The following is a 72,089-nucleotide window of genomic DNA, read 5'->3' as shown; positions in this document are numbered from 1 at the left end:
TTTGAAAAAAAATGTTGAAATTGCTTTTCTATCTAATTGGGGAAAAATAAAATGCTATATAAAAATCCCTCCAAAAATTATTGTTGCCAGTATTTTTCCATGAATAGATTCTCAAAGCTACAGCTTTTCTTTAAAAGGAGATTGTCATGGTAATCTCAAGACTGCCAGGCTCAATTTTATAACTCATAGGCCATTTGTGTATACCAGAGGTATTTAATACCTTCATGAAGTACATTTTACACAGATTTCAAATGGAAGACAATCTCTATCAATGATAATCCAGATACACCAGTTTGTAGATAACATTGTTATTGTTTCAACATAGCAAGACAGTGAAATCATGAACTAAATTAAAGCTATGAGTTAAAGAACAAAGTTTTTTTTAATTGAGATAACATCCTGGGAGATGTCTCAAGAGTATAGAGAACAATGGATTTTCCCAACCAAGAGACCCATGAGAGGTTCTTTATATTTTGGGAGGTGAGATCCCAGTGGCCCTTGGCAATCCAAGCAAGGAAAACCACTTCATTCTGGTTTGTTTTGCCCTTCATGCTGTCAGGGTCCTTATATCAAGACCACCTTTCTCTTTTTACTCATCTTTTTTTTTTTTTTAATTATTATAATCATTATTAGGAGAAATTCTGTTTTTCAGGGCTAAGGGCCAGCAAAAAAAGCTGTGCCCTGAGCTTAGCTTAACAACAATCCTTTGCATTCACTCACACTTTGGATGAATTTTGCTGCTGCAAAATCCCTGAATTGTTTCTGCGCCAGCCCCGGATAGTTTCTGAATTCATACAGGGACCTGAAGGACTCATATCCCAGTCATGAAGCCCTGCTGTGCATCAAACTTGTTTCACTGTTCCTGCTACCCCTCAATCAGGCCTGCAGCTCACTGGGGAACTGGTTATTGCTATATGTATTGTGATTTGGCCACACTAAATGGGATCTCCTCCTAGAGAACGCCCAGTTACATATGTCTAGTTTCCCTCTTCTAATAAAATAAAGCTTTTTACTTATGACCACTGTTAGCAGTTTTGGTTTTATTTTGTTTTATTTTATTTTTTGGAGTTGACCATGGTTGTGGTAACCTGTGTGAGCTGATATTTTTCAGTTAACTGTGGTTGTGACAATCTATGTGAGCTCCTTGATATTTTTAGAGTTAATGGCAGTTACATTATCTCTGTAACTTTTTGATCATTTGTTTTCAGATTTGGCAATACTACAGATCTCAATAGAAGGAGGCTAGGACATTGGAAGCTGAGATCTAGTTTAATTTACATTCCTTTATAAGGTAAAAATCTCTGAGGAGGGGGACTTGGGTGTGGTTCAGCTCAACCTAATCAAAAGTAAATATCTTAACCAGAGGAATGTAAAGATCTTAAGGGAGTGGAAGTCCTTATTACATTTGGTATTTGCCATTTCTGTCATTATTTATGAATTCAACCCATGGATACAGTCCAGAGGTGGACCTGCAAACCCCTCAGTGGAATGTGGATTCAACATCCAGGCACTGATCAGGGGTCTTCTTCTCTCTAATCTGAAACTCCAGAGCCTCCTAGTTAACTGATAGAAATAGAGTCAATAACTACATACTGGTATTATACCCAGGGGCAAATCTGAAGTTGTACAGACCCAGACTGAGGTCTGCTTGCAGACTTGGTCCGAGAAGGCAGTAATCAAACCGTATCTTAGATCAGATTATTTCAAGCACACTGAAAGTTTGCAGCTCTCTGTTCTGAACCATTGAGACACTAGATGAACATTTAAAATACCTGATGCTTGAAGGATGATTCAGCAACAAGCTCTGAGGCAGGACAAACCAGGACTTACAAGGCAGAAACACTCCTTCCCTAAGTGTACATAATCTAGCCCTAAAGCAAAATCACAAACAAGAAGAAAAGCTGCAAGATGACAGGAACAAATAATGATGAATGTTGGAGGGGCTGTGGGAAAACTGGGACACTGATGCATTGTTGGTGGAGTTGTGAAAGAATCCAACCATTCTGGAGAGCAATCTGGAATTATGCCCAAAAAGTTATCAAACTGTGCATACCCTTTGACCCAGCATTGCTGTTATTGGGCTTATATCCCAAGGAAATACTAAAGAGGGGAAAGGACCTGTATGTGCCAAAATGTTTGTGGCAGCCCTTTTTGTAGTGGCCAGAAACTGGAAACTGAGTGGATGTCCATCAATTGGAGAATGGTTGGGTAAATTATGGTATATGAATGTTATGGAATATTATTGTTCTGTAAGAAATGACCAGCAGGAGAAATACAGAGAGGCTTAGAGAGACTTACAGGAACTGATGCTGAGTGAAATGAGCAGAACCAGATCATCATTATACACTTCAACAATGATACTGTATGAGGATGTATTCTGATGGAAGTGGATTTCTTCAACATAGAGAAGAGCTAATCTAATTCTAGTTGATCAATGATGGACAGAATCAGCTACACCCAGAAAAGGAATACTGGGAAATGAGTGTAAACTGTTAGCATTTTTTGTTTTTCTCCCCAGATTATTTTTATCTTCTGAATACAATTCTTCCTTTGCAACAACAACAACAACAAAATTCGGTTCTGCACATATATATTGTATCAAGCATATACTATAAGACATTTAATATATATGGGAATGCCTGCCATCGAGGGGAGGGGGTAGAGGGAAGGAGGGGAAAATTCAGAACAGAAGGAGTACAAGGGATAATGTTGTAAAAAATTACCTATGCATATGTACTATCAAAAAATGTTATAATTATAAAATTAATTTAAAAAAATTTTAAAAAGACAGAAAAAAAAGAAGAAAAGCTGCAAGAATGAATAAAGAGAAACAGATGTCTATGATAAAGATCCATAATGGAGTGTGGGAATTAAAATTATCCCACCTCTAATAAATGAGACTGAGACAGAGCTCTAAGTCAATGGCATTTTATTAGATTCACGGTCCCCTCCACTGAAGTGGACCTCAGAGTTTTCTTGTCTGAGATGTCCCCTCCTTCCAGAGCCCTATTTTTATAGAGCTAGATGTCCAGTCATTCTGAAACAGCTATACCGAAAAAGGATAATTCCACTTGTGATGCATAAGCTAAAATAAGCAAAATAATATACCAACAGGATCACAAGTTGGGCGAAATGAGAAGATGGACAGGCTTCTCCTTAGGTTAAGTACAAGGAAATGCTAATAGTTATCACAGTTGGTGACCTAAGTGGTTGTTAAGATGGTCATCTGCTCCTATTGGACAAGTCATTGGTTTGGAGGTCCAAAATTATTTTAAGAAACCTTCCATGTAATTGCCATTTCTGCCACATTGAGTTTGGTCATCATGACAAGAAAAAAACAAGGGTAGAGAACTTAAAATCTGTAGCTCAAGCACTAGGACCCTATATACAGAACTTTAATATAATTCTATCAAATTGATTAATATGGATTGAAATAGAGTAGGGCTCCAAATGAGTTACTTCTCACAGGAGAAACCCAATACAAAATAGCTCCAAAATATCTACAAGTAATGTTTCAAAGGAAAACAAGATCAGGCAAGAATTCCTGGAAGAACTAAGATCATAGTTGTTGTTTTAAAAGAATTTAAAATTATATTATAAATGAAACACTGATTATCCCCCAGGATTACCTTCTTCCTCTATGCTGTTTTCACTTGGTGATCTCATAAACTTTCATTGCTTCAGTTATCATCTCTCTGCTAATGATTCTCAGATGTCTCTCCTCTCCTTCAGCCTCATATCTTCAACTGCTATTTTGACAGCTCAAATAGGTTCTCTCCTACACTTCTTAAATTCAACATGGTTGAAACTCAATTTATCACCTTTCTTCTCTTTTAAACTTCCCTGTTACTGTCCAGGGAATATTTTTCCTCTTGGTCATAACTAGGCTAGAAAACTAGATATTGTCCTTGATATTTCCCTCTCTCTTACCCTCTCCCCATATCCAATCTATTGGCAAGTGCTGCAAAGATTTTGCCTTATATCATCTCTTATATATGTCCCTTTCCCTGTTTTAATCCGGTTACCGAAGAAGTCCAGGGTATTCAGGTAGGCTTTAGCAAAGAAAACCTGATAGGATTAAAACACTCCCAGAGACAAGCCCGGAAGAGATCGTCTCAGCCTTAAGTGGATCTTTTGTTTCAAGTGGACTTTTTCATCTTGGTCTCACTCCCGGTGGAGGTCTCTGGAAATCCCATCTTTACTTAGCTAGCCAACTTCTGCCAAACTCCCGATGTTATATTTTTCCTTATAAAAAGGTCTCACACTGTAGATCCTTGCTAAACTTCTTTAGAAATTTAAATATTCCTGCCCTGTATTTTCTCCTTGTTATGGGTATCTTCAATTTTAATGGCATTTTTCCCTCCTAGTTAATTGTAAATTCATTAGGGAACTTGTGTTTCCCCTTTGTTAATGGCTAAAAAACCCTTTTTCTTTTCTTTCTTTCTTTCTTTTTTTTTTTTTTATTATAGCTTTTTATTAACAGAACATATGCGTGGGTAATTTTTCAACATTGACCCTTTGTTCCAACTTTTCCCCTCCTTCCCCCCACTCCCTCCCCTAGATGGCAGGTAGTTCAATACATGTTAAATATGTTAAAATATATGTTAAATACAATATATTTGTACATATTTATACAGTTCTCTTGTTGCACAAGAAAAATTGGATTTAGAAAGAAGGTAAAAAATAACCTGGGAAGAAAAACAAAAATGCAAGAACAACAGAAAGAGTAGAAATGCTATGGAAAACCCTTTTTTCTTACTAAAAACTGTTACATAATTGGCCTGCTCTTAGCAGCATAATAAAGCTTTGACCCTTGATTTGGAAAATGTCTAAGCCTATGCCAGCTTTTAACCCTAATATACTTTTGGGGTATCACCAAGTAGTGGCTCACCCCAACATTTTGGTGGCTTGGTATGGGAAGAGTGTGACCTCATTGGTAGCCTCAATACTACTACCTTGGTGCAAGCCTTCAGCAACTCAAACCTAGATTATTACAATTAATCCTACCTTCAACTCAAGTGCCAAATTAATCTTTATAAAGCACAAGTCTTACCATCCCTCTCTGTCTCTGTCTTTTGCCCTCTCTCTGTCTCTGTCTCTCTTCTTCTGTCGCTGTCTCTCTCTCTCTCTCTCTCTCTCTCTCTCTCTCTCTCTCTCTCTCTCTCTCTCTCTCTCTCTCTCTCTGTGTGTGTGTGTGTGTGTGTGTGTGTGTCTCTGTCTCTGTCTTTTTCTCTTTCTCTCCTTTCTGTCTCCATCTCTGTCTCTCTGTCTCCTCTCTCTCTCTCTTACACACCATTTAATAAATTCCAGTGGCTCCCCTATCACCTCCCAGTATCAAAAATAAAAACCTCTTTTTCCAAGCCCTTCACAACCTGGCCCCTGACTACCCCTCTAGACTTCTTACCCCCTTCTAGTAACCCTGGTCTCTGCTGCTTTCTTGGATGAAGTATTCCATCTCCTGATACTGAGAATTTTTCTCCAGTTGTCCCTCCTACCTGGAATTCTTTTCCTCTTCCTGGTTTCTTTGGCTTCCTCCAAATCCCAGCCAAAAATCCCACCTTCTACAGGAAGCTCATTCTGAATTCCAGGCTGGATGTTGCAGCCAGCCCAACAGGAAAACCTTGAGAAGGCATAATATCTTGGACTTGAGCCCAGAAAGGATTGGACTTGATATTTGGGACTGTGCTCCATAAGAACTGAGCTAAGCCATGAATCTAATTCTCTTCCACCCCTTGAGGTGATAGGGGGGATTTTGCCTCTCAGATGTTGGGGGAAATAGGTTTGCATATTTGTGATTCTATCTATTATTTAATTGTTATTTGGTAGTTTTTCAATTGTTCCAAACTCTTGGTGATCTTATTTGGGATTTTCTTGGCAAAGATACTGGAATAGTTTGCCATTTCCTTCTCTAATTCATTTTAGAGTTGAGCAAAATCAAAGTAAAACAATGTTAAATGATTTGCCCAGAGTCACAAAGCTAGTAAGTATCTGAGGCCAGATCTTTCTGATTCCAAGCCTGGCACTATCCACTGCTCTACACAGATACTTATTATACCTTTTGGAAGAGTAAGTTTGTATATCTGGGATATACCTTTTTTTTTTTTTTTTCCTGAGGCAAAAGTTAAGTGACTTGCCCAGGGTTACACAGCCAAGAAGTATTCAGGGCTCTATCACTTGCACCACCTAGCTGCCCCTTTTTAAGTAAATATTTTTTTGTAAAAGTCAATCCAACTTTTAGTGGTTGAATGGAACTGGAATGAAAGGGACTCTGCCCCTACATTTGAGAAAACATCATTGGTAGAGGATGGAGCTAATGGCACAGAGACCAAGTGCTCTAAATCCCCTTGAAACCTGAGAAGGAATGAACATGTAATGTCCCTAGCCTTTAGGCAGTGAAAAGCAGGAGAATCAATGCTATGGGTGTTATCTGTCCCATATATAAGACTGATGGAAAGAGGCTGTCCATCCAATCGTATGTCACAATCTGAACATTTCTCATCCACCTGTTTGTCTCTGTGTGGATGGTTAAGTCAAATTCTTGAATGGTTACAGATCCCAGAGGTTCAGAAATGTTCTGGAGCTTGAAGCAGACAATACAATGTCAGCCACAAACAGGAGCATTTTGAGGACCACATGTGTCATTCATAGGCAGTTTCTCTTGAATTTGAATTTTACATTGAATCTCCTCCATCATATGGGAAACATCTTTGGGGAAAAAAAAAATTTGTTTTATATGTTGTGAAACACCATGTGATACAAGGATGGTCTCCCAAGAGTAGCACTGGACATCTCCAAACTCTTCTCTCTCCACCCTTCTCCAAAGGAGACTTTAATTGCTTCCAGAAGAGGAAGTCAGAAATGGAGGCCATAGTCCACTTTGCTTTCTTCAGAGGAAGGGGATACCAGGCTAGAACTATATCTAGATGTTCTTTTATTGTTAGTTTAAAGGATGTGATATTCAAGTTCAAAACTAACTTTAATCACTGTTTCATTAACAGTGGAAAGATTTCCCCACCACTCCCCAAGCCTTAGATCCAAGGCTTAATTGCCAGCTCCTCTTCCCAGAAATTGTTCCGTCAGCAAGTTGGTCTCTTCTACCTTCCCGCTCCAAGTTGGAAACTGAGAGAATCCAAAGCTACTACAGGGCCTGAACTCAAAAGTAACTCTATCCTGCACCTAATATAGGGCAAAGCATTATCTCCCCCAAACGGGCCAGAGTTTCATACCTATGGTCTTTGAGACTGGGGCTACATATACTTTATCTGGTGCTTATAATCAGAATGTCATTGAATAAGGTTCTCTCTGTTTTATCTTTCAAGGAATTTTAAGTGATTTAAGGATGAAGCACACCTCATTGGGGGGAAAACCTTTAAGACAGCATTTTGTTCTGCCTAATGAAATGCTTTTGGAAAAATCAACAAACAAATGGGATTTTGGCTTCTCTTCATCTTTCAGTTACTTGTGTAATGGTAAATATATGGACTATTGCTTAAAAGTCTGCCTTTTCCCTGCCAATATCCTTAATATAAGATGTCTTTAGTATATGTGGAAATAATCCTCTTTCCATTTTCATATAGATGAGAAAGTAGGTAAATAAATATAGTTTGGTAGATCATTGATATTCTCCCAGCATCCTTTTCTGTTATTAATAAAGATAATTTATGTAGAACCTGTGGACTCCTTTGGTATTTGCAGGATATCAAAGGCCTAGAGGACAGTCCATAGTTTTGTCAGTGGAGGACTCCCTTGGGAGAATTTTTTTGAAAATCATTGACAAAAGTTGCATATTGGTGCACAGGCATGGAAGAGTTTAGATTTGCATTCTTTTTTAAAATATATTTTTATTTATTTTGTTAAATATTTCCCAATTACATGTAAAAAAATTTAACTTTTTTTTTTTTAATTTTGAGTTCCAAATTCTCTCCTTTCACACAACTCCTACTTCTCTGTAAAGGCAAGCAATTTGCTTTCATTTATACATATGAAGTCATATAAAACATATTTCCATATTAGTCATATTGCCAAAAAAACACAAATAAAACAATAAAAATAAAGAAAAATTTTAAAAGTATGCTTCAATCTGCATTCAGAGTTCCTCAGATCACTCTCTCTGGAAGTGATTTTTCATCAAGGGTCCTTTGGAATTATGAGATCTGCATACTTATATCCATATTGCTAAGATTACAGATCCACTGAACTATTAATGTAAGGAAAATCTTTCTAACAATTAAAGCCATCCCTAAATAGCTACTTTGGATTGTAGCAAATTCCTTCTCCTTTCCCTCTTCCCTCACTAAAACTTTTCAAGCAAAGGCTAGAAGACCAGTTGTCTTCCATACTATAAAGAGAATTCAGATATAAATTGAGTCAGAGATACTCTTTCCAGCTCTGAGATTCCATATCTGTGAAATATTAAACGACTAAGAGCACACAGCATAGATACTCTATGACTTGAAAGATAAGATAGAGAGAAATTGCACAAGAGCATGTGGCATTTAATTCAATTCAGCAAACCTTAATTAAGCTCTTCCTGAGGGAAAATCCCAGGAGTTAGGTTGTGGGAATACAATGACAAAAATGAAAGTTTCCAGCCATTTCCAAACCAGGATAACTGATTCCAGCCATTAGCTTCAATCTACTCATCCCCCTCTCACCAGAAACTTGGACCTTGTCCCTGTTACCACCCTGGGCTCTTAGAGGTGAGCTTTCACCTTTTGTGTTTTGGAACTGTATTTTCCTTTGGTTTCCAAACCACCCTCCGGCCCTTTTAAACTTTCTTTGTAATTGTCTTCCCCCTTCAGAATTCCCAGAGGCCGGGCTGTCTTGCTTTCTGGTTTTTGTATCCACAGGCACATAGAAACTAAGTGTTTTACATTTTATTCAAGGGGGAGAGAGTGCTAATAAATGGGAACAGCCAATAGGCCTTCTATAAGAAGTCTTGCCAAGCTGTGCTTTGAAACGTTTGTAATCAATTAAAAAGGCAATGAGACCTCAATAAGGTGTAAATAAAAATGGAGATAGAGTAGTGCAAACTCAAACTATCCCAATGATATCCATTAGATTGTGAGCTCCTCGAAGAACTGCCTTTTAGGCGACAGTTCTTGACACATAGCAAGTGTTTAATTCACTGATTATGGACTATTGATTAGAAAGAGAAACAGGAAAGGGGGGGCAGGGGTGTAACATAATCGAATATTTAAGATTCATTCAAGTAAATGTCATTCTTCAGGAAGCCTTCGACTTTTCCCATCAGACCCCATTTAGCACTTCCCTCCTAAAAGTCTCTGTATTACCATTAACTGCATTGGTTTCTTATCTCCCCCCATTGGACTCTGAATTCCCACTGGCAGAAGTTGAGTTTGAAACCAGTTCAAAAATGTAACTGGAAACACGCATGCACACAGCAGGGTTACATACATACATACTGCAGAAAGACACTTTTCGTGTCCTCAAAGTAAGGGGGATGCTGGAGCCAGCTGCTATTAGCCTTGATGGTTACATTTTCAGTGTGAGCATTTATATCCAGAAACTGCACACCAAGATTTATTGTTATAAAATAGATTTCAGAAAGTGCTGCAGAAAATATTGCTAATGCAGATTAAAATTTTAAAAGTCTAATGTTTTACTTTTTTACTTTTTTTCCTGGAGAGCTTTTTATTAAACATTAACCAGCACACTACTGCCTCAAAGTTTCATAGCCTATGGCAAAGCTGTCTTTATCTCATTCTAATTATGACTCTGAAACAGAAAGACCTTAGATCAATCTAATTCAACAATCAATTCAATAAACAATTAAGTGAAAAGAGGGGTGTATGAACTTGATGGAGTACTAAGGAAGAAACAAATACAATTCTACTACCACCTGACAGATTTGGCTCTTTGCACTTTCTCCCAAGGTTCAAGGGCACTGGAATATACTAAAAAACAATCTTAACAATGAAAAGCTCTTTCTCTCATCCATTACTTTTTGAGCCACCACTCCCAAAGGCAGGCAGGCTTCCTTTCTCAGTCAGTTCCAAACTTCCAGGCTTGGGATTCAACAATTAATTGTCTATGGCCATGTGATTGATTAAACTAATTGGGTGAACAACAGATGCTGGAGTTTTTCCCAGAAAAATATTCTGAGACATCTGGGAGAAAACAAATAGATGTGAATTGTCCTGACCAACTGAAGCTGTTAGCCAGACCTGGTTTGTTTTCACCATCTCTAAGGGACCCTGCCACTCTCGAACCTGTAACTAGCTTCAGGTCACTTGTATCTCTCATGTTCTTATGGCTTAGAGCACTAAGTCTGGAGGCAGGAAGGCCTGAGTTCAAATGTAACCTCAGATACTTAGTAGTTGTATGACTCTGGGCAAGGCACTTAATCCCCATTTGCCTCAGTTTCTATATCTATAAAATTAGGAATAACAGCACCTTTGTTTTGAGGGTTGGTAATGTATTTAGCTAGGGCCCAGCACACATTAAACAATATATGAATGTTTATTCCCTTCTCTCATCTGCTTTCTACTTTTCCCACCTCTTAGCCCATTAAAAAACGTATCTGCCAGTAGGTAAAATATGGTTGGGTTCTTATGGCATCCACCAAGTTGGAAGGAAGGAAGCAAGGAAAAGATAAAAGAAGGAAGGAAAGAAGGAAACAAGGAAAAAATGAAAGAAAGGAGGAAGGAAGGAAGGAAGGAAGGAAGGAAGGAAGGAAGGAAGGAAGGAAGGAAGAAAGGAAGGAAGGAAGGAAGGAAGGAAGGAAGGAAGGAAGGAAGGGAGGGAGGGAGGGAGGGAGGGAGGGAGGGAGGGAGGGAGGGAGGAAGAAAAGGCTGATTATATGGGCCCCTGAGCTGGAGGGGTATATCACATTATGGGGATGAGGCTGTTGGGGGAGACACTGAGACCTTGCTACACCAATGGCATCTTTTGCTATTATAGTTAGATATTCATACAGTTGAGATGCACTGAATAAGTGACTGCCTGTATAACAGCCCCACAATATTGTTGTTTAGGTGGAGGTCTAAAACACAGGGCACTATAATCTGGGACAGGCTCTGAAGGCTGGCCCTTCGACTTGGGGGATTTACCAGAATGTCAGCATTGCAGGATTCATGATGGGTGAGAGTGGGTTCTCATTGAGTCTAGGCTGGGAAATTCTCACAATTCTTGATTCAATGTTTGCCTAAGACATTAAAATGTGGGGTACCCTTTACCCCCATTTATGGAAAATTAGACTCAAATATGTTTGGATATTTTCCTGGAGTAAATACCAATATCAAGTATAACAAAGTGTTTGAATTTTTGGTACAAATCTCCCTTTCTGTATGACACCTGTCTGTGCCCACCTCCCTGCTACTGTTTCCCCAAGATTACCTCCCCCTGACATTGTAGAAATGTTCTGCATACACTGTTGTTTGTATCTTGTCTCCTCCATTAGAATGTGAGCTATTTAAGAGCAGAAACCTTGGTTTTGCCCCTTTTTGTATCTCTGGCACCAATCATACTTCCATTCACCTACTATGTACTTAATAAACTATTGTTGACTGATTGATGGAATGGGGTGGAGAGAGAAGATGCTAAGAATTACACAATTTTAGGCCCTCTTTATATAACTACTAAAGATCCTTGCCCAGTGACCACTTAGTGGATAGATTGCCAGGGGAACAGAACTGCTTCAATTGTAATATTTTTACTATCAATGAATACCAGATGTTTGAGGTAATTGCAGTTTGATAAAAAAGATGGTTCACAGATTCTCCTTAGATGCAAAAAAGAGTTGGTTTAATTGCACATCCAAGGGTCAACAAGAAATACCATTCCATGGAAAGAGTCAACTCATATTTCAATGCTCTTGCTAAATAAATATAACTGGTAAAAGTCTGTCGTATAAAAAAATTGCAGCATTATGTAGCAATATCTAATGCAGAGGATGAAAAATGAGTTAAATTAAGGAGTCTCTAAGGCCTCCATATTAAAGCAGTATGTACTCTAATTTTCAATGTCTGAACTGCAAAGGTGGAAATAATTGAGAAATGTATTAGAAAATATATCAGAAATAAAGAATGATAGAGGACAAAGACTTGAAGATTACCTAGGAGTTTCATAACTCATACCCATTTACCATGAATACTCTACTAGAGAAAGGGATTGATTGGCACCTTGCTTGCATGATGAGTGCTAAATAACTTCATACAAAAACAAAACTGATCATATTTTTATAAAGGAAGTATCTGGTTAAAGCTATAGGAATCATTGCTAAAATCACTTTATTAAATCAACTTGTTAGAGCAAACAAATCATTGTACAAAGCTAGAAAAAAGAATTAAAATGAGATTTTTTAAAAAGGCACATGATGAAAATAAGTAAATTTTGAAGAATTCACAGGATTTGGTATATAATGTTTGTTGATTGATATTCAAACAAATTATTGATAATAAAAATAGGATATAATGGAAGAAAGATAATAGACACAGGCACTATAATTTCATAAATATATTTAACAGATGTAAATCAACTGCCATAAAAAAGGGACTAAAAGTCCACAAACACTTGATTGACTTTCCAGGAAGAGAGAAAGGTCAGCCAAGAGCAAGACTGAATGAGACTATAAAGTTCTTTGTAAAATCTTGCCCAGAAGGATGAGGGAAGATTATGAGCAGTCCCACCTCATAAAACTACAAGAAGCAATAGCGGGTAAAACCAGTTTAAAACTTGATTAGAGACCCAACAAAGTCATAATTCCAAAGACACTGAAGGGTGAAAATGGAAAGATAATATCCTGCAAAGAAAAAATGTGGAGGTATTGTGGAAAGAGTAGTTTCCTTAGAAAACCTGGATTCAAGTGCTGCTCTAATATCATCTGTGGGACTTATAAGGCTTTTAACTACTCTGGGTCTTAGTTTCTTTTTTTAAAATTTGTTTGTTTTTTGGAGGTAATGGGGAGAAGGTGACTTGCCCAGGATCACCCAGCTACTACGTGTCTGACGCCAGATTTAAACTCTGGGCTTCTTGAATTCAGGACTGGTGCTCTATCCACTGTGCTCACTAGCTGCCCCTCTTAGCTTTTTTATCTATAGAATAAGATTGTGGACCCTTTCAGCTTTAAGTTTATAATCCTGGGGAAGAAATGCAAAATTTTTATAACAAAATTTTTTTCACCCCCAAGGCCTGGCAGAACCATCACCTCTACCAATAGATGTTCTCAAAAAGGAAAAAGAAATGGCACGAATGAGAAAATGACTTTAGCCACTTAACATGTTCTGCCTTATCATATACACAGGAAAAACCAAGTGGATAAAGAATATCTGTTTGTCCAGATTGGATCTTGTCAATTATTATACATCAGGCAATACAAATAGAAAATGAGTTGGGCCCAGAATTAAATTGAAGTAGGATTTCAAGAAATTACAAAGCTCCTTAAATAACTCCAAACTTCTAGGAATAATACCAATATTCTTTCACTGTGTATAGCTATGAGTCCATGCAACTGTATGCTTAGATGAAGAATTAATGAGTGAGTTAGGATATAATTATTAATAGGAAGCTTAATTAGTCAGAAGTTAGATTTAGCAGTGAAGAACATTCCATGCAGGAGAGTCCAGGTATGAGGTTATACACTGAAGGTGCACTGGGCTAACAGAAGTGTCAAAAAAGATAAGGGGACCCATAGGAGATGTCTGCAAATATAACACTGAAAAGCCTTCCTTGGATACAGGGGAAGAGAAGTGAGGAACCCAGCATGGATTGTGAACCTGGGAAGAGAGTAATAAAGAACTTTTACAATGGAGGAATGATGTGGTATAACTCCTAGGGATGATGTAGCCTTAACCTTAAGGCCATAGGCTTTGGGAATGCCACAAACAGTGCTGACTGTCAGATAACAATCTGTTTGTCATAATAACAGTTTATTAAAAACTTTTTGTTTTCAAAACACATGCATAGATAATTTTTCAACATTGACCCTTACAAAACCTTGTGTTCCAAATTTTCTCCTCCTTCCCTCCAGATGGCAAGTAATCCAATATATGTTAAATCCAATATAGGCGTATATATTTATACAATTATCTTGCTGCACAAAGAAAATCAGATCAAAAAGGAAAAAAAAGAGAAAGAAAACAAAATGCAAGCAAGCCACAAAAAGAGTGAAAATGCTATGAATAATAAAGTTTCTGAGACAATCTAAACCAAGGAAATCAATAGTGGGATGATTCAATAATCTTCAAAAGCTGCCATTAATTAATTTAATTAATTAATGCTCCATGCCAGCTCTAAGACTATTCTTCAATTCTACCTCTAAGCCATAGAATTCAATAATGGGTGCAATCCACTCTTACTACTTCTCAGTTCCACCTCTAAGCCATAAAATTAGTATAATTTTCTATCTTTTCCTATAAATTCATTATCTTACTTCTGGTTTTTGGCTAAATTCTCTTGGAACTCAGCCTGATGTTCACAGCTTTTGTCCCTTAACTTGGAGACAAACTGAGTCTGTGAATTCTTTCACCATACCCGTGACACTGACCTGGGGATCCCAACATTATTGGGGTGTCTTCTGCCTCAATAGGAGGATTTAGGATAAGGAATTCAATTTTGGATATTGTGAGTTTAAAATTTCTATAGGACTTCCAGAGAGGTTAGGGCTAGATAAGTAGACCTAAGTGAGAATCATTGGTATAGACATGGTATTGAGATATTTGAATCTCAAAGAGGTTAGTCACAAAAAGGAGGAAAGATATGGGAGAATAGTTAATAGGGATAGATGGATGGACCAGGTAAGACTTTTTTGAGGATGAGAGAGACACGGGCACGTTTTAGGCAGCAAGGAAGGGACAGAGATTGAAAATAAGTGTTACCCTGGGGATGACAGAAGGGGCAGTCTGTTGGAGGAGAAAGATAGAATAGCATCACTTGTGAGTGGAGAGAGATTAGCAAGAATAGCCACCTCTTCATGGTGTTGATGTTGTTTGTCCATCCAATGATGGACCAGTAACATCAGGAGGGTGATGTCCTGACTTGCAAGTGAATTGGATTTATGTGACAGAGATGGTCAAAATCATCAGCCTCACTCTCTCCTCCAGTCATCAGAGTCCAGTGGCAAGTTAGAGGTATGGACAACAGGTCAATTGCCCAACAACTGCCCAGGAAGCAGTGGGAGACATTGGCCTTTTACAGCTGAGGTCTTCCTGGGTCTCAGTTTGTCTGAGGCAACACTCAGTAAATGAAAACTGGCTAAGAATTGAGATAAAGGAGATGGTCTATTTTGCATTCCCCAAAGAATCAGTCAGGGAGGGGAAGACCCTCAGAATATCTGGCCAGATTAAAATTGCCATTCACACTCACTCTAAAGCACAATGAACTGGTGAGACTTGGACTGGAGCCTATTATTGATCAGTCAATGAGAGCTTGTGATTTGGGTTGGAAGGTGTAGTTGAAGTCCATTGGGTTTTATCAAAGCTTGATTTTTCAGAGCTATTATTTCAAGAACTCCTAAATGAAAACTACAAGAGATGAGTTAATTGTCCTCGTTTTTCACAAAACCTCTTCACAAAAGACAGAAATGAAGATGATAGTAAGTAGCAGAAGACATCTAGGTGATGAGATGAGGAGTGAAGAATTAACTATCAGTATCATAAAAAGGCAACGTAGGATGGTTGTATAGGAGTAGTTATTGTTGTTTGTCCTTTTTTCTGGAAGAGCATATGAAGAGGCATCTGGATCCAGTGACCAGATAAAGATTTGGATTACTGGAAATAGTCCTGGATGCAGTGGGAGACGCTGGCTTTTATTAAGCTAAGGTCTTCAACAAGTCTCAGTTTGGCTGAGACTGATACATTCTGTGATTAAGGCTAGGTAGCAATTGAGGCAAAGAATCTCCTCTTTCACCTAGGTCCCCCCCCCAAAAAAAATAAACCTTTTTTTTTTTTTTTCTGAAGCAACTGGGGTAAAGTGACTTGCCCAGGATCACACAGCCAGGACATAAGTGTTTGAAGTCATATTTGAACTCAGGTCCTCCTGACTTCAGGGCTGGTGTTCTATCCACTGTACCCCCTAGCTGCTCCCAAATAAACCTTAATAAATAAATACATTCGAGAGGGGAAGACTTTCAGGGTTTCTAGCCAAAGCAGAAATAATTGCTATTACATTCAATATGAGTCAGTCAGAACCCAAATAATGATTAAATGGGGCTTGGTCTGACACCTATTGGTGGCTAATCCACAAGAATCAGAGCGATTTTGGTTTAAGTCTTGGATTTTAAAAAGAAATCTAGCCCTTAAACCCCAAAATATCTTGTAAGGGTTCAGATTCAAAAGAAAAAAAAAGCAGCTTTTAAGGGCATCCCTAGGGTATGATACAGAGGGGAGAGGGTGACAGCACTTATTGGGCACAGAGCTAAGCACTTTGCAGCTCTCTCCTTTGATCCTCAATCCATAGGACTGACGGGATATAGCTTCTTGGGCTGTGGGTAGAAGGGAGGTCTCCCTCACCTCGGGATGCTTCTGTTCTAATAATGTCATTGATTCTAAAATCTTCTGAGATTTGGGATCTGGAGGTTCCCCCTCCCCCAACTTGGAGGCTGACAATCTGTCAATGATTGTATAAGTTTCCTGATGTAGGAATCTGATATTTCTTCCCTTAAACTTTAGTGATCCTGAGACTTTCTAACCTTAGGGTACCTTTGTTCTAACAACCTGTCAGTCAATGATCCTAAGGCCTTGTCTAGCCAGAAGCTCTGTGCTGCTCAGGGGTAAGCGCCATTCTCAGACCGCTGCTCAGTTCTACCTCCAGGCCATGAGATGAGCACATCAGTGACATGAAGATCTGGACAACGGGGTCTTCCCGCTCCAGATTCTGCGCTAAATTCTTTTGGAACAATTACAATAAACTTTGTGGTTTCAAGCTTGCAGATTCTTTTGAGGTACTCGCAACACTGGAGTCCCTTCTCAACCTCTACAGGATGACTTGGAGGCATATAAATAGACAAGAATGGATGGGGGGGGGGGTCACTGATCTCTTTGTCACGTCGTCGAAGACGACCTGCTACAATTCGGTTTTTTTCCTCCTGTAGGACTTCAGATTCAATTCACAAAGCATTTATTAAGCGCCTGCTGTATGCCAAACAGCGCAGAGCAGTGAGATACAAAGCAAACTGAAAGGAGTTTTTGCCTTCGAGAAGTTTCCAATCTACCAAGGAGGACTCAGCGTGTGCATCAGGAAGTATTAAGTGCCACAGAAAGCACGAAGCCGGGTTCAGTACGGGCGAACGCCGGGTGACGAGCCCCTGCCCAGGCCTGCCCGTTTGCGGGCGGAGGCGCGGCGCGGTGGGAGAGGCTACCTGCCCGGGTTCCGGCCGGCTTCCGTACGGAGGCTAAGGGGGGAGGGGAGGCAGAGCGCGGCTGCTCCGGGCACGCCCCCCGCCTCGTGGCCCAGAAGATTGGAGAAAATACGGCGCGGGCAGCTGCTTTTACGTATTTATACACTTATTTATTTAAGTGGAACGGCAGAGGGGGGCGGCTGAAGGACTCAGTTGCACTGCGCTGCCTCAACCGCCGCCTCCCTGACTGCTGACGCACCCTAGAGGAAAACCTCCCGACCAATATCTCCCCACATTACACCACCAGGATGGTTACGGCCTTCGCCTACGGGTCGGCGGACGGGCCCTTCTGCTAAGAGCGAAATCTCGAACGAGTGGCGTCACGTGCTACTAACAGGAAAAAAAATTTCATCCTCCAGTCGAAGCAAAGAGGAAAGAGAAAAAGGGCGGAGCTCCCGAGGTCCATCCTTCCCATTGGTCGCGAGCCTCCTCCTCTACTGGCTCCCTGCTTCGCCGAGCTGGCCTGCAAACGCCGACGGGAAAGGAGCGTGCCAGCTGGGCAGGCCCGGAAGCGAGGGGGCGGGTCGGTCCTTCAGCGCGCGCGCCCCGGCACTCTAGTTTCCTTTCCCCAGTCCCGCCTTCCGTCGGCGTCGGCGTCGGCGTCGACAGTGGCGGCGCGGTGCACTGTGGGATAGGGAGCGATCGCCGTGCGAGGCAGCAAGATGGACGCGGGATTCTTCCGCGTAAGTCGGAGGCGCCGGGGATTGGGCCGGACTGGACCGGACCGAGCGGGGAGGGCTGACAGAGCCTGGCTGGGGTGGCCCCAGGTCGGGGTCCGGGAGGCGAGCGAAGCCAGGCAGCAGGAGCCGAGGGAAGCGGAGGCGGGCCTGCGGCGTCCCGCCAGCCGCGCCAGGGGCCCGGGCCGCCCCTGCGCACTGCCCCGCTCGCCCTCCCCGGCTCGGCCCCAGCGCGGCCCGGGTGGCGGGGGGGGGAAGATGGCGGCGGGGGCGCGCGCCCTGGCTCTGCCTCCCTCGCCGGCCGGACGCGGGAGCAGGCCGCGGGCCCCGGGGCGGCAGCGTGCATGGGGACTGGGGACTCTTGGCGAGTGCCCCCGGGGGAAGAGCGGCTTCGGGTCCCCCGGACGGGACGACCAACTCCGGCGACGCTCTCCCGCCAGGGCCGGGCACCCGGGCTGCTCGACGGATCCGGGCCATGCTGGGGGTGTCGCCGGCGGCAGCTTCCGCCTTCGCCGCCCGCCCTGGCCGCGCGTCCCGGGCCTTCCTCTTTCGTGGAGGGGCCGAGGGGGCTCCAGGGCCTCTTTGCCGGCGGAGCTTCGGGCGCAGCGACCCCCCAGCAGCCTGAGCCCGGCTCGCGCCGAGCGACGGACGGGAGGGGGAAGATCCGGACGGCGGGCAAACTTTGTAGGCGGCAAAGAGTTCTTGGTAGTGCGGGTCAGCCGGCAGAGAGAGCGCGCCCAGCCCTCCCGGCGCGAAAGAGACGCGCCCCACTCAGCCGGGGGCTCTCAGGGCTCCAGAGACCCCCTAGGCTCCCCAGAGGCCCGGAACAGACAGGCTCATCCCCGCTGTGCAAGTTCCGGGGGCTCCTGACTTGGCCAAGGTCATACGGCAATTGGCGGCGCCGGGACTGGAACCCGAGCCACGGCATTTCTGGGGCCTCCGTGTCCCGTCCCGGAGGCCGGGGGTGGGGGGAGAGATCAGCTCTCCGGCCCGGACGATTTGGACTCGTAACTGCAGCCGGCTTCCTGCTCTGATTGTTGTGAGGGTCAATAACGTTTGTTAAAAGGGTGAGAAGTGCCGTAAAGGCTCGTCCCCTCTCTCCTCTCTGGCTGCAGTAATGATTTCTCGGTCCTTGGTCGCACCCGGGGGCCCAACGACCCGAGACTAGCTGGCGAGGCAAAGCCACGCTTCTCTTCTCCCTGGGCTTTCTTAAATTTACCCACGCGTTGTCTCCGCTCCCCCAAGGCCCTGGAAGGCATAGTCTAATGCTTGGCGGAATTTTTAAGTGGCGATTTTTCTTTTGGAGTTGTCTTAAATGACATAGCAAATAAATACCATTAATATGAATCCAAGGTACTAGATTTGGATAATTGGTCATTTCATTGGTGCACCTTTATATTTTAAATTAAGTTGGTGAATAAATGATAGTAATTGAGGAATCAGACTGACGGATGTGTTTTAGCTCTCATGGAAAAGTATAGTAGAAAATATTCATTAGTCAATGGTTCGAAGTTAATACTTTGAGGTTAAGCAAAAAAAAAAAATCAAATGAAACTTCCCTTCCCTTTTGATTTAGAAAGAACAGTGGGGGGGGGGGAGATTGATCCTAAAGTTTAAAATACCATATATTTCCAGTATTGTGAAAACCTGAAAAAGATGGAGTAGTAATCTATTACTTTTCCTCCAATTACAAACGCTAGCCTCTTCGTATATCCTAGATTATTTAATAATTTGGGGTGTTTGAAGCATTGTGCCACAAATGTTTGGCAAATACTATGTGCATCATTCTATTTAAGATTAATAGTTATCTGAATATTTTTACTGGAATCATTTTATAAAGCAGTCTTCAGAATCACTATCTAGAACTTTATGTTAGGACTATTACTGGCATGAATTTGGATTATTTATTAATTTTTAATTTTATTGTAAGGAAATAGGCTTGCAGCAAACTTGATAAAATTGTGTAGAAAATGAAATCCCATAACTTTAGTGTACTCAATGAAGGTTAGGTGTCTGATCTGTGAACTTCACATTATAACCTTTTAGTGTCCATAATCAATGGAAAGAATCAAATTTTGAATGATGCAAAGTGTAATAGAAAGGCAGTATCTGTGACATCTCCTTCAACTGAGGAATTCATTTGTTTCATTTTTTCCAAATGATTAGCTGAAAATGAAAATTATGCCAGTGCTTGGGATTGTAGAATCTGATCTACTTATGTGGTTTAAAAAAATCTTTTCCTCATTAAAAAGTGAAGGCTGAAAGCAGTAAACACAAATAGTTTTAGATCTGGGTTTTTAAAAAATTTCTTGTCCAACTTTCCATTGAAATATTCTGTGCACTTCATAGTTTGCCAGTGCTGTCCCATAGTCATTTGGCAAGCATGGTAATGGAGTTTTCAGAAGAGTGAAACTATGCAGGGGCACAGTGTGCACCTGTGATCTATGCTAATGTTTGTGCACTGATCTTTTGAGTAAAGAGGCCAGAATCAAGCATCATTGTTAGGGTGGGAAGGCCATTTTTGTATTCTAGTTAAGATGTGTTCTTTTCTCACAGGGAACAAGTGCAGAACAGGACAATCGTTTCAGCAATAAACAGAAGAAGCTACTGAAGCAGTTGAAGTTTGCAGAATGTCTAGAAAAAAAGGTAGGCATGTTGACCATTAGTTTGGGGAAAGCAGTATAAAATAGTGAGGAAAGAATGAATGTAGAAACATTTGCTAACTGTCTTTGATGCAAATTATCAAAATAGCTCACATTTGCATTTTATCTTAAAATGATCATAAGACCTGATAAGTGGACAGTTTATCTCATTTAACTGGCAAGGGAAATCAGCCCATAACTTAAATTTTGGTTCCAATTTCAGAACATAGAATCTGGGTTTGGGAAGAACCTTAGATTATTATGTGGTCCTGAGGTTTCTAAGAACCATTTGTGGTGTCGTGTACACCTTTGGTAGGCTGCTAAAGCCCGTGGACCTTGTCTCAGAATCATGTTTTTAATTCATTGAAGGAAATGCTAAATTTTTAATTAGAGTTTAGTGAAGCAGTAGATTTCCCCTCCTCTCCATCAGGTTTACCAACACTTTCCCCCTCTACCTCCAAATGAAGAATTCCCCCATCAAGTCTAATCCTCCTTTTGTAGATAAGAAAATTGAGGATAAAAGAGAGTGCACATTTTGCAATACTTAAGTCCTCACATACACTGCATCTTAGCCTCCAAAGAAGCAAGACTCACACCTGAGGGTATGAATGATCACCCTTATTAATTCTTGTTGGTTTTCTTCAACAGGTAGACATGGGCAAAGTAAATTTGGAGGTGATAAAACCTTGGATTACAAAACGAGTAACAGAAATTCTTGGATTTGAGGATGATGTAGTAATTGAATTCATTTTCAACCAGCTGGAAGTGAAGGTAATAATAATAGAAGTGGCTGTTGTTTCTGAATGTGTATAATTTTGTGAAATCTATGGAAAACTGAATTTTTCTATGGAATACAAATGAGACAATTAGGGCTTTGTTACAAATGTTTGTTGTGAAATTCACTTTGTAAACAGCTTTTAAGGCTGGAAGTTTAGTGAAGGTGCATAGTTTTGAAAAATACACAGGTGAAAAAAATCAAACTTATTGTTTGTAATTTTGCTGTTACATGTTAAGTTACTTTGACAGCAATTTTCTAATGATGATGTGATTTATGATTTAAAAGGCCTGAACCAAAATGGAAGTTATTCCTTGCGTCTGAAGTATAGCACCATCACCTTATTAGGTCACAGCAGAGTGAGTGTCCCAATGTCGCTCTGACCCAACTCCCTTGATGATGCAGTGTGTGCTGGAGGTGAGTTGTGTAAAGTGGCCGAACAACAAAAACAAAGCACAGAGGAAAGAGCAATTGGGTAAAGCTTTACACTGCTCTTTGAGGTTATTCTAATGTAGACAGAGTTTGATGTGAAGCATGAGGGGCAATTCTGCATTGGTTTGATGCTGTTTTTAATTGAGAAAAATTGAAAACCATTCATATATATGGCTCTCATGTATAGCTGCATGTCAGCTAGGCCTTGATAGATTAAATACAGGTTTATGTTTTTGTTGATGTTACAATTTAGTTTCAGATTGAAATAAATTGGCAGCATTGTTAGATTCCCAACAGTGCAATTGTTCCTCCTTATACATCCAAGCTAATCTGAGTTGGTAATTTTTTTTCTTAATAGTTAAGATAGTTTGCCACTAATGCCACTGCAACCCAAGGGACAATAAGATGTACTGTATGTTCTATTGGCAAACATATTCTCATGTGAATGTACTTTAAAATAATTCTTTTTCCAAAGAGTTTCACCCTTGTGCTTTGACAGAACAGTTGGCATTCAACTGATGAGGTATTTGTTTTTAAAATAATTCAGAAGTTATGTTTTGTTATAAATATTTAATTTGTAAAAGTACTTCCTTTTAGAAGTTTATACACTTTACATAGGGAAAACCCCCAACAACTTGGGAGTACATAATGTATTTTTAAAAATAGTTGAATAGAAATAGATTATATTTGACAAAAATGCTTTGCTGATTTTTATACTAGTGCATTAAAGCCTAAAATACCTGGGGTAATTCCCTTTATACTGAGCATGAGATTAACGTTTAGAACTTTTAAAAAAAAAAACAATCTTTTCCTTTTTTGTGGTTGTGTACTCATTATTGCTTGTTCGTCTTTTGCAATTTAGATAAATGATATAACATTAAACTCAAGGTGGTTGAGTTGCAGTAGGGAGTCGGAAGCAAGCCAAGGGAACATCTTTCTCTACAGGGGACTTGGCGATTCCAAACCCCCCCCCAAGGTTCCAAGAAGAAACTGAAGACACCTGGGATCTGTACTTGCTTTGTGCTATTGAGCTGTGCTTGTTATACGGACCTTGTTGCTTGACCAACACATTGAGCATTTAAGAGCCCTCTTGACCTCTTAGCCCTTTGTGGACTGTACAGAATGGGATCAAGACATTGTTACAATAGATTTTTCTTGTACAGTAGAAGTCAGACTTTCTGTCTAGTCTTAGAGAGACAGTAAGAAAATGCATGCATAAATATTAACTTTCATAAGAGAACATAAGGTACTTTGCAGAAAGCCACATATCAGTTAGGAAAGTGTATTGTTTCTGCACATTTTCCATATTACATTAAAGCAAATTTTCCAAGCAAAGGGAACCAAGGAAATATTCTCTAGGAATTATGAAAGAATTTGTAGAAGTTGGTTGTTGTTGGTGGTTGTGTTAATAAATTCAAGGCCCAAGAATAGTTACACAGTCCAAAAAAATCCACAAAGGATTAACAGGCTGCTCTGAAGTTTTCGATAAAGAGAGCAAGACAGAAATTGGTAATGTGTGCTAGAGTTTATAATGCTGGAAAATCAGTAGGAAATTTTTTTTTTTTTTTAAATAGTTGTGAGTGTATATGTATCTTAGCCCCTATGTTAGACTTGTTTTTAAACTAATTTTAGTGAATTTTAGGGGTTTTTCCAAATAACCTGGTTTTCTTCCTGTCGTATCTCTTTCCAGAATCCAGATTCCAAAATGATGCAGATTAACCTGACTGGATTCTTGAATGGAAAAAATGCTAGAGAATTTATGGGAGAGCTGTGGCCCCTGTTGTTGAGCGCACAGGAAAATATTGCTGGGATCCCTTCTGCTTTCTTGGAGCTGAAGAAGGAAGAGATAAAACAAAGACAGGTGACCACACTTGGTTTTTAGAGCATTCCTAGCCAATGTATGATCAGTAGGCTCTTTGTGTCCAACCTCAAATGTTTGAATATTCAGTTTTGGTCAGTAATTCCCTACCTATTTATATTTGTCTGACCCCCCTCACATGATAGTCATATTAAAAGTCCCTCTTGATTGAAAGACTGCGAAATGAAAGTTACTATGAAATCAGTTGTACTGCTAAATGGATTTTTAAAATATTGTCTCCATACATTTTAAAATATTTGCTTCATCTTTGTATGAGAACAATTTGGTCTACAGAAGGTATATTTGTTACTAAATCATTTTATGAATAGATTCCTTATAATAACACTGACCCATACTTGGGTTTTCTGTTCTTACTTCATGATATGAACATAGTTAAATGTTCTTAGATTCCAGTAATTTCATCATGAGAGTACATGCTTCAGGTACAGTTCAGTTGTATTTTAGTAAAGCATTAATTGGCATTATCTCATGGTGTTCTTGAGAAAGTGATTAAAGAATGATAGAGAGATAGTTGTTTTTTTTTTTTTTTCCCTGAGGCTGGGGTTAAGTGACTTGCCCAGGGTCACACAGCTAGGAAGTGTTAAGTGTCTGAGACCAGATTTGAACTCTGGTCCTCCTGAATTCAAGGCTGGTGCTCTATCCACTGCGCCACCTAGCTGCCCCAAGAGATGGTTTTAAATGGATTCAGTTAGTTGACCAGGCTCAAAGAGTCATTAGCAGGTCAATGTACCAACTCAGGGGGATTCTATAGTGGCTACCCTCAGGATCCATGTGGTCTTAGATAGTGGTTATAGCAGATGAGCTTCTAGTGATTTTATTGGTTAGTATCTTGGAAAAAGCCATAGGGGATGTGCACATCAAAACTGGCTGCTGACACTATAGCAAGGTACAATATACTGATGTCAAAATCCAGAAAAATCTTGAATCCATTTAATAAGCTGAGATTGAATACAGTTCAAACATTCACCTTTATAAGCGGGTGGTGGAGGAAAATGAGATTATGTAGTTTCATTAAAACAATCTAAATCTTAATAAATTGTAAGCTTAATTATGATTGTATCATACAAAGTGATGTGGAATAGTTTTAGGAACATGAGTGGTGGTTACAGAAAAAGTAGATTTAGCTTTGTAAAGGGGGGGGGGAACTTTATACCAATTTTGAGTTATCCTAAAGTGGAATAGGCTTATTTAGAAGAGGGTTTCCCTTCACTAAAAATCTCTAAGCAAAAATAGGATGATTCTGTATTGTAGGGACAGCAAGATAGCTCAGTGAATAGAGTATAGGACCTGGACTTAAGAATTCAATTTTTGAACACAGGTTACCAGCCATGAGTCTCTGGACAAGTTCCTTGACATCTAAAACAATCATTTCCCACATAGGGTGATTGTGAGGATCTAATGAGTTAATATGTGATGTACTTGGAAAACCTTCAGTGTTGTATAAGTACTGGCTATTACTAGAGGTTGTCCTTGTTCAGGTACTGATAATAGGAGACTAGATTTAAAGTTAGAAGGGAGTCCAGATGGCCATCTTTTTACAGATGAGACAATGAGTGGCTGGTCAGAGGTATCAGTGCCAGTCTACTCTTCAGTCATCCTGTGTCCTTGGCAGGTCATGAAAGCTCATTTTCCTCATCTGGAAGATAAATGGATTGGACTAGACCAGGGCTTCTTAAACTTTTTCCACTTTTTGCCAAAGAAATTTTTATGTGATCCTGGGTACATGGTACATGAAAGATTTGCAAATCAAACATTGACTGAAAACAAACATCATAATTTCGTAACCCCCACATTCAGTTACACAACACTATATGGGGTTACAACCCATAGTTTAAGAAGCTTTGGATTAGATGACTTCTAAGGTCCTTTCTACCCCTGAAGGCACTATCCTATGATAGTTGTCTCAATTTCTCTGTTAATTGAAAGTAAACATAACATTTTCTGGACTGGAAAGTAAACATAACATATCTGTGGAAAGTGCCCTGTAAAAATCTTAAATATTATTTGTTACGTTTCTTCACTTTGACAAGAGTTGTTGGAAGATCAAATTGGGTGATGTACTTTAAATCATTTTTTAAAATGGAAGACTGCTATGCAAATCTATTTACATTAGAATTACTAATTATATTTAGAATATTCTCCAATTCCCTACATGTCCTGGAGTCTGACATCTAGAGCTGGAAAGAAGCTATCTAGTCTAACTCTTCTTCATTTATAAATAAGGAAACTAGGGCTTCAAAAAGTTGTGACTTTTCCAGGATCACACAGCTCATCTGAGTCAGAATTCCTGACTCCCAAGTTCAATGCCACTTCCCAATAACAATTCTGAATCATAAAAAAAAATATGGGCCTTGGAACTTGATGGTATTGTAGAGAACCATGTATGTTCATTAATGATCATTCATTGCAAACCTTTCTTTGGACTAAACCAACTTAAAAAACAGTAGCAATTCTCATTTCAAAAGTAAAGGATTAGTCTGTACATTATATAATATAAAGATAATAAACCAAAATTTCTCAAGTCCATTAGATTTATAAAGTGCCTTTCTCACAACTCTGAGATAAAGTATAAATTTTTTTTATTCTGATTTTTACATATATCAACTAAAAATTTTAGTGTAATTTTAAAATTAAAAGATTCGTTTTATAAACAAGAAATAGAAGAATAGACATGGTAACATTTGTATTTTTCAATTGTGGTTTTTAAAAGCAGTGGTTTTAAAATTATGTGCTTGTTAATCTTAAAAATGTTCAAATCTGATTGTAACATGAACTGATTGTTCAAAGATTGAACAAGAAAAACTTGCATCTATGAAGAAACAAGATGAAGACAAAGATAAGAGGGACAAAGAAGAAAAGGAGAGCAGCAGAGAAAAAAGGGAACGATCCAGAAGTCCCAGAAGGTACAATGAATAAATATTTGTGTTTGAAGATTGTCCTGATTCTATTAAGGGTTTGGGTGTGATAAGTGATGTTGAGTAATTTAGTTTGTTAACTGTGATTTTCTAAGTTATTATAACTAAATTTTTTTGTCCTACAAAATTCATTAATTTAGCATTAAATAAGCCATAACTTCCAGATAACAAAAATTCGGCATTTAAAAAATAAAATTTTTCTTCATGTTTTATAAAGCAAAATAACAAAACAATCTGATTCATTGCCCTCTCTACATTATTTTGTCATTCTTCATCAGAAACTTATTACCTTTATCTTTAGGATTCTTTAAAATCAGGCTTTAAATACTCATTTCTATATTTTTTTGAATTGGATTCTTGGTACTGTCACATTTTTATTTCAGCCCTCTATTTCTCTTTTATGGAGAAGACTTTGTAGTCTGAGGGTGCTTATTATTCCTTTCCTCTGTTTAATTTATAAAAATAGGCAGGGAGATGCTAAGTACGTAATCCCTTTAACGCTGAAACCTATTTGTAGGTGAAGAAAAGCTTCACTATAAGCAGTGCTTACAATTTAAAGGTACCCCATCATCAATGACTTCACTGTTACTTCATAGGCAAGTACCCTAGTCTTCCTTCAGTGTAAATGGGAAAAAAGCCTCCTTAATGAATACTCCCTTTAAAAACAAGATTTTCTTACTCTCTAAGCTAGAGTTAATTCATTAATTCTTTCACTTTAGTAATGAATTTTGATTGTAGAATGTGTTAGGAATACTTAGTCAATAAACATTAAATATCTTCAGGCCACTGCAAAAAGGCAAAGCTAGTCAGTTCCTCCTCTCAAGGGAAGTTGAAGTTTAATGAATGTGGTGGGTTACTCAGCAGAGATTTAAGCTGACCGTATTTTAATACCTTTAATTTGCTTTGCTTGTAGGACTGAATCTAGTGTTTTGTATTTAAATTTTACCTTTCCTTTGAAGTCTTGAAGCTGGCTTTCTGTCTCTTGAAATAAGTAATTATTTGATTTTTTTTGCCTTTCAAACTAGAGACTTAAATTATCTATTATCTTATAACTGTCTTGTTCAATAACTAAACTTCTTTTCTTGTCCTTTTTTGGTTTTCTTGTATCCCTCAGCCACTGGGGGAAAAACAATGGCTAATTTCTGTGTGATATTCCTTAATTATGAACTATTAATGCACTCTTATTAAACCAAGAAAAAGAAAAAAGTCTCATTTTGGACAAAGACCCGAAATAAAAACTGCTTTCTTCCTAGACGCAAGTCCAGATCTCCTTCCCCCAGAAGACGAGCCTCCCCTGTCCGACGAGAGAGAAAGCGAAGTCATTCTCGATCTCCTCGTCATAGAACCAAGAGCCGAAGCCCCACCCCTGCTCCAGAAAAGAAAGAAGAAATCCCAGAACTTCCAGAACCTTCAGTGAAAGCCAAGGAACCTTCAATACAAGAGGCAACTTCTACAAGGCAAGTACTCTATAAAGCTTTTTGTTGGATATTTATGGAGTTCCATTGTAATTAATAATTGTAAAGTTCTTATCAGTGTGCCTGTTGGTCACATGGTATCACTGGAAGTGATTAATAGATTTTAGAGTTAGGAAGGAATTTCCACTGGTTATGCAGATCCCTTCTTGGAAGGATTTTGATGCATCATTTTATCTAATTTATTCATTTAAATGGGAAAAAACAAGGCATCTTGTTTCTATACAGTGACATTCTGAAAGCTCCCAAACCTGAACCTATACCAGAACCGAAGGAGCCTTCACCAGAAAAAAATTCTAAAAAGGAAAAAGAAAAGGAGAAAACCCGCCCAAGATCTCGATCAAGATCCAAATCGAGATCACGAACACGTTCCCGATCCCCTTCTCATACTCGACCTAGACGACGACATAGAACACGATCGAGGTGAGTTTTGTAACTTGAGCTCCATTATTTAGGAACATTTCTCTCTAGCACCTCTTAAGTTTATTTTTGTTGTGTGTGTATTATTTTGTCTTTATTAATTATTTGGTCCTTAGAAATGTTAAGTATGATTTAAAAGTGCTATCTCCATCTAGATTTTGTGTAGTTCATTTTCTGAGGTTGGGAGGATTTGTAAACCTTTATGCTTCGTGACTGTGAGCTGGTATCATTCTGTTAACGATAGGTCATATTCACCTAGAAGACGTCCAAGTCCAAGAAGGCGGCCGTCTCCTCGACGAAGAACGCCGCCAAGACGAATGCCTCCTCCACCAAGGCATAGAAGAAGTCGATCTCCTGTGAGACGGTGAGTGGCTTTATTGGAAAACTCAAAATATTTGAAGAGCATCAGCATTTGTAAAGAATTTGTTTGGTTTACATGGGATAAGCTGATTAATCTTATAAAGCTACTCCATACCATCCATGATATAAGGATTAGAGGCTGTCCACTCAGGTAGAGGAGTGTGTCTGAGCAAATTAGAAACTGCTGATCTTCAAAGGATGAGCCAGGTTGGTGAGTTAGGCATTTGAATTGGATGATCAGTGGTTTCTTCTCTCCTACCATACTCAATCACCAGAGTAAATAAGTTCAGTGAAACCTGTTGTCTTCCACCATTGCTCACAACCGTAATTCTCTTGTTTCTGATAAAATAAAAATGTTTGCAAGACTGATCACATATTAAAAGGGTACGAAATAAGACCAATAATAATGAACAGATGACTTTTCTTCTGGTGATTTTTACTTGGATCATCATGAGATTACAAAAAAGGAAACTTTAGATTTTTTCATTTTAGCAAACAAATTGGAAATGTCATTATAGTGTAAAAGAGAAGTCAAACAATGCCGTGGGAAGAGCATTCTACCTGGTGTGTCAGTGAGACTCTTGTCCCTAGATTCAAATCTGGCCTCAAGACACATACTTGCCATGTGACCTTGACCAAGTCACTTTAACCCTGCTTGTCTCAATTTCTTTGTCTATAAAAAGACCTGGAGAAGGAAATGGCAAACCTGTCCAGTATCTCTGCCAAGAAAAGTCCAAATGAGTTCACAGAGAATCTGAGATTACTTAAATGACTCAATAAAACAATATTGTAGTTGAACTGCTTGGTGAAAAGGTAGATTAGCCTGAGGACTGGAGTGTTGACCTTTTTTTGTTCTTGTCTAGATAGCCCTTCATTTTATTATTTCCTGCTATTTGTGGATATTTCCAATTAATGGTTTTAGTTATGCATTGGCTTTTGGGAAACTGAGGAAGGTTTTAAGACCACCCAAAATGCAAAAACATACTCGTCTTGGTTGAATTTGTAAAAAGAATTGTTTTATTACCTGCAACTTAGAAGTTGATCTCACAATGGACTAGAAAGGAACTTGAAATGTTTTCTGGGGCAGTGTCCTTGTTTTGTAGAAAAAGGATGCTTGAGGCCTAGGGATAGAATCTCTCATTTCAGTTCTCTCTGACCTCTTGTGGAGTTTTTCTTGGTAAAGATCCTGGAGTGATTCCCATTTCCTTCTCTTACTTATTTTATAAATTTGGAAACTGAGGCAAACAAGCTTAAGTACCTTGCTCAGGGTCACATAGCTAGTATATATCTGAGTTGGACTTGAACTCAAGATGGGTCTTTTTGACTCCAGGTCTGGTGATCTATGCACTGTATAACCTAGCTGCCTCTAAGCGGAAGTCTAAGAGCAGTTTGGTGAAATACTCAGCTGCATTGACCTTCGGCCCACAGCCCATACCAGAGTATGTAGTTGATGACCCAGCACACTTTCTATGCTGATCAATGTGACTTTGTATTCTGTGATACATAAAAATTCTTGCAGTTTTTGAAATTCATTATTCTATCAGGCCAAAGATGACTCTGAGAGCTCCAAGTTGGAGAATCCATGGAAACAGCAAGTTTTCATGTCATTGTTTATGGACAGTATGTTTCTTTGTTGTACTTTCTGAGCAGCCAATTTTCAATCAAAATATTTTGCACTTTGTGTAAGATTCCCTTTCAGCTGGTATTTCCCTCACACTTAGGGTAGGGTTTCTTTTTTTCCAGATTCTCAAGAATTCTGCCATCAAAGGTTGATTCTGCAGGTACACATAATTAGAACAGAACACAAATTTTGTTGCAGAATTTAAGAGATCCCTGGCTTAGAAGTTGATGTAGTTAAAACAATTTCCCAATTCTTTCTCCTTCGTGAGACAAATTGATGAGATTGTTTAAATATCCTAACTTGAGGAGACATTCAACATTTCAAATAAAATCACTTGTGTACACCTTTTTTTTTTTTTTTTTTTTTTAACTGCATCCTTAAAGGTTCAGGAAAATCAAATGTTCTACAAATGAAAAGCTTTGCCGTATCTGCAACTCCAACACTGATATCATTCAACGGATCACAAAAAAAGTTACATACATGTAACTTCTAATAGAGCAAAAACTGCTACCTTTGTAAAAAAAAAAATTTTTTTAAATCAGAAATGGCTGTTTCCTGACTTAATAAGAGTTTGATTTTCCAAACTCTTTGCTTGGATACATACAACTCAAAAAACCAGAAAATCAAAAACTGTCTTTATGCAAATTTTTAGGCAGAATTCTGCCTAAAAAGTGGTATTTGATGTAATCATTGTAGTTAAAAATTAGTTAATGTCCCTTGGTCCACAGAAGGCGGCGCTCATCAGCATCTCTCTCTGGCAGCAGCTCGTCATCATCATCTTCCCGTTCCCGGTCACCTCCGAAGAAGCCACCCAAAAGAATCTCCAGCCCCCCTAGAAAAACTCGTAGACTCTCTCCATCTTCAAGTCCTCCACGGCGAAGACATCGGCCATCTCCGCCAGCAAGCCCACCGCCAAAAACCCGTCGGTCACCAACACCCCAGCAGTCAAATCGTACAAGGAAAAGTCGTGGCTCTGTTTCTCCAGGGAGAACCTCAGGTAAAGGTAAAGCCAGTCTCTTGCACTCATTCTTTTTCTCTGTTTATCAAAATGGTTTTTTGGAGGTGGAAGCAGCTTAGGTGGGATGTGTATGTTGACTGTCCCTTTTTTTGAGGAAAGTACTTTTTTGTCCTTTAGAATTCTAATAAGTTTTGAAACTAAGGCTTCCCTTGTAGGTCTGAGGCTTTCTGTTTTAAGTAGATAGGGAAGTAATGTTAGCAGAAGCTGGATTTGAACTTTATTTTTTGAAATTCAAGTCATAAAATACAAATCTTCAATTTAGGTGTGTATTTCATTACTTCTGGATCAACTATCATTTCTTATGAAGATATTTCTTTTTGATAATCTTACCTGAGAACTTTGTGTTCTAGTTTAATTCTTGGTTGACCACATTGTTCCCTTAAAAGGAATAATGTGGAATACTCTGAAGTAATTTTTAAAAAATTATTTCCCTTTAAATGTAGACTAGTCATTGCTTTTATCCCTGCCATTTTATTCTTAAAGAATTTATGTTCTGTGATCATACCAGAAGAGTGGAATGCTCTGTGTAAGTTGGAATGTAAGTTGTGTGGGTGATCGGGGCTTTTTTCTTCAGTATAATGAAAATATTCATGAAAAAAGTTTTGAGTTCTATTATTCTATTCTATAAGTATACCATCTAGAAGACCCCTTTCGACCATCTTAAAGCTTCAGGATCTTGTGCTGGTGTATGTTTAGTTAGAAAAGTGAGTGATAGGGAAAGTACTTTTTGAGGCCCCTGGAACTCAAGGAACAATGTAGTCCTTTCTGCTTTATGCTGGGATCAATTTAAAGGCTTACAATACTAGTAGAACCTTTGTCTGATGATCAGAATGTCCATCTTGTGGCTAAATTTCCTTAAATGTAGCTGGATTTATGGCATGTAGAAGATAACCATTTCTATATTGTTTTAGTTCACATGAAATATTTGGTGTGTGTTGTATTTGTACATTTGATAGGAAGTGAAGGTGTCTAGTAGTTTTGAAAAAGGAAGTTACCTTTATTAAAAAAATAAAGGGAAACCCTATTCTATGTAAATTTATCTGAATACCTAACTTTATTTATTTATCTTTATACCTATCTGAATACACTCTGGAATTGTATTGTTTGAGGGTTTTTGGTTTTAAAAAGAGAACATTTTTTTCTTAATAAATGGAACATTTTTGTTACAGAATCCTTTTTAGCTATTGATGTGTGAATTCCAGCAGTAGCCAAATAACTAAGGGAATCTTTTAAAACTGCTTTTGTATTCACACACTGCAGACTGAAGAGAAACCTGTATGAGAGATGGGATGTGAAGTATTCTGGGTAGCTCTAGGATTGGCAGTCTGAATGCTGAGCTGGTGGGTGTTGTGGCTGGCTGTCAAAGGACTGCTTCGTTTTTAGGGGCAGAGGGCACTAATGTGTTGTAAAATGACCAATAGAGGAAGGGGGAATATCTAATGTACAATACAGCTCCTCAGTTGTTAATGGATATCAAATAAGGAGCATCCTCAATAAATGAGTTGACTCCTAAGTTAATGGAGATGTTATCACAAGTTTTCTATTTGAATGAATATTGATGGTGTCTTAGGGAGGATGTTAATTGTTGAATAGAATCTCAAGAATATGGAAGATCTCTTAATATTTTATTTGAGGTAGCAGCTGCCAGTCTTCTCTTCCACCCCATTTAATAATATTTTATTTTTTCTAATTATTTATAAAGATAGTTTTCAACATTTACCTTTATAAGATTTTTGAGTTCAGTATTTTTCTTCCTCTTCTCTAACACCCCCTCCCCCCAAGATGGCAAGCAATTTGATTAGGATTATACATGTACAATTATATTAAATGTATTTCCCTATTAATCATGCAGCCACCAGTCTTAACCAGGCCTCCAGGGATTGAGTTAGGGCTCTTACTTTTGACAATGGCAAACTGCCATGGTTAGAGATTAAGTGAAGCAGGGAGGAAAAAAGCCAAGTTTATTTAGTTCTAAGAATTCATCAGGGATAGGCGGGAGGAGGAAAAGAAGGATATTTTGGGAAAATTATAGGTTGATTGTCCTTTTGGGACACTATGCATATTCCATCAGAACAAGTTCCTGAGTCCGCTTCAGAGATAGTTTTTTCCTTTCCAGATTATTAACTGTGTCATAAGGAACAAGAAAAGAGAAAAGGTAGTGTTAGTTTTACCAGCCTTGCTTTGGTCTATTTAAAACACAGACCTAGGAGCAGCAGCTAGTTGGTGCAGTGGATAGAGACCAGCTCTGAAGTCAAAAAGACCCCAAGTTCAAATTTGATCACAGACACTTTAACACTTCTTAGTTGTGTGACCTTGGGCAAGTCACTTAACTCCAATTGCCTCACCAAAAAATAAAATAAAATACAGGCCTTGGTGGGTATTTTGTTACCCATCTCCTTCACTGCCTTTCAAGGGCTTTAAAGATGTAGTCTATTAGATCACAGAAAATTGTGGACTTGATGCATTACTTAACAGACAATAGTAGTTTTTTGTTGTATATATTGCTTTTCCCCATTTATTTACATTAAATTCATATATTCTGCTAGAAAAATATCTCTTCACCATAGTAAAATCTCTTGTTGCATTAATTTTAAATCATGCAAAGAGGAAGAAAATTTTTCTCGTTGTTTTATTATTATTTGTAAAAAATCAATAACAATCATCTAGCATTTTTTCTTTTGTGGGGTGGCAGTTTAAGGTCTTTATTTTTAAAACATGCAAATAGCTTTTAACATTCACCCTTGCAAAACCTTTGTGTTGCAAAATTTTTTCTCCTTTTCCCCACCCCTCCCCTAGACAGCAAGTAATCTAGTATATGTTAAACATGTGCAATTCTTCTATGCATATTTTCACAATTATCAAACCACACAAGAAAAAACAGATCAAAAAGGGAAAAAATAAAAAGCAAACAACACTCATTCCTCCCAGTCCCCTGTCTGGGTCCAGATGGATCTCTCCATCCAAGTCCATTGTAATTTGGGGCAGAAATTTTTGATGAATAATTAATATTTCTAAAAAGGATTAATAGTGATAACTATGATTCAACTCAAAATACTGAAAGAGGAAGTAGTAACACATTATGTTAGGAAATCAGGTAGCAAAAATATATGCGTAAATGTATTTGTAATATGCAGTATGTAATGTGAGAGACTTGCCATCAAGACAAAAAAAAACGGGGTCCAAGTTATGGCCCTGGGCAAGTCAGTTCTTATGGAAGTTACCCAGGCTAGGCAGCTCCTGCAGGCGTGGGGCCAACTGTGCCTTAATGCACCACGTGTTCACCAGGAGCTTTCTCTCCCAATGAAATAGTTTAGTAAAGACTTATGTTCATAAATTTAAATTTCTGGTTAGTAAACTTTAATTTCCAATTTTTTCATAGCATATAAAAGATAGGCTTTCCTGATTTTCTTAATGATTTCTTGTTTTGAAATTATTTCAAAGGAAAAACTAGAGGCAATTGAAACTGTAAATCAGCATTAATGAAGTCCCTACTGTGTGTCTAACACTGTGCTGGGCTCTGAGGTTGTAAAGAAAGGCAAAAAATAGTTTAGCCACCTTGTAGAGTGCCTGATATAAAGCTGTCATCAACTTAGATTCTAACAGGAGATAATCTCCAAATACCTTTGTGTGTTAGAAGTATGTACAGGGGAAGTGATAGGAAGAATTACAAGGGTAAGAGGAGAGGTAGAAAAAGGCTTCCTATACAAGGTTGGATCTGAGCAGATTTTTCAAGATGGCTGGGAAACCAAGAAGGGGAGAAATATGCAAGGTCCCAGGGACAGCCATGGCAAAGGCTTGACAGCAGGAGATAAAGTCTCTGAAGTACAGGAAATAGGCTGTTGTCTCCAATTTGTAGTGTTCTTGAAGGGCAATAAAAGCAGGAAAAGTGAAGTGATAGAAAGGCCATTTAACACCAGAGGACTTTATATTGTTTCTAGAAAGTAAGAAGAAGCCCCTGTGTTTTATTGAAGTGAGGGAAGAGGATTGGTAACAGACCTGCACTTGGGCAAGGTCACTTTGATTTTTGGACAGGGAAGTTACTTAAATCAGGGAAATAAACTAGGAACAGTTTCAGAGGAGAAAAGGACATGAGAAATACGAAGGTAGAAATGACAGCATTTGATGAGATTGTATATATGGGATGAGTGAGATTGAAGAATTGAGAACACATAGATATTTCAAGGTTGACTGACTTGAAGATAGTGGTATTCACCAGCAGCAACAGAAAGGAAAAAGGGGGAGGAAGGAGAAGATGTTTTAGACATAATCATTTTGAGATAAACAGTTCATCCAGATATGTCCAACAGGTTCTTGGTAATGCAAGTTGTAGCTCAGAAGAAACATTGAGACTGGATTGGATATGTAAATCCGAGAAGCATGCATAGAGATGATAGTTGAAAAAATGTTTAATAAACCATTTTGTTAATTTTACTTTATTTTTAAAATTATTTTATTAGACATTTTTTAAATAGCTCTGAAATCCTTCTTATGGCTATGAGTAGTCTGGCCTTATTGGACTGACTCCTGTCTCTTTCCCCTTGGTTGGTAATTGTGGGTACTGGAAACTGACTACTGATGATAAAACTGGAGCCTTTTATCCCTTAAACCCCATTTTGAAAAATGGGAGGATGTTTTTCTTGCAAATGAATTTTTGACTTGATAGTTTGTTTTTTAATTATAGAATTCTGTTGTGTATCCTTCTGGTTAAATGTTTATTCTTTGTTCTCATCCTGAAATGGAGCACTTGGACAGGAAATAAAATCCCTGGAAGTTGAAGACATTGTTTAAAAATTCCCTACAAGATCGTAGAAACTGGTGTGTGATTCTTTGACTGAGCTGTTAAACCAGTGTGGATGTGCATAGGAATTTACCTGCCAGCTTAAATGTTTTAAAATGTATATGAAATGGACAATGATAAATAAATAATGCTAGGAATAAATGCAAAAATATGGCACAGTGGCACACAGTGGTGTGTGTTAGCTAGAGCTGAGGTTGGAAAAGATGGTGCTAGTGGGGAAAAAGTTGGAGCAGAGAGAGCACACTCAATCTTCCTGAAGTCTGAATGATTGACAACTGCCTTCTGGAAGAAAGTAGAGTTGCTCATTCTCATCTTGCTTGTTTTCTCTGTCGGTCTAGGAAGGAGAGAACAAAATTGAAGTGGCTCATGGTGGCTAGTTTCTGAGATAAGTAAGGAGGGAGAGCATTTAGCAACGTGATTAGACTATTCCAAGTCAAATAGTTATCAAAAGAAAGATGGGTGTTGAACATTGAGACACTGTCAAGCAATTTAAAAGATCCTGGGATCTGAGGGTCACTGAGGCTGAAACTTCAGGCTGGTGAGATCGACTTGTATTCCTAACAAAATATTTAAACTTTCCATTAAAGAGATGATGAGTGAAATTGTATAAAAGGAGGCTAGTGATCAAAGAATGCTTCAGCCAAGAACAGACTGTTCCAGACTAACCTTACTTCTATTTTATTAAATTGGTAGATAAGAGTAGAGGAATAAGACAACTCTATTTTCACAAATCTTTGGATTAAATCATGTCTAATTCTGTACATATGGGAAAGATGAATGATACAGTGTAGTTGATACGAAAAGCAGATGGATTCAGACAAGTTGGATCCACAGCGTAGTTCGTTATTGACGTCAATTTGGAACGAGTTCTTCATATAGTGTTTTGGGGAATCTGTTCTTGTGAACATAGTGATTTGTATAAGGGCAGGCCTTAAATGGTCTGCTTGTCAAGATTTACATAGGGTACAAATCTAGTAGTCAATGGAATTAGGATTCAGAAAAATTTTTGACAAGCTAGAACATAGAAGGAATCCAGGAAGATGAAAAGTAATAAGAGAGCAACATTGTTTTTAACTTGGGTTGAAAGTCAACTTCACAAACATAAGATGAATTGCCATCATTGAACAACAGCTTGTATAAAAAGGTGGCTGTGGTTTTTGATGGCAAAGCCAAATCTAATGAGATTTTGGGGTGTGTTAAGACCTTTGGAGTGAGATGATTGTCCCACTCACTGACTTCTGTCATGGTCGGGCTTATCTGGCTTAAATGATTGTGTCTTTTTTGTTCCTCCCTGTCTGAAAGTCTCTAGAGGAGGGGAGGGGCAGCAGGCATAGTAAAGGTCTGTTTGAATTGGTTGGAGAGACAGGCTTTTCTTTTTTTTATAGTGGGCTGGCCATGGTACCTGGAGGAAGGATGGGGCTGATTCTGTTTAGCTTTAGAGGTGAGAGTTAGAAGTTGCCTAAAAAAAGTTGGAGATTTAAAAGGAAAAATCTAAGAATAAGAAGTGTCTTTCAGCAGAATGAACTGCCTCAGGAGGTGAGTTTTCCTTCCATTGGGCATCTTTATGGAATGAGATGCCCATTTTTTAGCTATGTTACAGAAAGGCTGATGGAAGATGGTATTAAAGTATAACTGTTAACAGATGTTCATTATGGGGAATGCTCTTTGAAGTTGTGGGGGGGGGTTCTTTTTTATCTTGTCAGTGTGAGAATTACAGCTTTACCCAGCCTTCTTGTGTGTTTTATCTCAGCTAGATAGAGCTGTTTTAAGCTAATTGAGTTAGAATTTATTTAGAGAGCTTAAGAGAACTTGAGATTTTAGTCCTACCCTGGAAAGGTTAATTGGCCCACTTCAGTATTTAACATTTATCAGCCTCTGGAGAGTTCTTCCTAATTTCTCACTTAAATTTTTGATGTTTTAAGGTTATCCTTTATGTACTGATTCTAACTACTAGTTGAAGATGGTTAAACCATTGTTGTTTAGACAACGCCATTTTCATTAATTTTTTCTCACTTCTTTTGGACCCTTTAATTTTCTGTATTGCTTGTCCTCTGAACACACAATTCAGATAGTATTGAGTCCTTCCCTAAATTTTCCAATCTTTTAAGATATGAAGCCCCAAAAGACTGTCTCAAGTACACTATGATATGATGGTTTCCTTTTTCATTTATTATTATTAAATGTGGCATGCTCCCCATAGGCTCTAGTTAGTCTACAAGGAAAAATCTTAGCACTAGAAGTACTTAGACTCCTGACAGTTCTTTTTAGGCTTATTCAACAGATAGGTACTTCCATAATCTTAGTTGTATTCCCAACCCTTTAAGGCTACTGAAAGATTGAACACATCCCATTAATCTATTCAAGGCACATGTTTGGAGCATCTGTAGGAAATAATGCAGGCTGCTGCACTAGCCTAGCCAGATTATGTGTATTGCCCACATACATTGCTGTACATGTTGGTGTATAGCACACCAATAGAGTTCTGTTCTTGGGGAATAGGAACATTTGCTTTCTCTACAAGTTTTCTTAGCCAGTAAAAGTATCTTTTTTTTTTTTTAAGTCGTAAGTTTCGTATAGACTAATTAAAATCTATAAATAATCTGATTAGGTCTTGTCTAGTAATCTGACAGGAGAAAACTGATGTCCCATCTCACACAAATGCAGAATAAAAAGTCAAGGTTCCAAGTTCTCTAAACTGAGATTCTGTGCTCTCCTCACACTGCCAATGTATGTAGTCTCCTGATCTCTTCTAGTATGATTTCATTTGGGATCCTAGTACATTCAGCATCCTTTCATGGGAACACCTTTTGTTTTGCTTCCCCTCTCTCTAGCAACAAAACATAAAGGTACCGAGAAAAGGGAGTCACCTTCACCAGCACCAAAACCTCGGAAAGTAGAGTTATCTGAATCGGGTAAGTTTTGTTAATATTGTACTAATTTTGCATTTTATGGGTAATAGGGGACCTTCAACAGTGGGTCATAATAGTTCAGGGAAGAAGGAGAAAGCCTGCCATTACTAGATCTACATGAAATGAATGAGTCATTTCACCTCTGAGCCAGAGTCTGTAAAATGGGGATCATAATTACATTAGCTCCGGCCAGTAGTTGTCAAATGAGAGATTGGGTATCAAGTATTTTATGAATATGAAGCACTGGAGATATTCCCAATTAAGCTCTGTTTAATGAGGACTTGAAATCCTTGGTCATCTCCAAAAGTTGTGGCAAACCTTACTAATAGTCAGGTGGGAAGGCTTACCTAGTCTTAGACAAATGGGGGTTTGGGGGTCTTTTAAGTGTAAGTACTTTCTAAACACACATATGTTTCAGAAGAAGACAAAGGTGGCAAAATGGCAGCAGCGGATTCCGTGCAACAGAGGCGGCAGTACCGGAGACAGAACCAGCAGTCTTCTTCTGGTATAGACACTGGGATTTTTCTTACCTGGGTTAAAAAGGGAGGGCATGGAGCAGCTAGGTGGCTCAGTGGATAGAGCACCAGCCCTGAAGTCAGGAGGACCTGAGTTCAGATCTGGCCTCAGACACTTAATGTTTCCTAGCTGTGTGACCCTGGGCAAGTCACTTAACCCCAGTTGCTTCAACCACAAAAGAAAAGAGGGTTCCTGAAGAGACTAAATTGAGAGGCCATCTTCCTCCCATTAGAGCAGGAGTTCTTGTTCATCTTTGTATTTTCAGTCCCACAAGTAGGTCTTTACTCCTTTATTACTAAGTCTTTTAAGAAATGGCATGTGACTGTAGTTATTGGAGTTTATTATATGTCAAAGTAGCATGTTGGTTCAGTTGAGTTTGAGAAATCTGGTTTCTAAATTCAGTTTTACTATTACCTCATGGTATGTGTTAGCTTTTAGGGCAAGTCCCTAAAGTACTCACCTCTTATACTAGTTATAAAATAGTCATTAGAGCTGCTGGAAGACTGGTACATGAAAGATACTATTTAGAAATTTAATGTGTTTTCAAAATTAGCATTATAAAATGCCTGTTATGTGCGTAGTACTATGTTGTGTTCTGAGATTTAAAAAAAAAAAAAAAAAAGTTGTTAACCCTCAGGTTTACAGTTTGAGAATTTTCTTTATATATGCTCAAAAGAACTATATCAAAATAGAATAAATATAACAAATACAAAGGTTTATAGGTTACAGGTTACTTTAATGGTTAATGTGGATTTTTGTGATTTTTATTGGGAGATTGTATTGTAATTGCATTGTATTTCAATCATGTGGAAGAGAGTCATTTAATTAAGGAATTTAGCATGTCCAAAGGATAATTTGAACTTGTATATTTTCAGGACACAGTTTATAAGAAGTAACATGGGTTTATAGATATATGGTATTGGGGTAGGAATACTGTACTACAGGGGGAACAGTCTTAAAAGTGGATTATGATTTATCAGCTTTAGATTATCATGATTATGATGATCATGAATTAGTTTATTTATGATAGAATTCAACTCCATTCCCTTGCCTCAAGATTAAAATATTATAATTAAATGCCCAGAAGCAAAAATTTATAATTGTTAGAATAATCAGTGACTTCCCAGATAAATCAGTAGCTTTCTTCTCCATAGATGATGTTATTGAAATGTGTTTTCTACTTTTGTATTTGATTTCAAAATCAGCGAACATTTCTTGATCACCTATAGATTTCAAAAGGACAGGCTGTCCACACTAGGTATTTAAGATGCTTTATTGTACTGATAGGCTTAATTCTAACAACTTGTCCATGTTGTCATTTTGCTTTTAAACACACACTCATCTGGTGGGTTTGAATAAAAGTCAAATGCCAGCCTGGCTACAGCCAGCCATTGCACAGGAGCATAAAGTGTTAACTCAATTTTCCGTGGCCAATTGTGTGATTGTAGACTCTGGCTCCTCCTCCTCCTCAGAAGATGAACGACCCAAGAGATCAAACGTGAAAAATGGAGAAGTGGGAAGACGTCGGCGACATTCGGCCTCCCGGAGTGCATCCCCATCACCACGGAAACGCCAGAAAGAGTCCTCTCCTCGGTAATTTTCTTTATTAAGTCTTAGTGCCAATGCTACAAACTTTGAGAATTTACTTGCTAGCCTGAGCCCTTCTCAAAGAATAGTGTTGCTTAGAGTTAGTGCTTCTTGGAGGGAATCTTCAGTAGATTCTGTCTTGGGGTTTGGTTTTCATTTTATAAATGTTAATGTGTGGCATGAATTTAATGTGAACTGTATACGCATGTTTTGTCATGTGTGCATGACTATAAGGAACTTGAAGTATAGCCTAAGCAATTCTATTTAATGGGTTTTCAGTTTTGATTTCCTCAGTGTTGCGTATTGCATCAAAGTTAATGTGTGTGGTAAATTAAGTTTTTGACATTTGTTTTTCTCCACTGCTCTCAGGATGCAGATGGGAAAGAGATGGCAATCGCCAATGATTAAAAGGTTGGTTAGAAATTACTTTGTAAACTAGGGTTAAGTATCAAAGCTTTAGTGTTTCAGTTACCTCCTTTCCAGGTTACTTTTCTGCATTCTGAATCAGGGTGGGTGACAATATGGAGGCGTTCTTGATTCTCTCAGAAGCTCATTTAAGGGTTCAAGAAAACTCACACCAGGTGCTGACTTAAAGCTGTATTCAAACTATGTTTTTGGTTTTTGGTTACCTTAGTTTTTGGATAATGTTTACAATCTTAATATCAGGTATATAATTTACAGCTACTCTGTAAAAGGCTTTTTTTAAGAAACTCAGAACATTGGAGGTGAGCAAGACTTAGATTTCAGTCATCTAATAGAACCCCCAGTATACCAGTAAGGAAATTGAGACCCAGTTACTACCCAAGGTCCACACTGGAAAAGGATCAAAACCTAGATTTTTTTTTTCCCTGCCACTAATTCAATTTTCTTTCCCATATGGTACAATTGTCTAAGGAAAGGGGCCCCTAGAAGCTCTAGAAGAAACATAATTTTAAGCTGATAATGACTAGTGTGTGGCATAATGATAGTAGATTATCTTGTGTGACAACTTAATTTCTTCATGCTACATAATAAATGTATGTGTATATAATACACCCCTATACACACACACACAAACATGATCTTTCCTCAGAAACACTTAACTAAATACATCATTTTATATTTGTTTAAAATAAAACATTAAATCTTCCATATAAATGTTTAAATGTTTATGATAATGAACATTTAGAATGTAATACTCAAGTCAGCCAATTTTATATTTATATGGGGAACAAATTAACCCTTTAAAAAATATGGGCAGCATTTTTATGTGGAAATAAAGTAAATGAAAGTGTTAAATGTCAAAACTTAGAAAACTTGTTAGAATTTAACTTGACTTTTGTCTAATCAAACAAGTTGCTTTATTAACATTTTCAAGTTGCACATTTTAGTACTGTGTGGAATCTTAGGTGCCCTAAATAGTTTGTTTATGACATAAGTAAACTGACCATTTCAATATATTTAGAAGAGTTTGGTTTCATCCAAAAGTATGAGTCTGGTGTATCACAATAAACCTAATAGATTTCCTGGTAGGCTATGCACTGCTTCAGTCAAAATTTCATTTGGAAAAATCAGAATCTTTAAGATAGAATACAGGTCTAAAGATGGTCTTCTTTCACCATAGTTAATCCATAATACTAGCCTTTCTCTGAGGAATCCTAGTTGTAACATAACTGATTCTGTGTTCTGACAATCCTGTTGAGTTACTCCACTTGCCTTCATGTTTGACATTAGTGATTTTGAATGTAGGATCTATTTCTGCAACTAGATTACACATCTTTCTTATTTTGTCTTCACTTTAGCTCACCTTGTTCAATAGTGTCTTCCCAATAGAAATTCTAGTCTAACTTAAAAGTCATTGAAAAAAATTGTCAGAATTTTGCAGTTTAAAGTCTATTTTTAGGGGGGAAAAAATAAAAAGATAGTATTGTAGTCTTAAAATTTACTTTCTTTATTAGAAGAAATATTAGGTGTATGTAGGTAGACAGAGGTTAAAATAGATATTAAACATAAATTTTTATAAATAATTACAATATTATTATTAATAATAAAAAATAGGTTTAAAATACCATATAAGCATTAGATATGCAAAAGCTGAAAAACAAAATGACACCTTTCACCAAGCTATGTCTTCTCTCCCCGCCCAGGGCCATTTAAAGCTAGAATAACTGCCTAAGCTAAGTTAAGAAATCCTAGGGACTAGAGAATTTTAGAATTGCCAGAAGCTTTAAGTATATCCCTTTGTTTTCCAGATGAAGAAACTGAATTTCTAAGACTTTTAGGTCACTTCTCCAAGGTCACATGGTATTGAAAGTAGTAGCTGGGATTTGAAGTCACTACAAATTTGTCCATTTTCTCCTTAGTTCAATGAGTTCTTAGCGTCTTTTGTTTATCTCATTGTTTTTGCTTTCACACAGTTGCTGGAGCTTTCTTATATCCTATAAGACTGATCGTGGACATTTATTATTTCTTGAGTGATTGTCAGGTCATTGGCCTCTTGGTGCATAAACCTGTCTAAATTCTCTCCAACTCTTGTGGACCACGAAACATGTGTTCTTTGTTTTTTCCTTTATTTTCTTTTTAATTTAGAGACTATATAGTTTCCGTGTTCAATTTTAATCTGATTTTTAGCATATTCTGGTTTTAAACTTATAAATGTATTTCAGAAAGTCTCATCCCCATCTCCCCCACAAGAATCTTTCAGGTATCCATTAACAGAATTAAACAGGTATGGATTTTTGTCTTAATCCCTGAGTGATTCAAATCTTGCTTGGACATTAAGTTTATCATCCGGAGTTTGACAATTCCCATCATTATTAGTTTGTCCCACCCAAAACCAGAACCTCTTAGCCACTGCAACTCCCCTCTGCTAGATCAGAAGGGCTTGTCAAGTGATGTGTGTTTTAGGTTTATTGTTAGTTGTTTTACCTTCCCTTTCATGTTCCCTAAATCTTTAAACATCAATTCTTTCTGTTCAGAAGAGGGCAAATCCACCTGTAATGGTATCTAGTAGTGAAGCAGCCTGCATGTCTTCTGAGAAATGTGGTCCCTGAACAGTTTATATACATGATGGATAACAGCCCCCACAAGCAGAAAGACCTGAGTTCAACTCTTGTTTTTTTCTTATATAAAGTGAGCAAGGAATCTGATCAAATCACTTAACTTCTCTGTCCCAAACAATTCTCTTAAGACTAAAAGTTCCAGAGTATTTTTTTTTAATAGGGAATTTTCTTATATCAACGAAATCTTGGGTCCAATCCAAAATTTTAAAGTTATAAACACTTTATAAATGCTATTTGATTTGCTCCTCTACCACCTTGTGAAGCAGGCAGTATACATTTTGCAGGTGAGAAAACTGAGCAAGGCTCCAAATCAAACAGGCTTCTGTAAATAGAGTCTTAACAATCTTTCTGACTTGAAGCATTAATACTTCTATACCCCAGGCTGGATTAAAGCATAATGCAGTCTTCAAATTTTATTTGTCCCAATGATAATTCCCTTTGACTTTGTATCAGGGAACCCATTTAGTTAAAGGTGACAGATCCAATCTAAACACAGATTCCATTAGATACTTGCCAAATAGATGTCTGACTAAGGAGAGTAATCCTCTTTGGCAGATGGCAGGCAGAGCTAGTGATCTTTAGCATTTGTTATAAGACTGCCAACTGCCAAGTTAACCTAGTCTTTTTAACCTTCCCAAGCAGTATCTGGGGTATAATCATGTTTTTACAGTGGTTTGCAATGTGAAATTATTCAGGATGCTTGGTTTTTTCCTTGTTTTTAAAAAAAAAAAAAAAAACTTGCATTAAATTAGGTTGGTTTCATTTTTACACATACATACTATAACTCGAACTAAAATAATGATTTCAGGTTCAAAAGAGAAAAGTCTTAATATAATAATATTCAGACCACAACTTTCAAGCTTTCTTGTGTACCATCCTTGGCATTTAGAAATTAAATAAACCATGAACGCTGTCACTTGTTTAGTTTGATTCCCTTCTCTCCTCTGGTAAAGAAAGTGAGGCCCAAAGCCATGAAAGTTGTTCAATTAGTGAATGGCTGAGTTGGAACTAAAACTCAGATCTTGGCTCCACCCCTGGTATTCTGCTGGGACATACATGAAATTTATTCAGATTTCTATATTACCTGACAAATTGTTATTATAGTTGACTCTAGCGCCCACAGAAACCACAATTAATAGCGCTTTTTCTTTTGGTTTAGTAGTAGGCGGAGAAGAAGTCCGTCACCTCCACCGGCTAGACGACGGCGGTCCCCTTCTCCAGCCCCTCCACCCCGGCGGCGGCGGTCTCCCACACCACCACCTCCACCACGGCGCAGGTACCCTCTAAGGGTTGGGGGGAGAAGGCTAATGGCTTCTGCTTAGAGGGAGTAAGTGACAGGGAAGTGTTACCTGTTGCTGGCATGACATGAATGATCTGGCATACAACAACATGAGATTTCTGATAAGACTAAAAGAGTACTGGGGCTTGACCCTGAATTTTATATTTTAATTTCAATTGAATATTAGTTTCACGATGGGATTAGCCTTTTGCACCCAGGAAGATGAAAGGAGAAAAAAACATTTTAAGAACTATTTATCTAGAAGTAAATTAGAAAGTTTGATGGTGATGTATGAGGGGACGGGATTGCAGGGAGAGAGTTGGTCTTCATTCTACTTGGATTATGGGGATATAGCCCAAAGAGTATTGACCCTGAATGTAAGGAACCTGAATTCTGGTTTGGTTTTTGCCATCAACTAGATGTATTGTTAGATAAGTCTTCTTTTCTGTGTGCCTCTGTTTCCAAATGATGGGTTCAATAAGGTGATGTCTAAGGTTCCTTTTGCCTCTAAAAGTAATATCATTTATGGTAAACTAATATTCTACATCTTTTATGTCTTAGAATTCCTGTATAATAAGATTAAATTGTTATTGATTACTAAGAAGTAGATCCCAGGGTTGCAGAGGGTCTTCTGTATCATCTTAAAAAGATTATATTCATTATAGTTTATGTTGAGTATGTTTAGTTTCCTTACCTATAAAGTGAAGATATTGGGCTGTTGTCTGCAAAGGTAACTTTTAGCCCTGTAATCTATTCTAGATGATTTTTTATGAGAATTTGAAATCTCTGTTACCTGAGGACCCTCTATTCTGGTCAAGTCAGAATTTTCTAGAAAATGAATCCTCAGATACTTTTTGGCTAGCATGAAATTTTTGAAATCCAAACCTGGCTCTTTGAGAGCCAGTAGCAGATAAGAGACTACATGTCTTCTCATCTAGATTTTCTTTGTGATTGATTCCCCTGATGTAGTTTTTCTCTTTGTGTCTATATATTTGTTCTAGGACTCCTTCTCCTCCCCCACGTCGACGCTCACCTTCTCCAAGAAGATACTCTCCTCCAATACAGAGAAGATACTCTCCTTCCCCGCCTCCTAAGAGAAGAACGGCTTCCCCACCACCACCTCCCAAGCGAAGGGCATCACCTTCGCCTCCCCCAAAACGACGGGTCTCCCATTCTCCACCTCCGAAGCCAAGAAGTTCCCCTGTTACAAAGAGACGTTCCCCTTCCTTATCTTCTAAGCATAGGAAAGGGTCCCCCCCTAGCCGATCCACCCGAGAAACCCGGTCTCCTCTACCAAACAAACGGCATTCACCTTCACCACGGCCTCGAGTTCCTCATACCTCTGCAAGTCCTACCCCACTCCGAAGAGGAGCTTCATCTTCACCCCAAAGAAGGCAGTCCCCATCACCAAGCACTAGGCCTATCAGGAGAGTCTCCAGAACCCCAGAGCCCAGAAAAGCAAAAAAGTGGGTGCTTTTAGAATTGTTGAATTTTTCACTTTATTTGTCAGCAAATTTTATTAAAGGGTATTATTTCTCCCTACCCTGAAATGCAAATTTCATTCAAGGTCCTTTCCATCTGATAAGTATTAATATAGTCTTTGGTTGAATGAACACATGGTCGCCACCCATTCTGGTTTTTTATTAGAAAATTGTCATTCTGTGAAAAGTTCTGCCCTTGCTAGTTGTATGAGGTAGTCCTGTTTCTTCTGGCTCCATGTAGAAGTCTAGAATACCCATATTACTCTAAGAGGACATAGTATGGTGGAGTGAAAAGAATGTTGACCTTAGAATCCAAAGAGCTGTATAGGAATCCCAGGTTTCTGTCTCTGCTCATGGAACTATGGGCAAAACTGGGCATCCATTCCTCTATAAAATGAGGTCCTTGGATTTAAACTCTGGGAATCCCTTCTATCCATACAGCATATGACCCTTTAGGTTTGTTGTAAGCATGTTTAAGTTATTTCTTGGCTGCCTCATTGAAGCTTAGCAGTAAGCCCTCAGCTTTCAGAGGCTCAATGTAAGAACATAAGGCTCACCATGTTGGAGAGGCCTCATATGTGGATAGTGGATCACCTTTGAGATGGAAAGACTGACCTAGTCTAGTGAAACAGAAAGATTCAGCAGCTAGACCTTGACTGCCGTTTTGTTTTTGTTTTTGTTTTTGTTTTTGTTTTTGTTTTTTAAGATGCTACAACTTAGAAAAAAAGGGCTTCCCCATCTCCCCTCTAGAACTAGTGAAATCAGGACCTTGTTGAAGTCTTAAAAGAGCTTTATAAGCATGTCAGAAAACAATAGAAATACAAACCATTTGAAGCATTTGGGGTTTTCACAATCTTTTAGTCTTCAAGATGATAAGTCTTTATATCTAATGGAATCCTTCCAAAACCTTGATTGTGGGTATCTTATGTTGTTCCTGTTAACTGGGAAGGATTCTCAGAAAAAAAGAAGCATATCATTTGAGAAATAATAAAGTTCTTAGAATTTGCTTTTCTCTATCGCCAAGGAGGAATCTAGATTGATATCATTAGCTTGTTTTAGTTAGCTTTTGTGACCAGATACTCCTTTGAGTAAGAAATTCTTTGATTTCTGTAGTACCTTTCCACCTAGGGGTATAAGCTTTTTTTGAACTCCAAGTGATTGGCATTATCTTTGCCCCTTCAGAGGTGGTCATATTACTACTTTCCTGCGTCTTGTGGGTCTTTGTACCATGGTAAAAGTGGCCTGGTGCATGTAATATGAAGGAACAGTTTAAGAGACTGGTAAGTTGTATACCTAAAGAAAGTGTTGATAAAGATTTTTTTAACCTTTGCTTTCCCACTCAATGGAGAATCAAAATTAGGCAACAAAATTTGATTAGGGTACCTAATGCGAATTGACCGTGTATTTAGGGGACTAATTTTTTTCTTGTTTCCAGGGCTGCCTCACCAAGTCCCCAGTCTGTAAGAAGGGTCTCATCCTCCAGATCTGCCTCCAGATCTCCTGAGCCAGCAGCTAAGAAACACCAAGCACCTCCATCCCCCACCCAGTCTCAGTCCCCATCCACGAACTGGTCGCCAGCAGCACCTGTCAAGAAGGCTAAAAGCCCCACGCCAAGCCCATCCCCTGCCAGGGTAAGAGTTTCTCTTCTATCATTCAGCAATGGCTATTTATTAAATGTTCTGCATAGTACTTGGTGCAGGAAGTGTGAGAGACAAATCAGATGCTATCTATGCCTTCTATTAGAAGGATAATAAGATTTATATAATTCAGTTTGATTCAAGTCATCAAATAATTATTAAAGACGACTTTGTGCAAGGCTTCATGTTTAGTATTGGGGGACCCAAATGAAGGAGAATAAAAGTAAACACACATAGCTATGATGGATGCAAAGAATAGACTAGAATATTTGAGTAAGAGATTCCTTTAATCTGGGAAGATTGTTCCTGAGTTGGAGGGAAAAGGAGCCCCCAAAGTGGGAGAAGCAGAACGCGTATGCTCAGAGCTGTCTCTACCCTGGGCCAGCTGGATGACCAAGGGCAGGCTTTTTCACTTCTCATTTGTTTCTCTCTAATGTGCTTTGGGAGTGGGATGAGGGCATTCCTCAGAGTGTCTCTTATACCTGTCACAGGTCTAAATGAGGAAAAAACACTAAAAACAATCACAAAGATTATATGAATGGGAAATGTCATATTGGTCATCTTTTTTCATGTTTGATCTTTTAAATCATTGACATTTTCACTCTTAAATTTCACAGATAAGGGTTTCTAGAATGTGTTTTGTTGGAAGCATTTCATTATTGCTTGACTAGATTAAAGATTAGTAGATTTATTGGCCCACAGACAGTTTCTGTCAATGAGCATTTGTCCTAAACCTTTAGTTTGTCATAAACCAGATATTTAGTGTTTTTTCCAAGACATCTTGTTCATGGAATGTTTTGAGTTACAGCTCCAAATTGAATATTTGAGTACTGTGTATACTGTAGAAACAGGAAAAAAGGAATAAACTAAAATCACTGTTCTTTTATATAGTGCTTCCTATAATGGAGGAGGGCTCAAATTTTTTTTTGATGGTGATGATGCATTTTACACTAGGAAAGGTGAGAGTAGTATTAATTATAGAACAATAACTCAGAAGTTAGAAGAAAGGAAGTTGTTGCAAGTTAAAACTATCCATTCTACTGAATTAATTTGGACTTTGAATGCAAAGTCATTAAACATAGTTGAATATGAATTTTATTCTTAGTCTTCCTATGAGAGAAGTTTTGTTCCTACATGCCTAAACTTTACACTTTGGATTTGTTTTAAAATAAAACTCCAAACTAGTTTTTATTCTTTATTGCCATCTGGTGAGGTTTTGTTTTTACAAAACGTGGGATGAAATTTTAGAGAACCTAACCAAAAATGCTCTGTCAAGGAAAAATACTAGCAAAATTGGTTGATTCTTTATAGTTCTGTATATGTTGGCTTGGAGAATTTGTTTTGTACACATTTTCATAGAAATATGTAGAACATTCTAAATGAAAAATTTGCAGCTTTGAAAAAATGGCAGTAGTTTAAGCAGAAATGGGGAATTTTGGGGGTGGGCAGGGACAAAAGATGACCTCAGTCTCAGGTATGAAACTGGTTTTGAAGAACCTTCCAGACAATCCCATAGATACTTGGAAATGTAGGTCTGGCAGGACTCAGATAAATCAATTTTTTAGAGGAAGTCATAAGGGAGTAATGGTGGAAGCCATAGCATAGATGGAGCTTTGGGAAGTTTGCTCGGGAGTCAAAAGGAAGAAGAGAGGGTCAGACTTCCTAAGGAGAAGATGAATCATCAGGCAGGAAGGGAATACAAATGGAGGCAGTTATCTCGATAAAACTCTGGCAGAATCCTGTAGGCAGAGTGAAAAGAACAGTATATGTAATCAAGTGCTGTAGAACGAAGTCTTCTCTGACTGACAGGCAAGCCTCTTTCATCTCTGAATCACTGTTTCCTTCTTTGTAAAGTGATGGAATTGGTCTAGATGGCTTTCAAAGTCTTTGAACTCCAAGTCCTGTCAACTCGTGAGGCAAATGTGAATGAAAATTAATGTGGACATTAGTCTCCCTGTATTCTATGTTCAGGCTGGTCATTTCTCAGGCTTCCCCAAGGCAGCTTTGGAGATCAGGCCTGTATTTCCGACATCAGTCCTGATGAGGACACTGAGGATAATTGGTGTAACTGCTTTTTTTCATCATTTTACAGAATTCAGACCAGGAGGGTGGTGGGAAGAAAAAGAAGAAAAAGAAGGACAAGAAACACAAAAAGGACAAGAAGCACAAAAAACACAAAAAACATAAGAAGGAGAAGGCGGCAGCTGCCGCCGCTGCTGCCATAGCATCCACCACCACATCAGCCCAGGAAGAGCCTGAAGCAGAGACAGAGCCCAAAAAGGTAATGTGGGCACAGCAGCTGGGTCATGGAGCTACTTTGCTGCCTCTTTGTACGAGGTCAAAAGCAAGTCTTCCATTAAGAAAATTTTTCCCCCTCATTCCACCCCCAAATTAAGAATGTAGATTGTTTTCCAGATATGTGAGGAACTTCTACTCTTTCATTCACTCAGTATCATTGGGTCCCATTTTCTTTTAGCAGCATTAGGATTTCTAGATGGGTAAGAGAAACCAATCCTCTGATCCAAAACACAGAAGAACCAGAGGCCTTAGAATTCATTCTCCAGCCTAGCTCTCTCATTTATCCGATGAGGAATCAGGATAAAGCCCAGAGCAGTTAGCCCCTAGATTGTAGAGGTCACTGCTGGGGTCACCAGGGTTTCAAACACTCTGGTCAGAGCCTCTTTCTGCTGTCACTTTTGACCCTGGAGTCACATGAATTTTGTAAACAAAAGGGCACATCTTAGACTTGAGTCTCCAGGCTCAGCTCTAACAAGTAAGAAGCAAGTCTTCATATGGAAGTTGGCAACAATTCAGCAGGTAGTGGTGAAGAAAACATGATTGTTGCCACTGTCCCTCTTCTAAAAGTTTAATCTGGTAGTATTATGTGAAAGAGCTCATTGTTGAAAATATAATCTGTCTGCAAAAGATGGTTGTGAAAGAGTTGAGTATTGAAAGGAGAGTGTATTCATCTTGAATGGTGAGGGGGATTTGGTACTTTCTGAAGCCACACTTCAATTGTTTGTTGTCTTAATACTCTTTCTCTGTTGTTTGGAAAGCCAAGCCACAGAAAAGGTTATTTTCTGCCTTAAAAGTTGGATAACAAAAGTCAATAATAGAACTAGTTACTGTATATAGTCAGTTACATTTTTCCTGTGTGATTCAGATTGACTCAGGACCTTTCATTCCCAGGATCTGATTATCTGTTGAAGTGCATTGCACTCAGCTCTGGTTGAGGCAAAGACAAATGTATATAGTTTTAAAAGGAACAAAATGCATGTATTTTTGCTGTGAGATGCAGTATTATTTTATAGTTAGTTACTTCTTTGACAGTGTGTTCCACTCAGTTTAGTTTGAATTGAAGCTAGATTCAGTATTTGCCCCCTGGGAGGCATCCTGGAGTATAAGGGATTTTGCTTTGATTGGGAGGGAGTTAGGGCCTCAGGTCCAGTTCTGACAGTCCCCTTGATATGGCCAGGAACAAGGTCCTCCATGTCACCTGAGCCTTCAAGCTTGGGTGAGAGGGAGGGCCGAGTATGTGCTGAAGGGTCTTTTAAAAGCTTCAGAGCCACTTGTCAGTGCTTGGAAAAGTGAAGTGTGGACCTTTTCTCTGCAGGAGACTGAGAGCGAAGCTGAAGACAACCTGGACGATCTAGAGAAACACCTTCGGGAAAAGGCGCTGAGGTCGATGAGAAAGGCGCAAGTGTCCCCACAGTCCTAGACAGGGCTGTTTGTTATAATGTACATTTGATTGGGTTTGTACTCAGATTCCATTTCACAATTGCTAAAATGTGTTTGAGCTTTAGGCTATAACATTTGTTGTCATAATTGCTAGGTTGAGGTTCACCATGTAAAAACAAAAGGGCATGGATTTACATTACAAAAGGTGTCCACAGTGTACTAGTGACATTCATTGACAGCCAACATAACTTCATTTAGAGTGAAACATTTTTAAGGGGAAAAATTTTTTTAAAAGGGGTTTAAGTACAGCTGACAACCGTCTGCTTCCTTTAAATCCTCTCCCACCCCTGGCCGTACACAGAGATTGTCTTTTAAGTTCTTGTTCACTTCTTGGCCCCCATTTAAGTTATGAGGCTTTGACCTTGAAGCTGCCCGGAAGAGAGACCACTGTTCACCAGAAGGCGACAGAAGCGCTTTTAATGCACACTTTCCTGTTGCTGTCGTCTCTGCTGAAGTGAATCCAGATAAGAGCTCTTAGGATGGTCCTGAAAATGAGCACATGTCATTTGCCAGGACACTGTGGGCTTACACTGATGTAACTTGTTGATTTGGAACACTGGAATTCCATTTTTTCCTGTCTTGTTCCCCTACACCTCCCCGCCTCCGCCCCATCCCCCCATTTGCTTGTAAGGACAGTTATGCCCCAGAAAGGTTCCTTCAGTTACATACAATTCTGTTTGTGAAATGACATCATTGCCCCATTCATCATTCTTGTCTTGTTAGCGTTCTTCCAGTTGGTAGACTGAACTTTCAGAGCTCTTGCTTTTGAAAAGTGGAAGGATCTCAATTTTGGATATTGTCATGTTTTCACCGTTTTATTTTATTTTATTTTTTGTTTTATTTTATTTTTTTTTTTGTTTTTTTGTTTTTTTTGTTTTGTTTTTGTCTTTTGTTTGTTTTTTAAAATAAAGCTATATAAAGCTTGTGGATTAAACAGAATAAATTTCTAAATTTAAAAATGTTTGTCCTTTGTGTTCTGACTGAAGTATAAATGATTTAGAAAAGGCCTTTAAAGACCATATGATTCCCATTTGCCCATTAACATATCCTTGCTTCAGCTCCATGGAGCTTTTTTCAAGAGAATGGGGAAAGAAAAAATGGGGTCATTCACCTTTGCCTTCTGAGCCAGGACAGAGCTTCATGGTCAGCTCTTGCTTAACAGATCCTTCCCAATGGGTTTTGCCTATGTACTAGCTGTGTCTGAAGTTGACAGCCTGAAAAGTAATAGTAAGTTACACAGTGTTTCTTTGCAATGAGGATTCTCAGTTTTTGCCTTATCTTCATTCTACAGGATTTCCCATTCCTTCCAGAAGGACTCAAGCACACTTTGATTAGGAATGTAAGAGTGAGGAAGAGCCTGAAAGGAGGGCTTGAAAGACTGACCATATTGTGGTTAATGTCTGGGTAAGGTTCAGAATAAGGGAATGCCAGCCAATCAAGTGTCAAGTGCCCCACAATTTAACAAAGACAAGCCCCCCTAATTCCATACTTACTTTCTATTGACTAAGTCAACAGATATACAGATAGGGTGATACTAGATAAAATACAAGATCAGCTTAAGGGGAGTGACAGGGAAGGAAGAAATGAGCAAAGGTTCCATGAAGTGGGGTTCCTCAAGTAGAAGGAAATGTTTCCAAGGGGGCAGCAAATAAGACAACAATGTAGACAGCCAGCAAATGGTAGAGCCTTGAATAGAAAGGGGACAGCCAAGTTCATATTTGCTCACTAAGCCTATTAAGTATCCCCACAGACCACAAAAGTGCTGATAATAGTTAATGTCCTTTGTGAGCTTGTTAGGCCCATGATACCCTGAGTCCACGACATGAACAATTAGGTGGGTGCTGCTAGTTTTCTCTTGAATTTCATTCTCCTAACACTTTATAAATGCCTTTTGATTACAACCCATTGTAAGTGTACAAGGCATCTTCCTCTCTGAGGACCCCACCTCCCTAATCCCAATGTTAAGATGGGAAAGGATCTCCAAACACTGGTACTCTCTCTGGCTCTGTTGCATGTTAAAGTAAACCTTGAGTAGGGCAGGACTCCTTAGGACTGGAGATTTGGGAGCCTGGGGCCTTCACTTAGAAACAGAAAATCTGAGACCTGCCTTCACCATTTTATAAAAGAATTTGAATACCAAGTTACCTCTGTCAAGTACCTCTTCCTATGGCAATAGTCAAGCAACTCATGGAAAATCTTTTTATAAGATAAAATTATAATACAGATCTAAGATACAAATACAAACATGCTGTGGGGCATTTCTCCAAGAATGCAAAAAGTATTTGTTATCCCTGGCTTTTAGCTTAAAATGTTCCCAATCATTGTTGATACAAATATCCCAAACAGCAGGAATTATTTGTTCAGTATGAACACTTACCATATGCATGGCCCACAGCCTGCAAGTTTTGTGTGGATTCTATCATTTTCATTCTGAAAAGCCCAATCCTGCGTGAGCTAAATCGCACCCTAATCTTTTTGCCTGGTTACTGACTCTGAGGGCTTTGTATTTGGAAAACTTGGCTCAGCCTGTACCCTTCATTGCATTTGGACTTGGGAATTGTCTTCTTGAACTGCTTTCAGTTCATCAAAAGTTGGAGAATCCAGTGTGGTCTGAGACTGGTATGGGAGGTATCTTTATATGTGGCTGAACCAGGTTACAAGATAAAAGAACAAGAAAACAAACATGAACATGCATTTTTCTAAGTTCACCCTGTGCCTGTAGGGATACTTCATGTATGGCTTAGCAGTTCCCATTACTGTTTGAGACCAGAACCATTGCTATATAGAGTATGTCACCTGCTTTCCCCAAGTTTTTTGTGTACAAAAAGATTTGTTGTTTTTAGCCCTTTGCTGGCGCTCTAAAGAAATGAAAAGTGACTTCTCCATTCTGAATATCATAGGTAGGGAGTGGCAACTTTTAGCAGCAGGGAAATGGGGGTGTCATGACAGTATCTGGCCCAAGAAGCCACTAGTTGCTAGTCCCCTGACATGAGAAGATCTGTTGGAGTAGGAGATCAATAGAGGGTAAAGGTATCTAAACGGGGAAATAGGTGGTAGAAATCAGGTGTTATTGTAACAAGTATCACTTAGAATGGCATCCTGAAACAATTATTAGAGCTTGAGGATTAATTAATCCAACCTCATTGGGACACTGAGGCAGTAAGTGGAAGAATTAGGACCAGCACCAGGAACCAGGTCCTCTCCAACAGTGGTGTCACGTGGAGACAGCTCTCTGTAGTCACAGATTGACTCAGAAAACCTCAGTTGTGTTTTAATCTAGTTTGGGGACTACCTTTAAGAAGTATATCTATGGACTGTTGTGATCTGGCTTCACCAGCAACACCACCCAAAAAACCGAAACCAAAGCTGTGCTGGAACATGCAATCTCCAAAAAAGATCCAAGGTTTTTAATGGACTCCATTATAGCTGAACAGGATGACTCAGCCAAGAAAGCAAATGTGATCTTAGCCACATAGCAGGTATGGGTCAGGACAGGACGGGATAGTCAGGTGGTGAGACTCGTAGGACAGCTAGGGTACTGGGTTATTGATGAGAGGGGAGAGAGAGCTGGAGAGCATCCAGAAGACAGCCAGTCTAGGACAGTCAGTAGTTCTTCATTTTTTGAAGAGGACAGAGAATGTTACGGGGCAATGTCTTGACTCTTGCATGAATTGCATTTAAGGAAGGCAGGCTTGTACAAGGTCATCAGCCTTAACCCTCCCTCCCAGAAGTCATTGCACTCGAAGGGCAGGATGAAAGCATGGCTGGTGATGGCTTGAGATGCAGTTAGATGACCTTGGTGTCTCCACAGCACCTGGTTCAGCTCCTTAATGTCACTGGAACAAATGGTTCTCATTTGCCCATTCCGCTGGGGAAGCCTCCACAAACTTGGAGCCAACATCCAGCTCCCTCACCAGTGGGTTTGAGGCCTGTTAGCTCCCTCGGACAGGGTTAGACAATTGGACTGTGGCCACTGCACAGGGTGCAGCTTCTTGGAGCCATAGGTGGGAGTTGTGTGACAGGTGGACACAAAAGGGGGCTGAACAGCCCCAAAAGGGACTTAGCAATCCTCACTCCAGAGGTGCTTCATAGTAGGAAGATAGATGACAGAGAAGGGGGATGAATAGATTGATAGGCTAAAATAGATAATGGATGGATAGGATAGACATATGTGTGCCTGTATTCATACATGTGCCTATCTTCTATTTACATATTCATACACATACATGTAAATGTTTCTATAAACACATTGTCACAAGATAGTGCCATATAAAGGGCAGCTGACAGGTTTCAGTGTGAAGAAAGGCTATATACCAAGGGCAGGGCTGCAAGTTTCAGATATTTGAAGGTTTATCAAAATAGAGATTAGGTTTCTTGGCCCTAGAAGGTAAGCTCTAAGGAAATAAACCATATATATATAAAAGTATAGATAGATACAGGTATAAGGAACTTTTCCAGCTGAGCAATTCCCCTTGGCAACTAGCCATCTTCTAAGGAGAAGATTACTTGGGATGCTGAGAGGTTTATTGTCTTTCTCAGAGTTATGGCCAGTCTGTCAGAGGCTGGACTGGATCTTCCTGGTTTTCTCTTCACCATGCTATATACTTAAGCCTTTATTCTACAACGATATTTTCTCTCCACAAGTGCACACACACGTGTGTGTATGTGTGCGCATATAGATATATGTAGGTAGATATATCCTAGATAAAGATCTTCCTAGAAGGTTTTTGAGGCAATCTTGGCAGCTCCCACCATTCTGTAAGAGGGGAGACATTAAAGCCAAGCAGAGGCGGAAACACATGGGAACGTATCTGAAGGCCAGTGACCAAAGCTGCCTCCAAAATCGACTTCTAATTATAGCTCTCTGTTGTAGACAAAGCAGAGTGGGCCTTGTGTTGTCATTTCAGCACAAATGCTGTGACTCATACAGCCAAAGAAAGCAAGCCCAGCTATCTTAATTGGGATGGGAGGTGAGCCGGCTTCGTCTTGGAGCTGAAAGTTATTTACTTCCTAGCCCAAAAGCAGAGGGAAAGGCTCATCCTTCAGCATGGGTGATTTTTAGTTGGAATCATGATTTTAAAAGCTAGAAAGGCCTTGATAACAAAAACTGGAACTGGGGGAAAACTTAGAAATGATTTAATCCAACCTCATATTTAGCAGTGGAGAAACTGAGGCTGCAAGAAAGAAGCTCCATTTCTCAGTATCTTTCTTAGCTCCCAAGGCTTGTAGGACAAAGCTGCTTAAACTGTGAGTCCAGTTCAATAGCTAATAGATATTTTATTAGGTGTCTAATCAAGCCCTGTGCTAAGCACCAAGGTACAAATAGAAAAAAGAAAAAAAAAAAAGAAAAGCCAGTCCTTGCCCTTGAAGAGTATACAGTCTAATGGAGAAGACAAGATACAAAAGGAAACTGAAAGGGGGGATGGATGGCGGAGGAAGGAAGACATCCAATATGGGGGCACGGTAGAATCCCAAGCCAGCCAGCTGAGAAGTTGGAGCTGAGCTCCTCGAATGGAGGGTTCCAGTCCAATGGGGGAATGATGGAGTTGGTGACAAGGTGAGGGAGACCAAGTTCTAGCTCTAGGTCCCTCCCTTCACCCAGAGTCCAGGTGACATGTGGAAAGCCTCCCTTTAGGCCAGCCTTGTTCTGAGAATCAGTTTGTAACCAGTCTGGGAGGTATTATGGTGAATGTCAGAGGGCCCAGGTTCAAATCTCACCTCCAAAGCTTACAGCCTATGTCACCCAAGATGCTTCATCTCAGGTTAGATTCCTTGTCTCTAGAAATGATGAGTTGGATTAAAAGTTCTGGTTTCCCAGGCCCTGGACATTGGGTCCTGTGCCTCTGCAAGACAGCCAGGCAATCTGCCTTTCCTATGGCTCCCTCATCCCCAGGGATCTGAATCAGCATCATGGTAGCTGCCTCTAGGGACCAAAGCAAATCAGATCTCCTGTCTTAGAAAGAGAAGGCTCCTTTAGGGCTGGGTGGGGAAGGGAGGGCAGAATCATGGCCTGGGCAGGTGAGTTAAATGCCAAGAAAAGTATATTGGTCTTTATCAATTTTTTTTACTCCATTAATTCTGATTCCCCTAATACAGGTAAGGAACATTGCTTGTAAGGAATTCAAGGGGAGTGGATTCACAAGTCCTGTCTGGACTTAGCCTTGGGTCAAGTACTATGGGGAGACAAGAAAAAGAGTGAATGACCTGAGCTCATGTTCATGGTCTAATTGAGTCGAGAAAGTACAAATCACCAAATTGCCTGGGAGGAATAGGCTTTGTGATACTGATTTATGGTCATTTTCCTTGGGGGGGAAAACAGACAAAAAGATTATTTTTCCTCCTTTCTCTATCTTTACCATATTAAAGTAGAGGGAGCTGAGGATCTAAAAAAGGATTCCCTCTCCCTTACCCTCCTGCCCTCCATTATATTCCCCAGTGCAACTAGAACCAGATTAAAACGCAATTGGGAAATATTTAAGAAAATAAATAAAAATGCACTAAAACACTACATTTTAAAACTAATCTAATAGGACAGATTTCCTTGTGCATGGATCAGTGGCTCACTTCTGTTTGAGTCTGACCCCACTGGCCCATGCTCCACTGGCCAGTTATGGGGATGTCTGAGGCTCTGGCTTTGACCACCAATGGCCCAAATGACATTCAAAGAACACTTATTGGGCATTTTACTATATACAGGCATGATGGGTGGAAAGGGCTTCATGTTGCCATTGAAAATAGGCACCAGAGAAGTTTGTGGTCCTGGAGGAAAAGTCCTGATTTGGAGCCAAAGACCCTAAGTTCAAACCACAGTTATGTCATCTTTCCCTGGGCCTCAGTTTCTCTGCAAAATGAGTGGGTTGAACTAAGTGATCTCTGGAACTCTGACCAGGAAAGAATGTGGGGGACATAGCAGGAGAAAGAGCTGCCAGATGAGACAAAGCAAGTGTTTTGTTGGATTTATTTTTGTATCAGAGCTATGATTTCATTTTTTTTACCCTTTTATTTTTTAAATAGCTTTTCATTTTCGAAATACATGCAAAGATAGTTTTCAACATTTACCTTTGCAAAACCTTGAGTTCTAAATTTTGTTTGGAAATTGAAATTATTTTTAGACTTTTCTAAACTAAAACATTTAATATCTTCCTTAGTCATCCTCACTCATCTCCTGTTTTCTTCTCTTCCACAATTTTCCCTCCTTCCTTAGGAACTCCCTGTCTTTTCTTTCCCTCCCTCCCTCTCTTCCTCTACTTCACTCTGATCTCCATCAATGCACAGGGCACTGGCCACTAGGTGGCGCTAAGCGCTAAGGCCACGGCAGTGGGGCTGGGGACCGCCCTGTGGGAGAGCCCCATGGAGTCTGGCCTTTGGGAGCTGCTTCCCTCCCTCAGGGATATATCCCTGCTCGGGATAAAGAACGCAAGAGCCGTGACAACTGCAATGCTGCCTTATCCCATCCTCCCACAACAGCCCTGGGATGTGGTTGCTGGTCCAATCCTCATTTTACAAATGAGGAAACAGGGTGGTAAGCTTGACCAGGCTTGGCTAGGCTGACATGGCTATTAAGTCTAGGAGGGAACATTTGCACTCAGCTGCTTCAGACTTATGAAGACCCAAGGAGAAGGGGCTCCAAGAGGATTCTCTGGTAATGGTAATCAGATGCCCGAAACTGGATCTGGAGGATTTTCTCAAAAAAAAAAAAAAAAAAAAATTTGCTAGAGCTTTGGTTTTTTGTTTTTGTTTTTTGTTTTGTTTTGGGTTTTGGGGAAGGGGGAAGAGTGGTCAATAAATGCCAGAAATAGCACTTCTTGTCATAGAAAAAAAATGGAAAGAAAATAAGAACTATTGGTTTGGAGACTGATTTTTGAACAGAAAAATGTAGGACATGAAGGTAGTTATTCTATAAGAAAGGATGATTATGAGGAATTCAGGAAGATTTAGAAAGATTTGTAGAAACTGATAAGAGCACAACAAGCAAAATCATGTCAACAATTTATTTAAGAATCACGGTAATGTAAAGAGAAAAAGGGTAGAAAGACTCTTACTTCTGATAACACAGTCAGTCATGGATTCTCACTTCATAGGACTGGCAGTGAAGAGGTTCTCTACAAAAAAAGTGGAGGCCCCCAGGTGAGGAATAAGACATTCATTTTCAGTCATGTTTCAGTCACATGTATTTCTTTGTTACAATGGAAGATGGAGGGGGTTGGGGAAGAGACTGATAGTAATATAAAAAAGGGGGAGAAGTATTAATAAAAACATTTAAAAGGGGGAAATAGGCTACATGGGGCTAGCAAGATAATTGCTTTAGGGAAGAAAGCTAAGATGATCATAAAGTACATTAATAGAAGCATAGTATCAAATTGAGTCCCAAGAAGCATTTATTAAGCACCTACTATGTGCAAATAAGATGCAAATATGGTCCTTACTCTTAAGGAACTTGCCCTCTAATGGAAAAGGGACAATATTCAGTTAACTATGAAGTTAGAGACAGAATGAATTGAAAGTCATCTCAAGGGAAGACAAAAAGAAAATTGAGAAGTAGCAGAACTAATGCAAAGTGAGCAGAACCAGGAGATTATTGTACACAGTTAAGAGTAACATTGAGCAATGATCAACTTTGATAGACTTAGCTCTTCTCAGCCACACAGTGATCAAAGACAGTTCCAAAGGACTCAGTGATGGAATGTGCTGCTATCCACTTCCAAAGAAAAAACTCATATTGTCTGAATACGGACTGAAAGTTGTTCTCACTTTCACGGGATGGGAGTTGAAAAGTCAGGTTTGGGCTCATGGAAGTGGAAACTCCCTAAAAACTGGCGCTCATCAGAGTCTCTACTGGGCTTATATCCCAAAGAGATCATAAAAGAGGGAAAAGGACCCACATGTGCAAAAATGTTTGTAGCAGCTTTCTGTAATAGTAAGGCTAACAAGTAGATCAATTCTAAACAACTTCTGATGATGTTACAACCCAACCTCTCTAATAGTAATCCTAAGTCATTTTTCTGTAGGCAAAGCAAAGGCTTTCTTCATAACAGCCCTGTTAAGAGGTAGGGAAGAGTACCAGAATTATTCCCAGGTTACAGATAAGGACCCCAGAGAAGCACTCCTAGCATCAGCAGATTCCAGGCAATAATGTTTACATGAAGGTTTAGTTTCTTGGCAGTTTGTTTCTATGGCAAGTACCCTGTATGATAAACTGCATGAAAGAAAGAAAGAATGAAAACTATTTATGAAGGATTTACTTTTGTGCTAGGCAATGTAAGTGCTAGGTATACAAATAGTTAAGTCAAACAATCTCTACTCCCAAAGAGACTATATTCTAATGGGAAAATATAATTAGATTATATTCTTTTTAAAATTTTTTATTTTTTAATTACAGCTTATTTTTTAAACATATGCATGATTAATTTTTCAACATTGACCCTTGCAAAACCTTCTGTTCCAGATTTTTCCCTCCCTTCCCTACCCTCTCCCCTAGATGACAAGTAATCCAATATATGTTAAACATGTTAAAAAATATGTGTTAAATCCAATATGTGCATACATATTTATATAATTATGCTGCACAAGAAAAATCAGATCAAAAAGAAAAAAAAACGAGAAAGAAAAACTGCAAGCAGCAACAAAAAGAGTGAAAATGCTATGTTGTGGTCCACACAGCCCCCAGAGTTCTCTTTCTGGGTGTAGATGGCTCTCTTCATCAGAAGATCATTGGAACTGGCCTGAATCAATTTAGATGACATCCTAATGGGAGCTACTGTATAGGAGATTTCAGCTTCAAGACAGCTGGAAGGGTTCCATGATCCCTTAGGATATGAACATTTGTTGAGGGATTTTGCTTTCATGCAATTTTTATTGATAAAACGATCTCCGTTTCTGACACAAGGATGCCAGACAGAGCTAAGAACTTTTGGCAAAATCTTTCTTTCCTGGTAACTGTGGCGGTTGAGGAAGTTGTCTCCCCACGGTAATGGTTGGAGGTGCTGGTGGAGAGGTGATGACTTCTGCTCCCCTGGCTGCCTCTCCCTTAGGGAGCCCTGTTGGCTTTCCCTGGGGGACATGGCTGACCCCTTCTTCCCAGATGGAAGCAGGAACACTATTCTGGGGAGCAGAAGTAGACAGCTGAGACTTTCGGGTTTTCTTGTTGGTCAGTCACTAGCTAATGGGCTCTTTTTCCTACAGGTTCTCCTCTGGTCAATGGCTGCAAAAAACTGTCTAGAAGCAGGGTGGGTGGTGGGCTGGGCTGCTAGTACCCCCTGAGCTCTCCCCATCAGGGTCTGAGGGGAGGTAGGTTGGGCCACTTGGCAAATACCTGCTCCTGCCCCTCTCCCAGGGTACCTTGCTGCTTCAGCTGGGCTGACTTGCCTGCCTGACAGGTGGCAGTTGGAGAAGAAAGCCACAGAGACCGTTGTAGGTCTCTGAGTTTGTTTTAAAGAGCCAGAAATAGTCAGGGCTTATGACTAATTAAGGGCTTTGTTAATCCCTATGACTCAAGAGAAGAAGGGGGAAAATAGCCAGCACAAATCCGCCTGCGCTCACCTTCAGGGAGTATCACTAGTCTTCAGCCCTGACACAGTATATTTGTTATGGTGACAAATCGATAGAAGGCTAAGGGAGGACTCTAATGAGGAGAAAATAACTAGGGGGTAGCAGAAGTCAGGGGAATATTGTAATGGAGAGACTAATTCCAGCCCTACAAACCTGAGAAGAATGTTCAATTAGTAGAATCGTAGAATGTAGGATGGAACAACTGGAAGGGACCTAAAAAACTGAAGTCCCAATCCAAACTCATTTTACAGACGAGGATATTGAGGAACTCCTGGGAAATCATACCATAGTATATATATACCACACCATACCATAGTAAAATACTATTATACATATACCAGCCAAAAAAAATGTGTTTTTTTTTTTAATGTGAGAGTTTTGTTGCTCTGCAAATTCAGCATTAATCCATGACATGATATAGTAGCCAAGAAAGCTAAAATGATCTTTAAACTCATGGGAATAAGGAGTTAAGGCAATGGATAGAGCACCCAGCAGACCCGAGTTCAAATCCAACTTCAGAAATTTACTGTGACTCTGGGGAAGTCACTAAAATCTGTCTCCCTTTCTCTGTCTGTAAAATGAGAATAAGAAGAAAGCCTGCCTCAAAAAATTGGTGAGAGGCTCAAATGAGATAATATTTGTAAAATTCTTTGCAGATCTTAAAGTGCTACGTAAATGCAAGCTTTTATTGTTATTGTTGATAGGTCCACTGTATTCTGATCTGGTCAGCGTACTTCTAGAGTGTTCTATTAGGTTTTGGATGCCATATCAGGAAAGATATTTACAAATGTGAGAATATCTAGAAAATAGTCAGAATGCTGAAGAACCTTGAGCTTCTGCCATTTGGGTATTGATTGAAAGAACTAGGAATATTTAACCTGGAGTAAACAATGCTGGTGGGGAGAGAGTGGGGGCACCAGAAAATGACATTTTAGCATTTTAAAGGGCTATTACCTGGAAACGAGATCAGCATTGGTTCTATTTGGTATTAGGATGGACTTTTTAACCATTGGAAGTGTCTGAAAATAGATTAGGTTGCTGCAGGAGGAAGTGGAGTCCTCTGTTTTAGAGGTCTGCAAGCAGAGGCTGGAGGTATATTATGGTGGGAATTATTTTTTTAAAACATAAGGTGGACGTAATGGCCTCTAAAGGTCCTTCCAGTTCTGAAGGTTTGTGATTCTGAGATATCACAGCTTGTACTTCTGACACAGATTTTTGTTTAATCCAAATGTAAGGCTTTCCATTTATCCTAATTACTTGTGGGTGCATATTGTTAGAACCACACATTAAAATCACCTATGTTTGACTGTATTTTTCTATCTTTGGTTTAATATTTCCCAATTACATTTTCAGCTGGTTTGGACCACAGTTGAGAATGTTGCAGGCCTGAAACCACATGGCATAGATACTGATAAAAAATCTGAGAGATGATGACTCTGTCACAAGGTCAGTCACAGCTAAGTTTATGAAACATCCTGAGATCTTCCCTATTCAGGCAGCAGACTTGTATCAGGGGCCACAATCAAACAAGAAGTGTTAATTAGGCAATTTTTATATTTAATAGGCAACATTTACATAAATATCATATAATGATCTATATTAGGGAAATAATTTTTAATCTAAATTAGGCTGTGGCATATGAAAAAAGGCAAAAAGACAAACATAAGCTCTGCCCTCAAGGAAATTACATGCAGCTCATAAATTAAAAAAAAAAAAGCAACAACTGTATAACTTAGAGAAATTCACTGACTGGAGTGGAAGGAGGAAGTCTCCTGGGATGTAATCTCAAATTCATTCTTAGCCAATCATGATATATCCTGACTGGGGCTCTGGTGAACTAATCATACCTCCCTCTGTGGTGACATATTTAGTCATTTCTGTCCTGTCTGATTCTTCATGACCTCATTTGGGGGTTTCTAATAAGGATACTGGAGAAAGGGAGAGGAGGAAAAGGAGCCCAGATGGAGAGTTATAACCCCTACTGCCCACCACTAACACTATCCTATCCTCTAGCTAGTTAGCCCTTTGCAATCTGGCTTCTGAATCTGTTCTCTCAAGAGAACCAAAGATTTCTTTCTCTCTTTTTTAAAATTCTCATTTTAAATGATGAATTTGAAAATTATAAATAAAATTTTAACATACAAAACACAAGAAGACTGAACATGAAACTGAATTCTGTTACGTAATTTTTCAAAGTGTATGGTAAACCCCCAATTAAATACCAAATTTGAAATTATGAAAATAAAAGGAGAGATTAATAAATTTGAAAGTAAGAAAATTATTGAATTAATAAACAAAACTAAGAGTTGGTTTTATTAAAAAAAACAACAAAATAGGTGAACCTTTAGTAAATTTGATTAGAAAAAGGAAAAGAAAATCAAATTCTGATTATCGAAAATGAAAAGGGTGAGCTTTCTACCGATGAAGAGGAAATTAGAGTAATAATTAGAAATTATTTTGCCCAGCTGTTTGCCAGTAAATCTGATAATCTAAGTGAAATGGATGAATACCTACAAGAATATAGAGTGCCTAGATTAACAGAAGAGGAAATAAATTAATTAAACCGTCCCATATTAGAAAAAGAAATTGTACAAGCTATTAATCAACTCCCTAAGAAAAAATGTCCAGGACCAGATGAATTTACAAGTGAATTTTTAAAAAAATTATTTAATTAATTTTTACAAAAATTTTATGCATAGGTAAATTTTCAGCATTGACAATTGCAAAACCTTTTGTTCCAAATTTTCCCCTCCTTTCCCCCACCCCTTCCCCTAGATGGCAAGTTGACCAACCAATACATGTTAAATATGTTAAAGTATAAGTTAAATACAATACATTATATATGAATTTTATCAGTCATTTAAAGAATAGTTAACTCTACTATTATGCAAACTATTTGAAAAAATATCTTACCAAATTCCTTATATGACACAGATATGGTGCTGATGCCCAAACCAGCTAGGATCAAAACAGAAAAAGAAAATTATAGACCAATTTCCCTAATGAATGTTGAGGCAAAAATCTTAAATAAAATATAGCAAAGAGATTACAGCAAGTTATCATCATGATAATATATCATAACCAAGTAGGCTTTATGCCAGGAATGCATGGTTGGTTCAATATTAGGACAACTATTAGCATAAGTGTCTATATCAATAATCAAACTAATAGAAAATATATTATTACTTCAATAGATGCAGAAAAAAATTTTTTTTGACAAATCCAACAACCATTCCTATTAAAAACACTAGAGAGTATTGAAATAAATGGAGTTTTTTCTTAAAAATGATCATAGCATCTATTTAAAACCATCTGCAAGCATCATATGTGAAGTGGATAAACTAGAACCATTCCTAATGAAACAAGGTTGCCCCCATCACCATTACTATTTAATATTATATTAGGCAATAAGAGAAGATATATATATATATATACATACACACACACACATATATATATACATATATATATGTGTATATATATATATATATATATATTTAGCAATAAGAGAAGAAAAAAATTAAAGGAATTAGAGCAAGTAATGAGAAAACCAAATTATCACTCTCTGCAGATGATATGATGGTATACTTAGAGAATCCCAAAGTATCAACTAAAAACTACTAGAAACAATTCACAACTTTAGTAAAGTTGCAGGATACAAATTAAATCCACAAAAATCATCAACATTTCTATGTTACCAACAAAGTCCAGCAGCAAGAGATGTAAAGAGAAATTCTATTTAAAATTACTATAGATAATATTAAATATTTGGGAGCCACAAAGTCAGGAACTATATGAACACAATCATAAAATACTTTCCACAAAAGTCAGATCTAATCAATTGGAAGAATATCAACTGCTCATGAGTAGCCTGAACTAATATACTAAAATGACCTAAATTAAACCTCTTATTCAGTGTTATACCAATCAAGCTTACAAGAAATTATTTTACAAAGCTAGAAAAAATAATAACAAAGTTCATCTGGAAGAATAAAAAGTTAAGAATTTCAAAGGAATTAGTGAAAAAATGCAAATGCAAATGTAAATGGCCTAGCTGTACCAGACCTAAAACTATATTATAAAGCAGAAGTCAAAAAAACTTTTTGGTACTGGCTAACAAATAGAGTAGTCGATCAGTGGAATAGATTAGGTGCACAAGACACAATAGTCAATGACTACAGCAATCTAGTGTTTGATAAACACAAATCCCCAGCTTCTGGGATAAGAACTCAATATTTGACAAAAATTGATGGGAAAATTTGAAATTAGTATGATAGAAACTAGGCATTGACCCACACCTAACACCTTATACTAAAATAAGGTTGAAATAGGTTCACAATTTAGACATAAAGAGTGGTACTTTAAGCAAATTAGAACAAAGGATAATCATCTGTCTCTGAGACCTGTGGATAAGGAAGAAATTTTTGGCCAAAGAAAAACTGGAGTATATTGTGGAATGAAAAATTGATAATTTTGATTATATTAAGTTAAAAAGTTTTTGTACAAAGTGTATAATAAACTTAACAAGAAAGCAGAAAAACTATTCTAGTTATATATATCCCTTCTAAATATTTTGGAGTTTTTCTGGATGTTTTAAAAATTCTTTATCATGCATTAAAATGTTTGTCTCTGGGGCAGCTAGATGGTGTAGTGACTAGAGTATCAGCCCTGAAGTCAAGAGGACCTGAGTTCAAATTTGACCTGAACTTAACTCTTTCTAGCTGTGTGACCTTAGACAAGTCATTTAACCCAAACTGCCTGGGGGGGGGGGGGAAGTTTGTCTCCTTCTAACATTACTTATTAATTTTCTGCCATCCTTCAAAACTTTTTTTCAAAGTGGTTTCAAACCAGACCTTATTTTGGACTTTTGAGACTGACTTTTTAAATCCAAATTTGGTAAGCATGACATTTAAGTCTTTATCAAAATAACCTGATACTAAAATATCAAATATCAATATTTATTAATAATATTAATTAGATATTAGAATAATAAAACAGCCTAGATTGAAATACAAATTTTGGGGTGCTTCATGTCAGACATTCCAAAGAGATGTTGAGTTATTAATGTCTACTCTTTCAGGCTGACCATTCCATTAGCTTTGAATATCTTTAGTCTTGCTCACATTTACCTCATATTTCTCCAGACCTTTTGCATGTATATAGCTAAAATGATTGGTTAAAATCTATGTAAACTATAGCTACAATTTGCCTTGATTATAACAGGCTATAAAGTCAGAGAAAAAGGTGATTGAAAAAAACTAGTAAGGAACTCTTATTTGCCAAAGTTGCTAGTCTTTTCCAAATGTCCAACCTTTGAAACCCATCTATTGTCCCCTCAGGATTTTTGTGACATTATTTTTTCCTGGTTCTTCCCCTACTTCTCTTATTGCTCTTTCTCCATTTCCTTTCCCATCCATATAATTCTCTTTAATTATTTATTGATATTTGCTGTGCAGTCATTCAGATGTACACTACTCTTCATGACCCCTCAGATCATGGCACTTTCATCCTCCATTAATTCCAAGTCTTTCCAAGCTCCTGTTGTCTCCATGACATTCCTCAATTGATGGGCATCTACTCATTTTTCTTTTTATTTTTTTTTGAAAACTATTTTTAAAATTAATTTTATAATTATAACTTTTTTTGACAGTACATATGCATAGATAATTTTTTTTACAACATTATCTCTTGTATTCCCTTCTGTTCCAAATTTTTCCCCTCCTTCCCTCCACCCCCTTCCCTAGATGGCAGGCATTCCCATACATATTAAATATCTTATAGTATATGCTTGGTACAATATATATATGTGCAGAACCGAATTTTGTTGTTGTTGTTGTTGCAAAGGAAGGATTGTATTCGGAAGGTAAAAATAATCTGGGAAGAAAAACAAACAAACAAAACAAAACAAAAATAATCACAGTTTACACTCATTTCCCAGTGTTCCTTTTCTGAGTGTAGCTGATTCTGTCCATCATTGATCAATTGGAATTGGATTAGCTCTTCTCTATGTTGAAGAAATCCACTTCCATCAGAATACATCCTCATACAGTATCATTGTTGAAGTGTATAACGATTCCCTAGTTCTGCTCGTTTCACTCAGCATCAGTTGATGTAAGTCTCTCCAAGCTTCTCTGTATTCCTCCTGTTGGTCATTTCTTACAGAACAATAATATTCCATAGCATTCATTTACCATAATTCACCCAACCATTCTCCAATTAATGGACATCCATTCATCTTCCAGTTTCTAGCCACTATGAAAAGGGCTGCCACAAACATTTTGGCACATACAGGTCCCTTTCCCTTCTTTAGTATTTCCTTGGGATATAAGCCCAGTAGTACCACTGCTGGATCAAAGGGTATACACAGTTTGATAACTTTTTGGGGCATAATTCCAGATTGTTCTCCAGAATGGTTGGATTCTTTCACAACTCCACCAACAATGCATCAGTGTCCCAGTTTTCCCACAGCCCCTCCAACATTCATCATTATTTGTTCCTATCATCTTAGCCAATCTGACAGGTGTGTAGTGGTATCTCAGAGTTGTTTTAATTTGTATTTCTCTGATCAATAGTGATTTGGAACACTCTTTCATATGAGTGGAAATAGTTTCAATTTCATCATTTGAAAATTGTCTGTTCATATCCTTTGACCATTTATCAATTGGAGAATGGCTTGATTTCTTATAAATTAGAGTCAATTCTCTATATATTTTGGAGATGAGGCCTTTATCAGAACCTTTAACTGTAAAAATGTTTTCCCAGTTTGTTACTTCCCTTCTTATCTTGTTTGCATTAGTTTTGTTTGTACAAAAGCTTTTTAATTAGATGTAATCAAAATTTTCTATTTTGTGATCAATAATGATCTCTAGTTCTCCTTTGGTCACAAATTCCTTCCTCCTCCACAAATCTGAGAGGTAAACTATCCTATGTTCTCTAATCTATTTATGATCTCGTTCTTTATGCCTAAATCATGAACCCATTTTGATCTTTTCTTAGTATGTGGTGTTAAGTGTAGGTCTATGCCTAGTTCCTGCCATCATCTACTCATTTTTCAATTCTTTGCCACCACAAAAAGTGCTACTACAAACATTTTTGAATATGTGGGTTCTTTTCCCTCCTTTATGATTTTCTTGGGTTACAGACCCAATAATGGTACTGCTGGGTCAAAGGGCATAGTTCTAAATTGTTCTCCAGAATGGTTAAATCATTTCACAACTCCACCAACAATGTATTAGTGTCCCAGTTTTCCCTCCATTTTTTATCATTATCTTTTCCTGTCATCTTAGACAATCTGAGAGGTGTGATGTGGTACTTCAGAGTTGTTTTAATTTGCATTTTTCGAATCAATAGTGATTTAGAGCATTTTTTTCATCTGACTATAGATGGATTTAATTTTATCAACTAAAAATTGTTCATATCCTTTGATCATTTATCAATTATGTAATGACTTGTACTGTTATAAATTTGGCACAATTCTTTATATATTTAAGAAATGAGGCCTTTATCAGAGACACTAGTTGTAAAAAAATTTCCCCACCTTTTTACTTTCCTTTTAATCTAGTTTGTGCTGATTTTGCTTGTCCAAAACCATTTTAATTTAATATAATCAAAGTTGTGCATTTTGCATTTTATAATGTTCTCTAGGTCTTCTTTGGTCATAAATTCCTCTCTTCTCTAAAGATTGATAGGTAAACTATTCCTTGCTCTCCTAATTTGCTGCTGGCATCACCTTTTATGCCCAAATCAATTTTGACCTTATTTTGGTATGGTGTATGAGATGTGGGTCTATGCTGAGTTTCTGACTTGTTATTTTCCAGTTTCCCCAGCAATTTTTGCGAAATTGTAATTTCTTATCCTAAAAGCTGGAATTTGGGGGCTTATCAGAATATTTGACCTTTCAGTGAATAGTCTGATTTCTTTAAGTATTGACTTATTAGATCTCTCAAAAGTTTTCCCCGGTAGCACAATTCAAAAGCATCTATTTTGGCACTTAGTTTTCCTTATAGTTCCACTGTCATAGTCACACATTGCTAATGGAAAAACCATACCTTTGATTATATGGACCTTCAAAGCAAGGTGATGTCTCTGCTTTGTAGTATGCTGTCTAGATTTGCTATAGCTTTCTTTCCAAGGAGCAAGCATTTCTTAATTTCATGGCTGCATTCATGTTCTGCAGTGATCTTTGAGCCCAAGAATTTAATATCTGATCCTGCTTCTATTTCTTCTCCTTCTATTTGCCAGGAAGTGATGAGACCAGTTGCCAAAATCTAAGGGTTTTTTTTTTTAATATTAAATCTTCATCAGCTTTTACACTCTCTTCTTTCTTTCTCATCAAGAGGCTTCTTAATTCTTCACTTTCTCACTTTCTGTTGTCAGAGTGATATTGTCTATATATCTGAGACTGTTGATATTTCTCCTGGCAACCTTTATTTCAGCTTTTGCATTGTCCAACATGCCTTTCACATGATTTACTCTGCATATGTTAAATAAATAAGGTGACAATACATAGCATTGTCATGTTCCTTTCTCAATCTTAATCGAATTGGTTGTTCCATGTTTGTTTCTAACTATTGCTTCTTGACCCACATTTAGGTTGCTCAGGAGACAAGTAAGATGATCTGGTACTCCCATCACTTTGAGGACTTGGAACACTGTGTTGTGATTTACATAATCAAAGCTTTTAGAATGAAGCAAAAGTAGATATTTTTCTGGGAACTCCCTTGTTTTCTCTATAACCCAGCAAATGGTGGCACTTTGGTCTCTAGTTCCTCTGCCCATTCAAAAACCAGCCTACTCTTCTTGTAATTCTCAGTCTAGTTTGCAGAATCTTAAGTATAACCTTGCTGGTGTGTGAAATGAGCACAATTGTTTAGTAATTCAAACATTCCTTGGCTTTGCCTTTCTGTGGGATCGGGACATAAACTGATCTTTTCTAATCCAGTGGCCACTGCACTGCTGAGTTTTAAAAATTTGCTGGCATATGGAGTG

The 72,089-nt window shown here is 38.5% G+C and overlaps 1 protein-coding gene across 21 annotated transcripts; it reads left to right on the top strand.

The window, feature by feature from the left end:
- Positions 1 to 17,488: 17,488 nt before the first annotated feature.
- Positions 17,489 to 53,512, top strand: SRRM1 (serine and arginine repetitive matrix 1). 21 transcript variants are annotated; one of them, XM_074305836.1, is made up of 19 exons: positions 17,985 to 18,039; positions 20,590 to 20,679; positions 21,324 to 21,446; positions 21,739 to 21,867; positions 23,573 to 23,743; positions 26,549 to 26,664; positions 27,930 to 28,133; positions 28,377 to 28,571; positions 28,813 to 28,932; positions 31,278 to 31,552; positions 39,197 to 39,277; positions 39,693 to 39,779; positions 41,239 to 41,383; positions 41,747 to 41,788; positions 45,578 to 45,694; positions 46,699 to 47,163; positions 48,614 to 48,809; positions 50,908 to 51,096; positions 52,429 to 53,512. In XM_074305836.1, exons 4-19 carry the CDS (start codon positions 21,847 to 21,849, stop codon positions 52,531 to 52,533), a joined length of 2,529 nt encoding a protein of 842 aa, XP_074161937.1. In that variant the 5' UTR covers positions 17,985 to 18,039; positions 20,590 to 20,679; positions 21,324 to 21,446; positions 21,739 to 21,846; the 3' UTR covers positions 52,534 to 53,512. The 21 variants fall into 21 exon arrangements, with proteins under 21 accessions (XP_074161924.1, XP_074161921.1, XP_074161920.1 ...); XM_074305823.1 differs by lacking the exon at positions 21,739 to 21,867 and having other exon boundaries at positions 17,489 to 18,039; positions 31,314 to 31,552; XM_074305820.1 differs by lacking the exon at positions 21,739 to 21,867 and having other exon boundaries at positions 17,489 to 18,039; positions 31,278 to 31,546; positions 39,696 to 39,779; positions 45,581 to 45,694.
- The last annotated feature ends 18,577 nt before the right edge of the window (positions 53,513 to 72,089 follow it).

The sequence above is a fragment of the Sminthopsis crassicaudata genome, chromosome 3 (assembly GCF_048593235.1).
Source record: "Sminthopsis crassicaudata isolate SCR6 chromosome 3, ASM4859323v1, whole genome shotgun sequence".
In the NCBI taxonomy this organism is placed as follows: Eukaryota; Metazoa; Chordata; class Mammalia; order Dasyuromorphia; family Dasyuridae; genus Sminthopsis; species Sminthopsis crassicaudata.
The sequence above is the reverse complement of the archived record's forward strand: the minus strand, read 5'-3'. Positions and strand labels throughout refer to the sequence as shown.

Coding starts and splice junctions, on each gene's coding strand:
- SRRM1 (XM_074305814.1), top strand. CDS start 18,019: ATGGACGCGGGATTCTTCCGC. Junction 21,447..23,572: donor TCAACCAGCTGGAAGTGAAG/GTAATAATAATA, acceptor ATCTCTTTCCAG/AATCCAGATTCCAAAATGAT. Junction 26,665..27,929: donor CGATCCAGAAGTCCCAGAAG/GTACAATGAATA, acceptor CTTTCTTCCTAG/ACGCAAGTCCAGATCTCCTT.